The 63005-nt window shown below is 42.0% G+C and overlaps 5 protein-coding genes across 5 annotated transcripts; 3 read left to right on the top strand and 2 right to left on the bottom strand.

Moving 5' to 3' along the window:
- Positions 1 to 5726: 5726 nt before the first annotated feature.
- LOC118788262 (pleckstrin homology domain-containing family F member 2-like) lies at positions 5727 to 6633 on the top strand. The gene has a single exon (XM_036544216.1). The coding sequence runs from the start codon at positions 5806 to 5808 to the stop codon at positions 6631 to 6633; it is 828 nt and encodes a 275-aa protein (XP_036400109.1). The 5' UTR covers positions 5727 to 5805.
- An 11546-nt stretch (positions 6634 to 18179) lies between these two features.
- c13h16orf87 (chromosome 13 C16orf87 homolog) lies at positions 18180 to 25530 on the bottom strand. Its single transcript, XM_036544210.1, has 4 exons — positions 25103 to 25530; positions 24028 to 24124; positions 19729 to 19908; positions 18180 to 18573 (listed from the first exon to the last, which is right to left on the bottom strand). The coding sequence occupies exons 1-4, from the start codon at positions 25166 to 25168 to the stop codon at positions 18455 to 18457; spliced, it is 462 nt and encodes a 153-aa protein (XP_036400103.1). The 5' UTR covers positions 25169 to 25530; the 3' UTR covers positions 18180 to 18454.
- A 7914-nt stretch (positions 25531 to 33444) lies between these two features.
- gpt2 (glutamic pyruvate transaminase (alanine aminotransferase) 2) lies at positions 33445 to 44494 on the top strand. The gene is made up of 11 exons (XM_036544448.1): positions 33445 to 34127; positions 36659 to 36748; positions 38241 to 38349; positions 38675 to 38808; positions 39523 to 39766; positions 40351 to 40430; positions 40879 to 41015; positions 41970 to 42144; positions 42521 to 42676; positions 43602 to 43714; positions 44377 to 44494. The coding sequence occupies exons 1-11, from the start codon at positions 33807 to 33809 to the stop codon at positions 44486 to 44488; spliced, it is 1671 nt and encodes a 556-aa protein (XP_036400341.1). The 5' UTR covers positions 33445 to 33806; the 3' UTR covers positions 44489 to 44494.
- A 3885-nt stretch (positions 44495 to 48379) lies between these two features.
- Positions 48380 to 50696, top strand: cdca9 (cell division cycle associated 9). Its single transcript, XM_036544213.1, has 6 exons — positions 48380 to 48601; positions 48887 to 49018; positions 49093 to 49196; positions 50262 to 50390; positions 50471 to 50557; positions 50637 to 50696. Exons 1-6 carry the CDS (start codon positions 48481 to 48483, stop codon positions 50694 to 50696), a joined length of 633 nt encoding a protein of 210 aa, XP_036400106.1. The 5' UTR covers positions 48380 to 48480.
- Positions 50697 to 52052: 1356 nt separating this feature from the next.
- On the bottom strand, positions 52053 to 59620 carry dnaja2a (DnaJ heat shock protein family (Hsp40) member A2a). Its single transcript, XM_036543850.1, has 9 exons — positions 59473 to 59620; positions 57973 to 58032; positions 57040 to 57266; positions 56619 to 56699; positions 55198 to 55331; positions 54780 to 54976; positions 53583 to 53727; positions 53274 to 53401; positions 52053 to 52948 (listed from the first exon to the last, which is right to left on the bottom strand). The coding sequence occupies exons 1-9, from the start codon at positions 59548 to 59550 to the stop codon at positions 52760 to 52762; spliced, it is 1239 nt and encodes a 412-aa protein (XP_036399743.1). The 5' UTR covers positions 59551 to 59620; the 3' UTR covers positions 52053 to 52759.
- Between the last annotated feature and the right edge of the window lie 3385 nt (positions 59621 to 63005).

Raw genomic sequence — 63005 nt, 5'->3', positions numbered from 1 at the left:
TGCAGCAACAAAAAAATGTGTGAATTATGTAGCTGAAAATTTGACCTTATTCTGAGAGCCCAAAATAAGTGTCCAGCAATATGTGAACTCATCTGTGCTGTGAGAGTATAACTATAAAAAAATTACATGCAGCAAGATCAGAGAGACTCCAATCAGGTATATACAGACAGAAGCAAAACTGCAGAGCCAAATACAAGCAAGATACAGGTGCTCAGTGCTTCCAAAGCCTGGTGCAGATTCTATTGTGGTATTGTTAAGGGTCTGTGTGCATTCCATCGTGATATTGTTTAGAGTTTTTCTGCTTGCCATTGTTCAATTGTTAAGAGCTCTAAATGCAAACGTCTTGATATTTTTCTCCAAAAAAAAGACAATGTGTATTTTACTCTGACAAGGGGCTTTTTACCCAAAACGAGATCAGATTTTCACAAACCACAGATTTGCCTAGATAAAGTTAGAAGATATAAGAGACAAGGGAAGGAGTGGAGGATACTGGAGGAGGGAAGAGGAGAGGCAAGGAGAGGGGGAAAGAGAAAAGGGGGAGAAGAACTAAGAGCGAGAACAAACCAGACACTTCCACGCTTACAAAAAAGACTATGTGTCAATTAACTTTTCTGCGGAAATGAGAAATTCTCCAAGCCAATGGGTTAGTTCGTGCAGCTAATTTTCATCTCTTACTGTCTGACGGTAACCAGGCTGGGCTCCATTGCGTGGAGGAAAGGTTACTGGGAAAAACATAGCGGCCAGGGTTTTCTGTGGAATACCTACAACCGTACATTTCTGAGTGGACTGCATTTGGTTTGTATGTATTCAGTGACCTCTTTCATCAGTGTACAGAAGGCACATAACATGGACATTTCTTATTTCCTCACCCTTTAAAATCCTTGACTGTCAGGTAACAATGCTGTTGATTAAGAGCTGGCAAAACTCAAGGACAGGGACTATCACAGAGAGCTGCATGCTTTTATGTCGCCAACACTCCTCCAGATATCTAGCGCAAAAGGCTTTGTGAATCTGACCAGGTGAGCACTGGAAACACTGATGCACTGAGAACGAGAGAGAAAGTACGGCTGAGGCAGCTGAGAATTGCCCATTTATCATGTCAGATCCTTCAGAGCTTCAAAATGTTATCAGATTGCAATGGACACCTGTGGCCATTTTTATTGAGCGTTTCTAAATACGAATCCAGACTCCGGTCTTTAAAGTTTAGTACATCGACCTAACTATTCACAATGTCAAGGTCATTAGGACCAGGCCTATCAATTTAACATGAGAGTTGAATACAAGTAGAATCCTGAACACTCATTGGGCATCCCTCAACCAATCAGAGATGTGAGGCACCAGTGAAAATCATTAACACACTAGTTCACAATGGGAATGAAACATAAGCAGAACATACTTGCTTAGGTATTCCCTTCACCAGAATCTTAAAGGGCCCTCTGCTTTTGTGAAAAAAAGAGACATCTTGGACTGGTGAATGGACGAATAATGAAGAGGACTTGTCTTTGTTGACTCTTCAAGAAAGGAAGCATCTATGAATTAATAATAAAGCATCAATTCTCCTGTACCAGAGTGCTAATTTTGTTCTTCTTATGCAAACTCAGTGGGAGGACCTGTCAGAGTAGTATGGATAGATGTAATATGTCTGTCCTGAGCAATACTAAATTATGAATTTGTCCTGCCGTAATGGAGCTCCTACCAGTCAGCTTGATATAAGAGCCCTTACATGACTAACTGTAATCTTCCTCGGAAAAAAAAGAACTAATTTTCAACAAGGGTGTTGGGCAACTTTAAACACTGTCCCTTGCCCTTTTCTTTATTCTATCTGTCTCGTAATTTAAAGCTTTTTACAACATAATTCCTTGTCTGTTTTATCTAAATGACTTCCTTTTGGTTGTCCTACTGTATTGAGATACTTTAGGCTTTTGTCTAACAGCTTCCTCTGAATGCAGAGTGAGGCAGGTAGGTAGGTAAACGCGTACGCTAGATCTACAGGACACCGGTCTGCATTCCATGCTACGTTAAGATTGCGTAAAACTGCATCACAGGCTTCCTTAATTACAAAATTGTTCAGTGTGCAGTTGGAATGCTGTCAGAGAGGGGCAAGGGGGATTCTTTCAACAGGGAAGAGCCTGAAATTAAAAGTGAAGTAAAGTACTTTACATGCATGGATGCGATGAGGTCAACATCTGTTTGCAAAGGATAAGACACTGTCATTTTCTACATGCGCAAAATTACTCCTCTGAACTAAAAGTGCACATTGTCTACTGCATCAAACCCCACTAATATAAGACGTCAAATAGCATGCAATGACAAAATAAGATACCCCTTTATAATTCAAATTTCCATGTTCATGGCCAGTTTGTAACTAATATCAATATGATGTGTCAATGTGCTTTTTCCAATCGTTGACCACATACATAAATACATAGGTGCGAGTAGCTGAAACGTTTTAACCTATGTCTTTGCTCAGGGACAGTTACGCAAATGGCAGTCTTCTTTAAAGAATACCGTTAAAAATGCCAAATAACACATGCTTCCTTCAGGGCAGCAATTAGAGTGACTGCAGTATAGCTTGTCACTTTTACCTCACTGTGTAAACTCCCTTCTATTTTCAGATGGGCCCAGAGGTCACTCACTGTGGGAGGACTGGGAGGGGGGAAGCATCTGCTAAATCTCCCGCTGGTGTAGCCTGTTCAACCAGTCACTACCTCCGCTTGCATAACCCCAACAAGCATCCTCACAAGCAGATATTTTTTAAAAACTTTTCCGAAAAAGACAGATGGAGAGAGCTTGGTTGAAATAAGTTTCAAGCACGTATTATCTTAACATTTTGACATGATCTCAGTCATTTCTTAATGAGCTTAACTGTGTTTCCAGATTTTGATATTAAGGAGAAATATATAAGATGGTGTTTTACAGGTAATAGCATTCTGCAGTACATACAGTATCTTTGGCCAGACTTCATTTTGCAAAATTGCCAAGACAGGTGCTTTCAGAATATCATGTCACAGATGAGAAAATGACAAGGCATGCAATAATACTCCATTTTTCAAGGGAACTGCTGTACTGCACAACATGGGCAGCAGTAGCAGGAGAACTAGACCAGCGGTGAGACGGTGGAGGGTTTGCATCTCAGGTGGAGTACTCCTGTTCAGACGCAAAACATCTAAGTTGCTGCAGTAAACATCCAGCCATATAAATGGTTAGCATGCTAGCTACTCTGGCATCTGCTGAGCCAATTAATTGCATCGTGTTCCGGTTTACAGTTTGTTTCCAGTTCAGAGGATGAATAAAAGTAGTTCTGCAGTTTGCAGGGACAGACGGGTGTGTATCTGCCTGCTGCTTTCAGACTCAATAGAATCACTCTTCCCCAGCCAATGGGTGTGGGTATGAAAAACAAAGCAGCAATGATACAAATGAAACTTCCTGAAACACCAGTGACGAGAAATATAGAAGTTGTCTTCAAGATTCAATTGTAGGAGATTATTCTGATAGGCATATCGCACTGGCAAATTCTGACATCGTGAAAATTACCAGAGGAGAACAAAAGGTCTGGCTGTGATCAGAAGGGCATTACCTATGTGTCCCAAAAGCACCAGCCCAATTTCCAAGAAAAAACCTTTTGAAGTTTCACTTACAAATTGCTCCTCATCCATTCAGCCTGCCATAGCTATAATGTTACTGACTGTAATGTAGTCATGAGGTGGATACAATGCCTCTTGTCCCCATATAGAAAGAGAAAGAAAGAAAGAAAGGCATCCATTATGTATGTTGGACATGGCAACCGTATCCCTCCTCACTTATTCATACCGAATTCAAGCATCCACCCCTGCATCTACCTTGCAGGGTCATGAATGACAGACTCATGATGTGCATATTTGTAAGCCGAACACAGCACATCAAAACAGTCATTGTAAGCAGAATTCAGGCAGATGAGAGAGGTATAGACTGAAAATGATCCAGACTAATGACACTCCTGCTTATAAAACATTCATCAGCATCATGGCTCTTTGTGGTTCTGTGTAGAAATTATGAATCTGTTCTTCAAGTGTGCTGAGCATCTTTTTAAAGTGCACTTTTGTTCTGAGAAGCAGCTATGCTAGCAATTCCTGGGGCTTGCGATCCCCAGATCTGGCTGGTTCATCCAACCAGGCCCTGTTGTTTTCACATAACCACCTTGAGGCCTTTCACATCATGGGTTTGTCATTTCGTTGTGGTACATGATTAATGGATACCCTTTATGGATTTGCCCATATAATATCACAATCCTGATGTGACACTGGAACTGCTGTACGTCTTCTGAGGAAATTCAGGAACAGGAAGGAACCGGAGTGCTTTTATCTTGCTGAAATCTTGGTTGTAAAAAGAGGGAGGACAAGTCACTCCAGTTTTGTGGAAAATTGTAACAGGTGTGTGGGTTTTAATTGACGCCTCTCACAGCAGTCTGTAACTGACTGGTCAAGCTCCATGAGAACTCCCCTTCTCCTACTGGAAACTTTAATCACACCCCTTAAAAGGAGACGCTTGAGTGTTTGTTCCTATTGGGTCGAGGAACTGAGCGACTGTGTGTATTTCCGTTCCTAAAACTGCCTGAATCGGCTGGAGGGTCAAAACAGCGGTGAATGCTGGGTGCTCACTGCAGGAAAACAGCCCCTCTTTGCCATCACTCCAGGACCTAACCACCACTGCTGAGAGGAACATATTCACACTCACTCCAGGACCTAACCACCACTACTGAGAGGAACATATTCACGCTCACTCCAAGGCCTAACCACCACAGCTGAAAGGACCTTATTCACGCTCACTCCAGGACCTAACCACCACTACAGAGACAAGTGAATTCATGTTCACTCAAGGACCTAACCACCACTACTGAGACAAACGTATTCACTGTCACTCCAGGACGTAACCATCACTACAGAGACAAGCATACTTATTGTCACAACAGGACCAAACTGCCACTACACAGAAAAGCATCTTAATCTTCATTGCAGGAACTGATTTCGTCTACTGAGGGAAGTGTGGCCATCAACTTTCTGGAGGCTGCAGCTGCAAGGATCATCTGCATGTAGGTCTGGTCTATACAATCTGAAATAAGTATGTTTCTACTTTCATTAAGATTTTGATGATTTGTTCTGTGTAACATACAATTAAACAAAAAAAAGAACAGTAGAGGATGTGTTTTTAACAATCCCTATTCTTAGCCAGATAAGACAGTCTAAGATAGACTGGCCACATTAAATCCTTTCTCATTTCACAGGGGCAGCAGCAGGGGAAAAAAATCTAGCTAGCTTTCCCCTCTCTGTGTGATAAGGAAAAAGAGGCAATTTAGCTGAGAGTGATTTGCTAAAAGGACCTCAGTGGGGTCCTCATCAGCAGGGAGAGTGCTTATTGTAACGCTAGCAAATCTATTCTACAAAGACAGTGCTTTTGTACACCAAATGACCTCTTATTTCTGGGCTTTGACATACTCCTCTAAAAATCAGTGAACAGCGAACATGAAAGATGAGTTCAATCAGATAATGTATTAATGTAATTCTTACTGTTCAACAAACTTTTCTTAGTAAGCTTGATTGATAAATTGGTAAAAAAAATTACACAGTAGCACTTTCATGGTAACACTAAATTAAAGTTAAAATGTAATGTTTAAAACATATTTGCTTCTAAAGTCAGTAAAAATAACATAGCTTAGTTTATTTATCTTGGTTTGATTCATATGTGGCCATCAATGTTATCTTGTGGTTGTGAACGGTCTTATTCCTCTTATTATTGGTATTATTTATTGCAGCATTAAGCTTTCTCATCATGGTGGACCAGCTGACCCTCACAAAGGAGAATACAGAGCGCATCCTGGAGGTGGAGGCCCTCTTTGGCGTTTCGGGGAAGCCCCTGGCCAAGCCGGGCCGGGTCCTGGTGGGGGAGGGGCAGCTGCTGAAGCTTTGCAGGCGTAGCCCACAGCTGAAGGTCTTCTTCCTCTTCGACGACATCCTGGTGTACGGCAGTGTGGTGCTGTTGGGCCGCTGGTACGCCAACCAGCAGGTGGTGCCGCTGGAGGAACTGGCGCTGGAGGACACGGCGGACGGACCAGGCATGAGGAACTGCTGGCTCGTCCGCACGCCGCGCAAGTCCTTCTACGTGTCGGCCACCTCGGCCCAGGAGAAGCGGGCCTGGATGGAGCACATCTGGGAGTGCCGGGCCAAACGTCTGGAGCTTGTGGGCCGCCCTCCCAGGGCCGGCTTCGCCGCCGTCTGGGTCCCGCTCCGGACCGTCGCCGTCTGCATGCGCTGCCGCGGCCGGTTCGGCATGGCGCAGCGGCGCCACCACTGCCGACAGTGCGGCTTTGTGGTTTGCGGGCCCTGCTCCAGGGGGAGGGCCATCATCCTCAACATATCGTCCAGGCCCGTCCGGGTCTGCCTGCCCTGCTACTACAGCCTGCAGGGCCAGGCCGCACAGATGGCCCGGAACCAGGGGCTCGGCGCCGGGGGGAGCGGGTCCGATGAGGACGAGGCGGCCATGCCGGTGCACGAGGCGTCCAGCGACGAGGAGCGTGAAGACGAGTGCGAGGAAGACCCCATTCCTAGCCAGTGGGTCAGTTATGCCCGAAGACTCAGCAGTACCTGTGAAGGACAGTGAAGGACAGTTTAATGCTGTTTAATGCTGCTCATTCAGCTTGAATGGATACACTTCTGTTCTTGTGCTGGAAGTCGCTCTGGATAAGAGTGCCTGCTCAGTGAATGTAATGTAATATGTAATGTAACAATCCCAAAACCATCATCTCATGCAACTACACACCTGAGATAGACACTGGGGGAAGGAACAGATAGGCACTGGTGTACCTTTTTTTTTGCAGATTTCCCAAAAGCGTATTTATGTTGGGAGTTTGGATGCAAGGCCACAAAATAACGTGTGAATATGTGAGAAATGTGTTTGTTTCCAAAAGGAAACACTGTGGCCAAGTACCTGGACTCCTCGGACATCTTTTTAATTTTCAGGAACAACCACTTATCAGCAATGATGAGGGACGAGCCTGTTATGAAGAAACAGGCTGTTGAGTAAATGGAGAAAACACTGTTGGTTTTGGTTTTGAAAGTGTGTGATCTTGCTGTTTGCAGAGCAAGTGTTTCTCTCTGCCCCTGGGGTTTTGCAGCTTTCTATCACTGTCAGGATAGCTAATGGAAACATCTGTTATCAACCGGCCAGGCTAACTGAAATCCTACCTGTGGAAAATTAAAGAGCAATGCATGGGTCATAGCATGGTGTTACAGCACCATCATGAGTCATAAGGGTATTATTACAGTGATGGATTATGGCATTATTTGAATAAAGCCATCCACCTAATTGTGATGTTTTTGCCTTTTATTGAATAAATAAAATGCATGTTTAAAAGAAATAAACATTTTTTGGGGGGGGGTGTAATCATTTTTGTAATGTATTTTCTATGTTTTTAACAACTGCTCTCTAAAACAACGCCCGACTGACGTTGTTGTCAGCCTGGTGTCTTGCGTTTATAATATAACAGCAAATCAACTGTTTCCTGAATTCATCACCTTCGTAGGTCAACCAGTTCTGAATATTCTGAATATTTTTATCCTCCTTATTTTTTATTGTTCACCTATGTCAGTATATGCATCATTATTACCCACTGTCCTAGCTAATAGTGAGAACATGTTGTTATGCCCTGTCACATTAATAAAAAAAAAAATTCCATAAATAAAACTGCATTCATCTGACATTTGCAGTAAGGTAATTATATACCGAGTGAACATTCACCACCTTTACAGATAAACAGCTTTTCAGTTCCCCTTTGTATGAATGGTGAACGACTTGGTTCAGCTATTTTTGGCATATGTTGCTTCAAAGAATGCAGAGACGAGGGTAAAGGGGGATGTTTTTCCTCCTTATGGCTGTATTTTACTGTATTTCATGCTCACAGTGTGTACATCCCATGTGGCATATAAGTGTGTTTGATAATATTGTAGTGTTTGCTGCAACAATCGTAAAATATCAGGCTGCCCTGATAACACTCATAGGCAGCTCAGTCAAACCTGTCAGACGTGTTATATATTAAAGTAATTTCCTTCTTCATTTCATATAGTGTTGGCATGTAACTTCTCACCTACAAGGAAAATACTATCTCTATTTTTATGATTTTGTGATGCTCAATCATAGTCTCACTGTCACCACTTACTTTTTTCAATATTGGCCACATTCCTATTGAAGAATTCACACTGTAACGATGAGCCTGCAGAAGTTTCAGTGTCTTCTTGTATTTTTGCTGAGGAGCAGCAGTTATCCACCAGAAAGAGCAGTGTTTGAATTGTACCTTAACCTGCCCTTTGATGTTCACTTCAAACTCTACTCTTAAGTAGAGTCCACAGAAGAGGTGACCCACTCTTCTCCCTGTAATCTGACCAGGAAGGCAAACAATCCTGATTATATCTTCTTTTCTCTTCCATTTATTTTAAAGCTGCATTTGCTATTTGCCCAAAGCTACAAAAGCATCCTGCAGATCGTCATTCCTTTTTACAGAGGTGTACAGGATGGCTACAGGGTCTGTGTCCCTGAATCAACATTATAGGATCATGTTTCTGTATCTGTGAGCCCAGCAAGAACAATGGCCACAAAAAAAAAAAAAACACGCCACCGTACAATGGTGAAAGCAGCTTTCAGAAACCCAGCAACACAAACCTGCTACAAGCCAAAACACCTGTGGGGACATACCTGATGTGTGTCGCTGTGCCCAGAGGTAGAAGCCTTTCAGCAACGTTTTAGCGACATAGTGGTCGTGTTTGCCACTGGCTCCCCTAGAAAACAGTATTACTGTGTTGAACAAAGGAGAGATAGGGAATGAGATTAAAAAACAATGAACACAAAACTCGAAACTTCAGTTTATTTACAGATATGATTTGTTGTGCTGAAGTATGCCCATTCTTCACAATACCATTAGAGATACATGCTTTCTAGTCAATTAAATTTCATTGATTAAAAAGATTCTTGTGTTCTTGTTACTCCTTGTAAGACACATAAAGTTGTTGATAAGGAACACTGAAATTATTTGAAAAATGAAAGCTATTTATCTTAAAATTATGGAAGTAAAAAACTTTTTTTGTGCTGTGATACACATATAAAGCACACATACACCAAAAGGAACTGGGGGATATTGATTAGATTTTTTTATATTATTTTATAGTTTTTTAGGGACAAAACCAGATTATCAGCTTGTATAATGTTGTGTATTTTCCAGCAAGTGGTTAAAAGTATTGATATATAGTCATACAAATGGTAAATGCCATTGCTTATCCTTCTTGACTGTAATACAGTTCTGAAATCGAACCATCGTCTCACACCACATGTGAGAACCTTCTTTATGTTTAAAAGATTATGTTTGAATCATCTTTGAGTAACTGACTGAGTGTGTGTGGAAAGATATACCCTCCTCTTTCAGACTGGCAGTGAGGTGGTCACGTTTGCCTGCTCCGGCTCGTTCAGTAACACACTAATGGCAGATGAATTCTGGTAGGAAAACATCTCCGGGGTGAAAACAGTGAATGGATTCTAAAGAGCAACCCAATTTGAAATCTCTGGATGTGTTATTACTGAGACAGGGTACCCATCAACAGCCTGCAGCCACACGGAGGGGGGCAGGGAGACAGAGAGAGGGAGAGAGAAAGACAATTTTGGTATTACCTTTTTCAGCAAGAAGGACAGAGAGTTTGAGGCATGTCTGCAACAACCTGTGAGAAGGATGGAAAGAGAGGGAGGCAGAAAGGGTGAACAGAAGCAAACAGCGAATGCTGATATTGTCTTTATTGCAAGGACAGAGTTTTAAGGCATTTCCTATTCTGTGTTCTAGTCACTGATGTATTGTAGTATGCTTGGCTTCCGTTGCTTAGTCAGACTGCCCAAGTGAACTTGTGGGCCAACAGTACCAGGAGCACAAACAGGGTCAGAGTTGATAGGACGGATGAAGTGCTGGAACATAAAAAACTGAGCTGATGATAAAATTGAAATAAAAACTTTATCCTTTACATTGTGATCGTCCTCAAATACAGCTCTCTTGTACATTTCTCCTGCATGTGTTTTTACAGGTCTTATTTAATCATTATTTGCCTGTCATTCAAGTAAAATGTATACACAAACAAGGGCATATATCTTTTGGTAGACTAATAACAGTTAACACATTTATTTATTACAGCATTGAGAATTGAGAATAACGAGAATTCAATAAGAAGAAACTCACCTGAACACTTCGTTTTAGCAGGAATACAATTTTGATATAACCCAGCAATCCTGAAGATTGCGTTAGCTGATTGCCCCCTAACGGTGAAAATGTGGACTGCAAGCAAAAGTTGAACCAACAAAATATCTCGGAGTGAATAATTATACACAACGCCTTCCATATAAATACGGATAACTCAGCTAAAAGAGTATTTTTTTAGAATGTTTCCGAATTTATTTTAAGCCTAAAATAACACCAGGGAAACATAGGCATTTGTGGCTTTTGTGTTACATCTTGTACGTTAAAAGAAATTCAAGTTCCACTGACGTTATGTCTGGGCTTGCTCATATCAACTCGAGTAGCGGAGTTCAACAGCCTGGTTTAACATGTGAATGTTGGCTACAGAATATGACCTGATCCCCTGGAGACTCAAGCAGAGTATACTTTTTTCCCCTCATATATATGCGTGACTGACAATTTATTGTTGGAATCTAAAGTCGTCTTGTTATACTTATTTTGTTAGATGTTGTAATTGAACAGTGTATATATTGAACAATATATGTGTTGTTCCTTTAGATGGAGATCTGTCTTTTACTGTAATTGCATTGTGCATTTTGCCGTGGAGACTGTGATGGCCGCGGTTTAAAACCCACAGTTGTCCTCCCCCCTGGTTACACATGATTACAGTTACTTTTAAATTGATTATACCGTGCGTTGTGGCGGTGTGAGACACAGCGCCATCTGTCTGGCGACAGTGCTGTTGTAAGGTGGACTATGAGTCTTCCTCTTCGGTAGTGATGTCACGTACTTACTGTTTTGTCGAGTTTGGAGGAAAATAGTCAACCGCCAGGATAACTTTGATTCTAAAGGACTCCTTTTGCTATCGATCTGCCCACGGAGATTTAGCTGTCCATGGCCTAACACCGTTTCATCCGGGACCCATACCGTTCGCTTCTCATCCGTCTGCCTCCGTCAATGCCGTGGGCAAATGGAACATCGGGATACTGAACACTGGGACCAGTTCCTGGCATTGCATACACACTGAAGCCATCTAGAAAATCCATTTAGATTTAATTTGGTGTTGTACCTCACCAATGACTCTCCTGAAAGATTCAAATTAGCTCTGATCTTTCTGTTTCTTCTGTTCTTTCTGGGCAGAAAATGTGTTCTGTTCAGTACTTTGTGACAATTCATTTGCAAAATTAAAGTAGCAAATTTTCTAGCAAGAGGTAAATTTGATTAATTGACTAATTCATTGATTTATTTATTATTTTTCCTGTGAAATTACAGTAGCCCTAAGAGTGATCTCCGTTTTATATTTGAATAGGTTTAATTACGCCGTTGCTATGGGACTCGAATTATGATATAATGTGAATTTCACCCATACACAGCTGCTGAAGACAGCTAGCGAGCGGGAATTGATCTAACTGATCTGTCACACATTAACTAGCTAATGTATGAATACGACTGTGTAAACTTTGGACAGTTGCTTCTTTTCTGACTAATCCATTAACCTTTCCACTAACTGGCTCTCCATACAGACAACAGACAGCTCTCTGAGGCAGGCACATACAGGCCAACACAGGCTCTGGACACCCACACATCCTACACAAGCACCACATGCATGGTGCAGGATAACACTGGTCTCATAGGTCACTGTTTGGCGCTGTTAAACACAACCAGGTGACACTACTTTTGTTAATTATCGCTAGGTTCTAGATTCACTTCAGCTGCTTTTAAGAACCGATTGATTGGCAATTGTCACATTACATTATATTATATTACAGGCATTTTCTCATCCAGAGCGACGTGCACAGGTTACAATTTTACGTTATCCATTTATACAGCTGGATATTTACTGAGGCAATTCGGGGTTAACTATCTTGCCCAAGGGTACCACAGCAGTGCCCCATCAGCAGCGAATCAAACTGGCAACCTTTTGGTTATGAATCCTGCTCCTTACCACAATTCTACAGTGCCACCCCTGTCACTGTTAATTTTGTCATCTTGATGCCTAATTCTGGCTAATATACACCTATGCTGTTGTGGTTCTGGTTCTGGTTGATCCAGCAATATATAGCCACTGCATCAAGCTGCATTAACCGTGAAGGTGGTTTTGGATCTACAGCATCTACCAAAATACATGAATAAAGATTACTGTAACATCCATTTGTAACAGTCATTTCACATGTAGACAGAAGTTTATTTAATATAAACTTCAACATTTCTGGTTAATAAATGAAATGTCTAACTTGCTCATTTGTGCAAGTGTATGTACTGCATAGGTCCACATAGTGTATTATATATGTTACATAATATAAAAAAAACAGTAACATTTTTCATGTATATTTGCCAATCAATATAATTTTAGCAATATATCCTGGCTCCCTCAATAGCATACATGACATCAGGTATTTTAAACAAATGATAAAATGCCCAAAACAATTACAAAAAGTTAGAGCTGTTTGCAAGATAGCATTTGCAAGATAATGTTGCTTAATGTTGAAAAGAGTGCAGAAAGTTGGGTTCAATATCCCAGCATAAACTGGGATACGGTGTCCTTCGTTAACTGACAACAGCAGACATCTGTAACATTTGTGCTCTAACACAAAACAGAACGAACTCCTTTCTGTTGCTAAGCAACAGGCACAGTACAAACGGAAACACACCAAGTGTCAGATATTATCTGGCAGAATGAGGGAGTTCTATATGAGAACCCTCTGGAATAATAACTCTCTCTCAGCAGACAAATTCAGACTTTACTTCAGAGCTAAGAATTTTTAAATGTATTCAGCCAGACAGTAGACACACATGGTAATAGCTGCATGAATATAAATTTTAAAGTAATAATAATAAATAGATAAAACTGCATAGTTACATTTTTTTAGCATTTAAAAGAGTCATTTTAATGACAGCTATATTAACCGTGGCATTGAGTTTCCTAACTGAAATTATCTTAATGAGATTCTTTGACCTACTTACTGTTAGGCCTACATGTTTAAAAGGCTATTATGGAAACTTCTGTCCTGAACTGGAGCAATATAATTATAGGAACATCTGCTGAGTTTATACAAAAACTCCATTTCTTTCTCTCGCTCTCTCTTTCTTGTTCGGAAATTTGGCCCCAGCTCGCAGCATTGTTCATGCCCTTGTTCCCTGTAACCTAAGATATAAACCCAGGAATCTTGGAGCAGCCGATTTCTCCCCAGAGGTATGAGCGTAATTAGACCCGGCGTTCAGGCGGGGTGCGATAGGCACACAGCGTGAGCCGGCTGGGCCACAATGCTCTTGCTTTGGTCTCTTTGTCTGCCCGCTGTAGAGGCAAACCTCTCGCTATCTGTCCAACACGCCACACAGTGACAACACGGAGCTCTCTTGTGTCACATCGCACAAGTATCCTCAGACAACTGCCACATGGGGTTTCACAATACAGTGCTGTGGCGAGTGTCCACAATGTCAGACATCGTAACTCAGAGAAACCTGACTCTAGTACTCCTCAATCTTTTTTTTTTTTTTTTTACAATGCCATTAAAATCATTTGACAAAAGTCAGCAATGGGAGACATCTATATCCTGTGAAGGACTCCAAGGACTCCAAGCTTCATATAAAATTAGGTTGATGCCTTGCTTGTTTTTTGATTGAACATTTATTGTTTGACTGATAGTTAATAGATAGTTGATAGATTGACAGATGCATCCTTTCGCTGCTGCAATAGATATTCTAAACATACCTATGGCTGAGAGGAAGATCTTGTTTTGACTGTCAAACATGATCAACAAATTGACTCTCTGATGTAGAATGAGAATCCAGGAATTTTTTTTTTTAAATTTATTTATTTTTATGACAGCCAGTAGGCCTGGAAAGAAACAGCTGTGGCAGGGTTGCCTAAACTCAGAGCTGGAGAGTCTTCTAGTGTGTTGGTTTCCATTCCAGCTAACCTCTCAGTCAATTAAGGCAATTGAAAACATGCATTCAAGTGTTTCCGTGATCTTGTGTTTTGAGTTAATTTGAAATGAATGCAGCTTTGACGCATTAGTTTACGTCTTGTCTTCAGTTTCAGCTGCCATGTGTTTGATATCCGTGGCCGGAGCAGTTTCAAGCTTGACTGAAGAATACAGGCCTCATGACCAAATGCATTCATGACGGGACCATCCACGTCAGATCACTATCATATAACCACCTGAACTGTATTACTGCGAGACGGAGAGGCACAAGGGTATCTCCAGGGTTCAAGCTTGTCATATTCTGTTTGAGCAGTTCGAGCAACTGGCACACAATCTGTAGTTTTTATTGGCTTTACATGAAACAACTGTATTCTGAGTTTTTGATGTATGTTCCCCAAAAATATTTGTTGTGCTGACTGCAACTGAATGTGTTACTCTTTACTAGCCTCCTGCTTCTTTTCCGAGCATAGTTAATAAAAAATAAATATTAATTACTCAGGGTTAGTGATACATGTGACAAAATCCTTGAACTGATACAGTCTCTTGGACAGGACTCCATCACAAAAAAAGATTTTATATTTCAATTGGACCTTTTCCTTGTAAAATAAAGGATGAATAAATAAATAAATTAAAATATATTTTCATAGTTTGGATCTGAATCACTTCCTGTTGACTGCAATAATGAAGTGGTCAGTGATTGAAAACTGTACCAGGTATCCACAATTATAACTCCAGTGTGGGTCCCTTTGCCTGTCAGTCATCATTCAATCAATTAAATCAATCAATCACCCTAGAATAATATCACCTCCTTCTAAAGGAACAACCAAAGTGCATGTCAAATTGTTTATCTTCTCTAGGCACTGATCCAATTGACAAGTCCTTAAATACGCATACCGCATACAGAGAGTTTATAGTCGATGGCTGATTCATACCACAGATCGTTTGACAGCTCAAATGGTCGAAACGAAAACCAGCGCATACAGGGGATCCCCTAGATGGAAATTAAGGAGCCCCACCCTATGCAAATGAAGCCCTGCCAAAAAAGCATTCCTCTAGGAATTCCCCCCTCCTAGCCGCCTTCAGCAGGGCCTGAAGCTCATTTCTGCTACGCTGTGATTCCTGGGCAGGAAGAGAAAATTGAATCAGAGAGAAGAAAAACAGCACATCACAGGACATCATGGAGCAGACCCTTTAAGTAAACAAAAATATTAAAGCAAAAAACCCTATGTCTTTTTTTTCTGATTTCCACTCAGCAGTTGCAAGTGCCCATTTCTCCTCTTCTTCCCAGTACATGTTAACTGGAGCACACAGATTCTGGGTCCACTTGTCCTGTACAGAGAATTTCCATTTCTGTCAGTATAACATCCAGGTTATTCATTTCCTTAGCAGATGGTTTTAGTCAGGGCAACTTTAAGAGCTTAGAGTTTTCCATATTCTTTTATACAACTGGGAATTTTTTTATCAAAGCAATTCAGGTATTCACGCACCAGGCTCAGGCATATATAACAGTGGCTTGCAATCAGCCCCACAATCTCCTGGTTATAATTAGTAACAGGTAATTAGTAACTCAACCATTGCTGTGCATGTCTCCCAGCACCCAGCTCACCCCACCCCACCCTTCTCCACTATGTGAAACAGTAGTCGTTATCAGGGCTGCCAACACCCTTCGCTAGTTCCGTTAGCACCCATAGATCTTCACACGGGGATATCAAACACCTTGATCTATGTCAGTCATACACAAACAAGCACACACAAGGTCTACACGTTCACACTATTTCAAGGTGCATTACGATTAAAGCCACATCTGAAGTTGCTGGCAGGATGCAAGACTCTCACTGCTGAGATGTCGGACAAATTTAGCAGAGATTACTGAAACACTAGAAGTAATGAAACACTGAGTGGTAATACCCAGAAAAAGCATGCGATTGACTGCGTCTCTATTGGCAGAGAGGATTAAGGCCAAGGGGGGAGGGGGGAGCTGTTGAATCAGCATTGGATTTTACTCTCCGAGCTCTCTGGGGAGAGTGGAGAGCAACCCTCCCACACCAGAGAACAGGGCCTCGTCCTCCGTGGAGATTTCAGGGACACGATCGAGAGGTCTTGCTAACACTCGATGCTGAAATGAAAAATGATCAGTTTGCATTTCATACCCATTACCCCTCTGTTCAGTCAGCTTTCGCTAAAGTGGACACAGCATGGCATTGGAGATGTAATCTGAAGGTTGCCAGGTCTAAGGCTAGGTAAGGTTCTGCTGTGGTACCCATGACAAAGCCACAGTTAATTCATAATTTAAGATCCAGCCATATGGACATGTAAAATGTAAGATATCCAAGATGACCTGAATATGAGCATCACTAAAGCACTACAGTCCATGTAATACTGTTACTTAGATGCTTATATCATTTGGTTTCGTCTAATTATTTCAGTTTCCAATAAATACAGAACTGTTCTGTCATATTTCTGTTGCTCTAGTAACCTATCACTAACCTTTAATTAGTTTTAGTTTTGCCGTAATTTTTCATAAGGTTTCCTGTCATTCATATAATACTATTGTATTTATATATTTTTGGAACAATTGAAGTTTAATCTCCTTTTTACAGTGGCTCTGATCAGTTTCATGTTTTAGCTTTTCTAAGACTTTCCTTGTGCTGTAAAAGGTGCTCTGTGACAATACCACTATAGAATGCTATGCTAAACAAAACTGAAATACTATCAGACAGTTGTTTGATGATTTCACAAAGCTCATATAACTGCTATTGTAAAGGAAAAATATTTCACAGTACAAGCAGTCATATGTTTGCCACAGTCAAATGCTGTACTTTGGCAACTGTTATCAGTGGTGTGATGTGTACTTCGTTAATTGCTTTGTACCTTAGTTTGGATACACTACTGTTAAGAACCGCTGATGGGTCCATCTGACTGCAGACACAGTAAGAGTTTATCAGGAAGGAGAGCTGTCAATGACGCTCCTGACGCTCCAAGAGGCAGAGAGAGAACAACCTCTTTGCATACAATTTTCCTGAATAGTTCTACATCTTAAACTTTAATTTGGATGCCAGATTAGTCCCTGGCCAAACGCTACAAACAATTCATGGTTTATGCCATCTACAAACTCCAGCCAGACTCCATCTGAAATCTTTCAGATCGTGCTGTGTTTCCATTAAATGTGAGCAGGTCAAAGAAGGCCAGATTCAATACAAAGGGTCCCTATAATCCCTTTCCCTGCATTCTTCATTTGTCTGACTAGTTTAAAAAAAACATGCACAATGTCAGAAGAGCATTGTCATATGTTCCTTTACAGATAACATCTTTTAACTGTCTGAAAGTCAAAGCACTTGCAATTTCCTTTAAAACAGAATGTGGAAGAAATTAAAGTGAGCATGATAAGAACAAACCTTTTATCCTATTGAAGGTACTTTACTTTGCTCTTTTTAACAGCAGGAAAAAATGAGAGGCAAGATAGATCTGCGATCAGATTTTCTTTGAAAACTACTGGTTTCTGTTTTTGCACTGGCATTCAATTTATTGGAATATAAAGTACATATTTTACAAAATAAAGGTAAAGACTTTAAACACTTCTGAACTTAAATTAAGAGGGTACATAGGTAATAAATAAAGAAATGTCTGAGGAATACCCCCCCCCCCCCCCCCCAATCTAAATGTGATTCAAAAGCATGGCTCTTCTCCACATATCTGAAGATGATTTAACCACCCATATTTTGGAATGTGCACTTACAGCACTAGATCTGAGTCCACCCCCCCCCCCCACCCCCAACAGTGCACCTCACTCCAAGACAGAAGAACCACTTTTTAAAACAGTCGTTTTGAGACTCCTTTTCTGGCATAATGAAATATGCTTCGTATCCACCATATAAAATATCATTTAACTATCCATATATATATATATTTAAAAAGTAGAGGAAATCTATGTACACAAATACATACAAACAGACACACATATTTTATATATTTAAACGTGTGTTTATGTATGCATGTACATACATACATTTCCCATATATTTTGAGTTCATTAGTTAGGAAAGGGTTTTAAGATTCATTCTACATCATCCACAAAGGAACAATAGGTGTCCCATGCGCCTCTGGCCATGCCACAGCTTGGGCCAGTGAGGGGGAGGGCCCTCAACCTATGGAAAGCACTTCCTGATCACAGCTCTTTTCTCTCCACCCCTCCCACACACCCCTGCCAGGCCCATCGCGGTCAATCGCAGGACCGTCCTGCAGACCGTCCCAAGCCATCTCACTGTCACTGCCACCGTCCCCCAGCATCCTGGTTACAAGATCAGTCTCTGTCCCAGGATCTTCCTGTTGATCTCGGCCAAAGCCACAGAGAACACGAAGGCCTTCTCGTCTGACAGGTTGGCGTAAATGTCAATCTCTTTTTCTTGTTTTTCTGTGAGCAGAAGGGGGGAAAAAACACACACACACACACAAAGACACACAACAACCGATGAGCTTCAGGGTCACCAATATACACAGCAATTGGGAAAAAGACAATGTTCACAACAAAGACAAAACGCTCGACACATGAGCCATAGTGAAAATCTTGAGTCGTTCCTGATTTCTGTGTCAGCAGGTGCTTTCAGCGCGAGCTTCTCTTATTGGTCCTGCTGTTGAAGTTGGGCAGATAAAATGGAGGCACTGCCAGGGACATCATGATTAATTCACCAGTCAAACTGGAGAGGACGCTCATCCGTAAATCATTAATCCCTCCGACGCAGGAAGGGGAAGCCAAGTCACCCCTCTGTCACCATGCTTTACAAATCATGTGACAATATAATACAGAAATATCACCATCCTATAAATACCCTGCACACAAAGACGTCCTCCCTGAAGGGTACACATATACAAAAGAAAGAAAAGTAGTAAACTCAGTCAGAGAAATGTGTTCTCGCAGTTGCTACATCACTACAGCAAAGTTCTGAGCGTGTTGTTGGGGTAATTGTCGGTTCACAGCCCTAGCCTGCAGAGGAAACCACAGGGCTGCAACTGCAACATTAGCAACCTTATCACCCGGCCTGCTTTCCATGTTAAGAGCCTTCTGTGTATGTGTTTGTGTTGGGGGTTGACGAGCATTACATTACACTCATGTAATCAGTCATCTAGAAATGATAAACGTCTTCAGTCTCCTCAGATGACTCTGGAGTTGAGGCCATTGCTCTAATGGAGCCAGGGCCGGAGAGACATTCCTCTCTGCTGATACCACTGAACACAAAACTGCAGAAACTCTGCTCATGTGGGCGATACCGTGTTAATTATTACTAAGGACAGACAGAGGGCATCCGCAGACAATTCCAATATCTATGGCAACACCCTTCTCGGCAAACATTTTAACATCAGAGACGGTCCATTTATGATTATCTTAAGAAATGATTGAAAATACTGCCATTAGTAATCAGTAATTTGATTAGTAATTTGAAATTCAAATAACCAACTGACTTTTTTTCAGATTAATGTCATCATTATGCAAAAATGAAAAATGAGTGGAAGAAAAAGATGCATGAACATCTACTTTGGATCAGGACATAATATATGCACAGAGCTATACCTTTTTCCTCCTCCTGTTTCTTGAGAGTGGTGGTCTTTGGCCGCCCCCTTCCTCTGCGGATCTGCTCCGATTGGCTGTTTGAGCGGGACCTCCTCCTGTTTTCCATGTCATTGGTTGAGGCGGAGCTGATTTTCTCTCTGCGGATTCGTTCCGTTCTCCTCCTCTTTGCATCCAATTTGTCTGCAAAAATAACATACACCACAAACATGAAGGAAGACATTTCCTCTTCTCCAGAAAATCTTTTTCAAAATGACATCCAAGACATAGCAGAGGCTAACAATGCACTAAAACCCACCTCGTCAAAGATTTAAAGATTGGTAATCGCCTTTCAGGGGTTAACATCTCCCAGCCTTTTACAGATCATAAAAGTGAAGTTATTTCAGTTTCAGGATTACTACTCTCCTGTCTGGTAGAGTAAAACTTGGTTAATTTTTTTTAACAATATCTGGACCTCGAGGTATGCCCAACCATACTACATCTAAGATCACCCAAGCCCAGACATATCACCTACGGGGAGTTAAAAAAAGTCTGAAAACTCATTCAGGATATTCAGTCAGAGCACTGACTGACCACATCTTGAGAACATATGACTTATGTTTCAGATATTTACAAAGGCTGAGCGACATATGCAAAAAGAAACATGTTTTCAAGCATTATATTTCCAAGCATATTTTACATTAGCATGTAAAATCTCTCATTTTCTGTTCCAAAACATTTTAGCTGATCCCTGGGGCTTAAGACCCCTTATGAATGTTCAGAAATTTTATTTGATGCACCCAGTGCTACAGCTTATAGATAGTGGGCAGAAACATATAGATATATAAAAATATTTTCAATGTAAACATGCCTTTATGTCCTCCTTCCTGAGGGTGGGCAACACCCAAATCCGCTGTCATCAGGATTACAGAAAAATATTAAGAAATTCTCGAAATTCCCCATCATGTTTTTATTATATAGGCATACCGATTCTGAACACAAAGGCAGGCACAGAAGAAAGGCATCTCATTTTAACCACTGAATGCTGTCAGAACCAGAGTGCAAGGGGCCTACACTACCTGATAATAAACTCTCCCAAGATACTCTTTCTTCACCTTCATAATGACTGTCAATCAGAGGTGTTTTCTGTCCGTCTAGCCTGAGAGAGTAGTCACTTGAGTGTGCAAGTTTAAAAAGAAGCACTGACCGATTGATACAGTGACCAATAATAACACAAAGTATGCAATATCAGTCTATCACACAGAGAGAAATTCAAACTCGTTCAAAGGCTACACAACTAGTCTTTTCAGGAACAATTTTGTGCGGTCAATTTTATGTTCATTACTTTTCCCTGTGAATTTGTTTTGCTTTCTTGAAAACATTTACATTGCATTTTACTACAGACTGAAGTGACTCCATTAGCTTTATTTTACAGCACCATTTTTCACTTTGTATGGCACCATATTAACGTGCTTAGGCGTAAGTGTATATTAATCTGGCCTTTAAAAGAAGATTCCTTTGATTTGATTTGACTTGTTTGTGTCATAGCCATTTTATTTCTGCACAGCTATACGTTGCTTCAGGAATTCCTGCCCTGTCAATTTCTTGCCCTGGCAGGAACAAAGATCTCTTTGAGGAGATTAGGGATATGACTAATTACATTTGCCCAAGGTTGTGACGAAACTGCTGAGCCCCATCACCGTGTGTGAATATTCCTGTCTGACCTGCATTGAAAATAAATCCAGATACCATTCATCTCAAAAATAAAAAAAACAGTCCTGTAAGGGAAATCTATACGCAAGTCTGCATCATACCATAATTACATACGAACTGTTGTGGTCATTTCTGAAATGGTGAGCTCACAGAAACTCTCAGTCTAAGCAGAATTTAACGGTACACATTTGTGTTTTACTTTCAGCATTATTTGTCACAGGACACTATAATTATTTTCTGCCTGCCAGTCACCTAACCGCTCAACGCAATGTACATGGTTCCAAGCTGAGCACTGAAAAAGTTACAGCTAATTTCTTGAAAATGACCAGCGTGTGAATGAAACGTTCTACAGTTTAAATGCTCATCCCAGTACTTTCTATGGGCAAGCACACAAAAGTTTCCATCAGTTAGCTGATGACAAGAATCCTTCAAACACACAAGGGTGTCTATTCAGTGTAACCACTCTGCCCTTTGTCCTTAAATTCCAGAGATGAATTCAAGTGAGAGTCCCATTTTGTTGCAAAATTTTAGGTGTGTCCTGAAATTTAAAGGAAAAAATACATAGTTTAAGAAGCAAATAAATTTAACATCTGCTTAAACATGTTATTCAGAGATAAGGACTGACTATTGTGGTTCCACTGAAGAGGCCAAAGTCTGTAATGGCACTTCAACTCAAAAAAAGGTTTCATGTCTGAGAACGTCCATGCAGGCATATGTAAAACAGTTTTAACAATGAGTAACATAGGCCTCACTTTATGCTGTGGTGCTTGGGGGTTCCCCATCACAAAAAAACTCTTGGTTTGTGATGAGAGAAAGGTTGGTCAATGGACACCCACAGTTCTACAAGTGAAGCTAAGAGCATGGTATCAGTCCTCTCCTTAAGCGAAAAACACCCATCATCTAAATCACTGAGCTGTAATCTGATATCCCTCCCCAATTGAAAAGCCAGCATTCTTCTTTGCCACCAACCCAGGAAGTTGCTTAATCATTCTGACTAGCTTTGATACGATGGCAAATTAACGAGGTGAAAAACATTAGAAATTAATAAAGAGCCTACTATTTTCCAAAACTTTACAGCCCTAGGAAGGCCTTGCGGAGGACTATGGTGTTAAAACGTTCCAGCCGTGATTTCCGCTAATACACACAGTTTGCAAAATGTTCACAGGAACACTCCCAATGAGTTATCACAGTTCACTAACCAGCCGAATATTAATCAAGCTTTTGGTGATTGCATATTCCACACACAGATCACACTGCATTTTGTTATCTCTCAGATGCTCCTATCCAGGGCAACCTAACAAAGTGCGAGTACACTTATTCAGTTTGAGTATGTAGTTGTATATCAAATGGAAGTCAAAGTAAATGAATCACGTATAAAAGGCCAACTTGCTACAACAACAGAGGGCACATTGATGAAACCACCCACACCAGAATAAACACAAAGACTTGATAATCTATGACTACAGTGTACTCTGAGCTGGCTCTAGTATCCTCTATGTAATCCACTTAAAGATCTCGTCAAACTTATCACAAAACAGGAATCCTTTGTGGGGTTATAAATAGAATATATATAGAATAATTTATTATATATTATATTATATTATATACAGAATAATTTGTTTCGTGTGCTATATTTAAACCCCCCACCTTTCTATCCATCACACCAAACTCCAGAGGATGTTCAACTAATGAGTGTTAATAAGACTTCAATGATGTGCACAAACTAGAAAAACCAAGGGGACCAGAACAATGCTCTTTCATGAAATAGCAAAGTGTGCTGTTTAAGCGAATAAATAATCACCACTGATTGAACAACAAAGAATGAACCCTGCTAGCTTCCTCAGTGAGACAGGCTATGCTTTAGAGAACTGAGAGCACAAGCTTTTCCGCCTGGAATTAAAAATGAGTCCCATCCCCCACCATTTCCTGGTACTTACTCTTTCAACCAACAAAATTAATTCTGCAACTAAAACGTTATAACCTCGTTGTCCACAGTCATTTTCATCTCACATATTTTTCATAGTGAAAGGGGAAGGGGAGGGGATGGGGGAGTGGTGTCATATTTCATAAACAGGCTTAGAAAAAAAATGGGAAACAGGAAATTGCCATTGTGTCTCCTCTATTGAACACAGCCAAAACTGTTGTAAAGGCAACAATATGTAATAATGTAATTTTTTCTTTCTGAATTCTTAACATCACTTTAGTGTTGACAACAAGTAATGCATCTGGTGTGTAACGTCTTTGCTGGAGGTTTAACTTGAATGAGTCACCTAATTATTTAAGACAGCTTATTAATAAACATTAAGCAATCTACCATAAACTACACTCTAAAATAATATTAACTTTTTCCGGGCCCAAACTCGTGTACACAAACACAGACAACGGCTGTAAAACGCCATGTGGCTAACAACATGTCTGTAACATACCTAACATTTCTGAGAAATTTAACGAGGACAGATCAGTAGGCAAGCAAAACCAAAACTAACATTTTAACATTGAAAAGAGACATTAAGTATTATTTCCAAAAAATTAAGATGTTGTTGTAATTTCTTATTCATTTTCCAGAAAGCATTCTTAAGAGATATCATGGATTGTCAAAACTGGCCTTACCTATTACTGGTGGCGACCTCTCGGTTAGTTTGGCATTTAGAAGTTTTCGGCTTATGAACACATAGCCGCAGGGACACGACTTGCACGCAACTGGAATCTATCAAATGAAAGAAAAGTGAGGTTAAGAAAACTTCATAATGAAACCCACTGTTAATACCATCATCAGTTGCTCTTAAATACATTCAAGTTGATACACTAGCGCTGATGTCCATACCTCCAAACTATCGGAATATTTCATTTAATAAATGACAGGAAATAGTGGCTACATATAAAAATAGAATGCTTATTACAATATTACAGACTGCATGGCTGCTATCGTCCACATTTCCTATTTAGTGGAAAATCCTTGGTGCAGTCCAGCAGCAGCAGCAGCTACGAATTGGGACACGTGCCAATAACGACACCGGTAACTTGAAATATTTATCTACAAATGCATAAATGAACTCCAAAACCGTAACCTTCACCATAAGGCAGCCTTTAGCGACCTAGAAACGGCAATAGTTTCGGCCGACCACATTTAAATATCACATCTATCTTTTATACACCAAAGTAAATAAAACAAACGTGCGAACAAAAACGTTCTGAAAGCAATTCAACTATCGCCATATGAAATACTATTTAAACGTCTCAAATTCCTTTAGCCGATTCCGAAAATCCGCAAAGTAAACATTTTCATCTGTGTAGCTATATCTAGGCGTCGCGATACTATCATGATCCAGTATTTACATTAACAATATGAAACACAGAATTGTTATTGGCTAGTAAATACAGTCTAGCTAGACCAGCTACACTGTATCTGAGGGGAGGAAATGGCTACATTCCACCTAGCTAACTAGCAACACATGAAGTCAGTTTTAAGCACGATTTCACTGAACAAGTAGTAATATTTGTCATTAAACGTAGTAAGTAAAATACATCAGAGGACAACCTCATTATGAATATTGCTACGCTAACCCCTTTCCACTGCACTGAACTTTTTGTTCGCTCACGAAAAGCGACATTTCGTTCATTTTTGTATGCCGATGCATTAAAATAAAATGTATATTATATACTTAATCTACGTGTAATTCCTCACCTGTTGATCGCATTCCGGACATGATTTGGTAGCCATTTTCACTTTCTTGGCTTTATTCGCCGACATCCTCCGCGTTCTTTGTCAAAGGCGATTGCCTGAAATAGCTATTTCTATCCAGCAGTATTGCACAAAGTTCTGCCCGCTGCACTCCCAGTAAAAATCAGCTGAAGAGCTGATTCGACCCCTTGAGCTCAGACTCACCAAACCGACATCAATCACGCCAATATACTGAGCTTGCGCATTGGGGGCAGCGAGACCTTAATTTGCTTTCTCCACGTTATAGCCGGCAGAGAGCATGCGTGAACCCTCAATGCCTTCAACAGGGGAGAAAAACAGTGGTTATGAATTTCAATTTCTGATTTCGCCTGCTGTTCTATGCTCCGTACAGAGCATGCGTTGTCAGACCCTGGCCTTGTCACATGTTCAAAGAACAATATGCACTCGTGAATATGAGGAAACGCTAGTGTCTGGATCCATCTACACAGTACTTTTATTATCTTATGGGGATATTGCGCAAGAAAGCATGATCATGCCAAACATTTAGTTACCATAACGCTTAACTTCCATGAATGGAAGGCATCATACATTCAACAAATTATCATGAATAATAAATACGAAATTCATTGTAATCTTAAAAATAACCTTAAATATGTATGTTTATATTATAGCATATTTGTATGGAGGAGTGAATATTGAACAGTACACTGTACTATACTAAATCCTCCCATCAGTGTTTGATTATCTGTTCAGTTTCACTATTTCTCAGCCAGTGAGTCTTTTCTGTCAGAGAAGAAAAGAGGGTAATTACTAACTCACAGGATTGCCCATCCCCCCACAAAGTGTGCCTATAGCTACTGGCAAGTTTTCTCTGCCCACAACAGTCAGTAAAGTACTGGTAATTACACTAGAAGCAAAGCAATGACAATGATCAAAATAACTGACACAGTGACTGTAGTAAAGTCAGATCTCATTGTGGAAGAGCAGTTCCCTAAAACTAGCATCATCATCTACTCTCCATTAGTGCTGTGGTACAGAAACAGCAGGAAGTAAACCTCTAAAGCGAGCCAAATCAACAATAATCGTATTGGCTATGGATTTAAAGGCATGTTGACAGGGTGAGAAAAGCAGGACTTTTTTTCTTGTCCTCTTGCCCATTTCAAATAAACCAAACTATTTGTTTTAGTAATTAATTTCACAGGAGCCATGGCCTTCATGAGAATATCGCAGCTTTAATTCCTTAAAACAGTGAAATTCTCATGTCTGAGGTCCACTTACCTCATCTGTAGGGTTTAGTTGGACATGTAATACATATACTGAGCATTATAAGGGCTTTCTGCTAGGTGTGGGTCTGGTATACCCGACTTCACACCCCCTGGCGTTAAATTTGAAACACTTTTATGTTATATACTCAAATCAACACAAACCCTGAGCCAAAACCATCAGGAATATTTAGGATACCATTAACTCCTAATATACTGCATATAACTGAATATATTATTGTTATACCTGTATCTGAGTTCTGAACATAAGTGATCTCAAAACTCTGATTCAGGAGAGCTGAACTTAGTTTGTTATCTGTATCACCTCTAAAAGCATCAAGTTTAAATATGCGACATATAGTTGAGAAACTGGTGCTGATAGGGCCATCAGATGTTCTTTGTGAAATAAGATTCACAAAAAGAACTGTGTTTTTGTGAATTAAGACATAAGAAATACCCATCATGCCCTGGGATAATTTCACTGGGCTGGTAATGAGATGGAGCACTGTCTTAAGATGATCCGTCTAACAGGAAGTGAGTCAGTTTTTAATGCAGTACAGCGTCAGCATTTGATGACCACCACATCAAGTTGACTTGACCCAGTCATCACTGAGAATTTCTCTGATGTGTTTTCAGATTTCATCTAAATTGTCTGCGTCACCCTTGATGAAATCATGCATTTCAGCATCATGCTCTTCTTATTCATCGTCTAAATTTTAGATTAAATTAATGTGTAGCTCCTCTCTTTTTAAAATGCTGAAAGGTAATTGGCGGTAAATACTAATGCAAGACATACAATCGAAGCTTATCTTTTCCTTGCGTGTAAGTGGTAAGGCAAATGCTCAATATAGCACATTAATCCAAAACATACACTCACACACAAACACACACACGCACACACACACACACACACACACACACACACTTGGTCACATGACAAAAATCACCCAATATTTGTACCAATATTGTCTTTCTATCACTGACAAAAATAGGTTGAATAGGCACAATTATTAATATCACTATAACATATAATATTTCTTTTCCATGCATTGAACTTGTATGGTAAAAATAATGAATAATTTATGTGATTTCTGAGACATGACCTTGTGTTTCTGATTAGGAAGTACATTTTGTTCTTATATATACATATATACATAGAGACAGAGAGAGAGAGAAAGAGATCATTGTCTATGTTTTTCAGGTTGTTCCAGTTGCCTGCTGTTGAGAAAAACAATGACACATTCTTGGCATGTATTGATCCAGACCAAGGTCTTGCTGATATGGTTGACCTTTAATACAAAAAGAATGAAAAGAGTCTTATCTCACGGCACGGTGCTCATGTGATCAGTTATATCAACATCCGTGCCCTAATGAAGGTAGTGAAAAGAGAGAAATTTTGTGAAAGGAGAGATTTTTCGGTAACCTGGCAGCTCTGCTACTTTGTGGTTCAGGATCTTGACTTGGAAGCAGACAGCTGCAGCCTGGAATCACGTCTATGACAGTGATATTGCACTCTCTAGCAAGCTACTGTCCATCTCCACACTGTCCAGCTACAATGCTAGTTAGCTGTAGGTTTCCCAAGTTGCCCATATGCTTCTAATATTGTTGACTCCTTATGTTTTTTTTTTTTTGCCAGTGTTGCACTCTACCTCACTTGTAAGTCACTTTGGGTAAAAGCATGTGCCGAATGAATACATGTAAATGTAATGTAAATTCCCAGGACAAAGGTGCCTGCTCAGCTCAGTATGTTGCCACTCATGCCCTCTGTTATGACACAGTTTGTACCATTGTCACGTGATTCATCCGTGCTGGTCAACCAAAACACCGTTCTTTGTGAGTCAAACAACATATTTGCCAAGACATTAAAAGCCGATTAAGCGTTTTTTATTCCAAGAGAACACATTACGTGACCTCCATGGCTCAGAAAAGATACAATTTTTACATACGGGAGCATTTTCAGTTTTAGGACAATCACAAGGAGCGATCTGTCTGAGAGAGCACATCCTTTCCTTTACCCATTATTTTGCTTACGCACTTTCCAGTGAAATAGCACACACATGCCAAAAAGCCGTCTTACAAGGACAAGTGTGTTTAAAACACAATGTGAAGTGTAACACAATACATGAATGGGCCAACAGATAAAATGTTCCATGAGCAGGGGGGAAGGGCCAGATGGATTACTTAATTTTTTTTTTTTTTTTTTTTTCCAAACGCAGAAGTTTTTCCATTGACGTTATTTCACATTTGCCCATGCAACCCTGAGCCATCAGGAAAAAAAAAAAAAGAAAAGAAAATGCGGTATTCCTGGACGTTATTTGCAGTTTGGTGGTTAAACAGTATTGAAGTCATGGGTCTCTCTGGTGCTGTGTGATTAGCGTATCTGTGTGACAGAATCTCCCCCCTCTCACAACCACACATTCCTCCTGTTTCCCCTTTTACTGCCTCTTTGTGTGGCAGTGCTGAAGTTCTGCTCCCTTACTTCAGCCAATAAGGACAAAAGGAACCCCTGACACCAGCCAATAAGGACAAGAGGCACTCAGCAGCCCGAGGCCCTCATAAATATTTATGAAAAAGGGAGGGGGGGGTAGGTGTGTTGGCGTTTACATGGCTCTATATGTGCATGTTTCTGCATGTACTGTATGTTCATATTAACATAGACAGGAAGAAGAGAAAGGGAAACAGAAAAGGAATTCAGCAATATAGGGGAGGCAGTGGGAAACAATCCTAAAAATTTACGAGAAAACTACATTCCACAGTGTTACAACTTACTAGTATTTTCTAATTACTAACCAAGAATCACACAAAATTGTTATTTCACATGTCAAGCCTTTTATTTCATGTTATTCTCATAATTATATTTCTGTTATGAGGGTACTCAGTGAAAGAATTGAGTTTTTGGAGCGCCAGAAGGTTGGGGGAGGGGCTATCCTTTGTGATATTAATAATATTGGACAGAGTTTGTAGTCTGTAACACATTCCTGTAGATCCTGTGCACTAAATTTCTTCTTTCTTACCCTCCGTTTGTTTTTTGTGTGTGTGTGTGTGTGTGTGTGTGTGTGTGTGTGTGTGTGTGTGTGTGTGTGTGTGTGATGGAGGAGGGGCACAGAACTGAGGAAAGGAAGATGGCGTAGGGCCAGGGAACTTTATTGCTGAATTTTTGAGCCCCGGATTGCAGCATTTTAAAACTGTAGTAATTCTTAACCGTAAGCTCATCAGTGGATACTGAATTCTGCAATGTGATATACCTAACTGTCCCCCAGGGGTGAGGGGTTGCGGCAGAAAAATGAAAAAAAGAAGAGATGGGAAAATATATTTTTTGTGGGAAGCTTTAAAATATAAAAGAGTCAGTAATAAACGATGAAATGTAAGCGTACTGAATGGAATGTGTATCTCCAAATGCTACATATCTCTGATAGCATGTTGTTGCGTTAGGAGAAAAATTGTGTTCGAAATTAAAGGCATTATAAGCAGTGCTGATGGGTCTTTTTTCCCACAGAGGCCTTTGGCATTGCGGTGGAACGTCAGGCTGATGAATGCTGTGGAAAATGAGGTCGAGCCTTGCTGGTGCGAAGTGCAGCTCGCAAAATTCTCTGCCAGGTCTGCAGTCACATAAACAAGAGCGCTCTCTAGTGGACACACCTGCACCTCCTTGGCAGATGTGGCCTATTTGCATTACAAATGCCTGAACTCTCGCATCAGCCTTGATCGTGTCAAACCACTTTAAAGACAAAATTCAACCAACTAAAGTGGATTTCACAAAATATTTTTACAGAAACTTAATGTCTCCATTCATATTGATAGAAGAAATAATTCTATAACTTATCCTAATGGAGTTATTTCATATTTGAGGAATTTGAGTGTTCATCAATTTAAGTTGATAAGCGTGGCAGATAGCATTGTGGGCTGATTGAGGTAAAACACCATAATGGCCTAAATACTCAGACTTGATAAGTGACTGTGCCTTTTCAGAGAGACAGAATTAAGGAAAATATTCTTCATCAAACCCCAAAATGATACAATTCAAGGCAACCAAAAAAAAAAAAAAGGAGTTTTTGTGGAAGTGATGCAAGTGCGCTTCTTCAATGCAGTGTGAGCCACAGATAATCCTATACACTGCAATTCCCACAGAATAAATGCCATGGTGGAAGTAGGTGCTTTGTTTCTCACATACACGTATACATAAAGTACCAGCCAAACGTTTGGACACACCTGACTGAGGTAATGGGAAACATGCATTTTGATCAAAGGACTTATCTTAGACAAACATAAAACAGTGAAGTTGATGCCTACATATGAACTTCTTTCCATTTTTATATTAAAAACTATACAAATAAAAAAAATGGCTACTTTGAAGAATCTAAATAAGACAGTCATTTGTTTAACACTTTTTGAAACCTTTCAGTTTCATTTTTGATGGTTATTCTAAAATGTGTAAAATACTAAAAAATAAAGAAAGAAAGGTGTGTCCAAACATTTGACTGGTACTGTACATGTTACTCTTTATTACTCAATAGCAGAATAGCATTAACTTCATTAATAACCTGACTATACACGTGTTGTTTAATGCTTAAATCAGGAATTTGACAGGAATATGACAGATAATCAATGCTAAACTGACTATACACAAATGTCTAATTTTGTTGGACATATACGAATCCAAGCCTTGTTATTGGATTACAAAACCAAGCTCTGCTAGATTGCTGACACCTTCTGAAATGGCTTTGTTTTTCATTCCCCACACAGAGATGCAGTATGTAATGTCTGAAACCACCTAGATATGTAGCACAGTACTTTGTCCAGTAGATGGCACAACTGCATAGTGGTTTTCATTACAGGTTTATATTGACACAGACACATTGCATATATTAACATATATTGCATTGCAACAACATATTTTGTCATATAAAGGTGACTGACTTTTAAAATGTTTGTCACAACTATTAGGTGGAACAAAAACCAATGTACAATGTGCACCCACCACAGGGACCAGGGCTGATCAATACTGTGGAAAGGGACTGTTTTTGCACAGTGGTCTCTAGCCTTGACCCAGGATATCAGCTTACCCACCTTTAATTCCTAACTCAGTATATTTTCAGTGTAAATAATGAATGCTGACTCAGGTTCAGCACGAAAGAGCAGATGCATTCAACACCATCTGAGATCACCAGAGCAGCGGTCTATGACAGCAGACTATATCATAGGCCATACCATAGTCTATAAGTACATAGTCTGTAAAGCAATTTTTCCATCCGAAATCACTTGTCCAAAGGTGTGGACCACCTGTTAAAAACTTACAATTAAATCAAGTTTGTCTTAGGGGATTGGTAGGGGTGGCAGTGTAGCATAGTGGTTAAGGAGCAGGACTCGTAACCAAAAGGTTGCCAGTTCGATCCCCACTGGGGCACTGTTGCCGTACCCTTGGGCAAGGTACTTAACCCACAATTGCCTCAATAAATATCCAGCTGTATAAACGGATAACATTGTTTTTTAAAAAAAGAAAAACTGTAACCAATGTAAGTTGCTCTGGACAAGAGTGTCTGCTAAATGCCAATAATTTAATGTAATGATAAGGTGACTGACATCATCACAGTATTCAGAAGATTTTATTGAAATCCACTACTCAGTTACATTTATTCATTTGGGAGACGCTTTTAGTGACTTACATAGGTTGCAGTTCTTTACAATCCATTTATACAGCTGGATATTTACTGAGGCAATTGTTGGTTAAGTACCTTGCCCAAGGGTACAGCAGCAGCCCAGCGGGGATTGAACCGGCAACCTTTCAGTTACAAGTCCTGCTCCTTAACCACTATGCTACACTGCCGCCCAGTTTATGCACTGGGGGTTAATGTTACTTTTCCATCTGCACAGGAAGCGTACTGGTCTGTGATTAGCTTAGACTAGGGGCAGAAGGTGGCTGCACCAACAAACATGGAATGTGTAACATGTGTCAAAAGAAAAGAAACATGTCCTTTCTGGGAAAAACAAAATCTCTTGCTGAAATCTATTGAAGGGCAATGCAATCAGATCACTAAGTTGTTGAGTTTTAGCTTTCAACAAGAGTGTTACTATCAGATATTACTGTAGCATTTGCTGTTTTGAAATTTGACATGCCATTACATCTCAGTTCGTAGTATAAGGGAAGCATATAAAATGTTATCCATCTTGTCACAAAAATGACATCGCATTGAAAGCGAAAGCAGAAGCATTTTGTGAATTGAGTACATCCCATTTGAGCTAGTGTATACTTAGATACTACTACGGCGCCATTTGCCATACTTCTGTTATTGATATCTTCTCCAGAAACATGATTTAGGCTGATGTGCAAAACAGATTAGGTGATACGATGAAGACCACTGCTTCAGTGAATGCAAACGTTTCAGACATTTTACATCACATGTACTTAAAACATTAGCATATCGCTATTGTAGGCGACGGTTGTTATAGCTACCGATGTCAGGTGAAATGATGAGTGAACTTTCTGCACGTGTTCCTCTTATCTGCGTTAACACGCGCATGTGTATTATGACCTCCAAATGAAATGATCAAATGGTTTTGCTGCATGGCTTTAAGATAACACTGTCAACGCGTCGCTGATTTAGCTTGACGGTCAGTAACCCACGGCCAACCTTTCAAACAGATGTTCTGCAGCTGTGAGTCGCTGATGCAATAGGATGATCTACACTCGTTGGTCGTCTAAATAGTCACACGGGTCGTGTAAACCAATCGGAGGAGATTGCGCGTTTATTGCGTAAAGACAAGGAACAAACCATCAACAACCACCACGAAGCTGCTCCGGATATTTTCTGCTACATTTTCTCCTACATTTAATGTAGATATGTAATACTGATTTAGGATCATTTGCTCCAGGGAATACTTTTAACAACCAAGGAAGTCGTGCGCAACAACCCACCACCGTTAACTTTTTAGTTGATATGGGTATTGTAGTTCTCGGACGCTACACGTCTCAACTAAATAGGCGACACGAGGAGGAACAAACTACAACACCCACAGCCCAAAAGGAATACTACTTTTGAAGCAGTCCGCCTGGCTGGCTTCTGATGGAAAAAGGGGAGTGTAAATTGCAGTTCGGAATTGATGTGGGTTGTATTGGCAGGCTGCGCTTATTGAAGGAAGAAAGATTAACGTTAAACGCTGTGCTTGATTGTTGCTGTCTGTGTCTGAAGAGGATATGTATTATCTTTTTAACGTTAATTGCTGAGTAATTTTTTAAAACGTATATGTAACATATTTTATAGTATGTTTTGTCTATTTATGTCTACTGTAATTACAGAGCTCGCTACAAATATTTAATGGTGAGAATCTGAGGTTTGCCGCCACACCGTGTGTCAGCACATTAGACGTGAGAAGAGAAGAAAGTATTTCATTGTTTGGCTCGTTGGCTCATTTTCCACTTCAGCGTGCGGCACATCAGATTGTCTAAAATGCAGCGACTTCAGGCTTTGGCAAACAGATCCTTGGCTGCAGGTGCTTTAAACCGGCATCCTAACCCGTTGCCGGTAAAGGCGTTGAAACTACCGTTTTGTGCACAGACGGTAAGATTCAAAACCCACAGATTCATTGATCAGTCCGGGTTAAAGCGGTTTAGCACGGCCGAGGCCACGGTGGCTGCCAGAGACAATGGGAAAGTGCGAGAGAAGACCCTTACGATGGAGACGCTGAACCCGCAGGTGAAAGCCGTGGAGTACGCCGTGAGAGGACCGATCGTCATCAAAGCTGGGGAAATTGAAAGAGGGCTACAGCAGGTAAGCGGTTCATTAAATCGTTATTTATTATCGTTATCGTTTCACATCGACATCTTTGAATTAGGCTACCTGTCGCGGATGCAGTTAATTGCTGGGAGTTGCATGGGGGCAGGATGTCTTACATTATCACATTTAATTAGCTTATCTGTCGAGCAAGTTAACCAACAATGGGTCTGAACCTGATTGCTAACCAGTGTCATGTGTGTAAAGTTAAAGCGTGATAAAGTTACTTCACCTGTCACACATAGTGGGCTCAGATTGTGAATTCCAGTGGTCCCTAAAACTGGCTCCGCGAGCTATTGCATCATTCTACCGCATCACTCATTCACCAAGGAACTAAGACTGAGTCTCGCGTGATTGGTCCAGCGCAAAGGGCTTGCGTACGTCTTGCGGTACTCAACCCACGCTGCTTGCGCTTCCCGGGTTTCAGGGCTCGTCATCAATGACGAACCATAATCAAATATGTTTTGGTACAATATGCTACATTGTGAAACCTTACAAGTTATTTCGCTGACATTACAATCACCTAATTCACTACTAACTACGTTTTATGCTAGATGTAGAAATATAAGGCTATTTCAAGAAGCAAATGTGTGTTCGAAGTCAGGCAGTTACCGCCTTGCAAAGAGCAGTTGAAGCTCATTTAAGTCCTTCTTGACCATTGGAAGTTAAGTCCCAAACCCCCATGCACCAAAAAACTTGATACGACTCGAGATGAGTCAAGGAAAAAAAGATGCAAAATCACATTTCCATATGCAGTCACATTTGTTATTTTCATTCGATCCACATGCAGATGCACGAAATATGAAAAGTCAAAAAGATTCTAACTTTTTTTGAAGAAACAATTGTAGCCCAGTGAATATACTCCTGTGTGTGCAGAGAGCTCAGAGCTGCCACTGCTAAATCCTCCCTGGAGATAACTAACAATGGTAGCATTCATCTTTATTTATTTTTCCCTTCCAGTGAACAGCAGTTAGCATTGTGTCATAGAGACATTTTCGTAGCTAATGCTCTTGACAGAGGAGTTTTGGTCAGTGCCACTAAGTGCATTAAAGCAAAGAGGAGTGAAGTGTAAATTGGCCCATTAATTCATGTAGTGCCAGAAGAAGGAATGATTTCTGTAATATCTTTCCTGTCGCAGCTTGCAAGCAAAGTTCTCACTACCGTACTTAAAGATGATGGATTTGCGCCTGTTGGTGGTAACGGTGACTCCAAAAATAGACCCCAGACAGGTGCTTTCCCCAGCTTTTACATGATCCTGACAGGAGAACAGTGACCTTCCCGTTCCATCTGACGCTAGAACAGTCTGCTCTGCGCTTAGGGGCAAATTCACGCTGTCTGTCAAGACGCCACGCCATGTGTTCCCTGCATAGCTTCTCAGTTATTTGATAGTTGATGTGGAGTTTTTTTCCTGTATACCTTTAACTGAAGAGGGAGAGGATTTCATGACCCACTGCAGGCCAGTCTGTGGAAGTGTTGGTGCAGTTTTTTGTTGCAGACATTGAACTCCCATATTAAATTGTATTATGTTACTTTGCACTTTGGAGATGGTCTTATCTGGAGTGATGTACATAGCATACAATTCTTATATGCTATCCATTTATACAGTTGGATATTTACCAAAGCAACTCAGGTTAAGCACCTTGCCCATAGGTAGATGCAAAGTACAACAGCAGGGCAGTGTCCCACCTGGGAATCAAACCAGTAACCTTTGGATTGCAAGCCCTGCTCTGTACCACTACACCACACCGCTGTCCCCTCTGTTTATTGAGATGTGTGCCTAGCATGTAAGGTTGTGTGTGGGGGGTGGGGGAAATCTGTGAAGTGCAACATAATGCATGAAATGACATACATGCATGGAATGTCATGATGTCATTGGACAGTGCAGTAGCACTGGAAGCCTTCCTTTGGAAATGAAGTCTCTGCTACAGTGTTGTCTCAAACGCTTTCCCTCTCACCAGCTGCCCCAACAGAATATATCCAGCATTTATTGTGACCTCCCCCTAACGGGATTTGCTTGCCTTGTGCAAGTAATCCATAATGTAAACAGGTCACCAAGTCCCACATGCATGCACGTCCTTGCCTATAGTACAAACAAGGAGAGTGGGCCTTGAACAAAGGTCTTCTCTGATGTCTTTTCATTTAAAGGAAATGGTTAAGTTTGAAACAGTTTGTCAGAAACATTCCTGAGAACTATTTTGCAGTTGCCACTCCCAATGTCCACATCTTTGTGATGCCAGTATAAACATGTTATGTTCCTGTGAATGGCATAATTGCAGGCATGTCAGGTGCTATTTAGATATGTTGTTTCACATTCAGATTTGTGTTGCAAATGTCTTTATCCTGAAAGAATTGCATAGCTTATGCATGCATATAGCAGCTGTGTACATAGTGGAAAAGGTTACTGAGGATAAGTAACACACCTTGCATAAGTTCCACTCAGGATTCAAACCTGTGGCCTCCTGGTTATAGACTCAGTTCCCTAACCCTTACACCATGCTCAAAAGAAGCACCGCTGTTTTGCCTTTCAGGGAATGAAGCAGCCGTTTACTGAGGTCATCAAAGCCAACATTGGGGACGCACACGCCATGGGACAACAGCCAATCACCTTCCTCAGGCAGGTGAGAGCTGAGTCTGCAGAATATGACAATATGTCCACCGTAACACCCTGTCAGTGAGCGAGCTCATTACTTGGCAGAAGATTTGGTGATTAATTAGTGAGTTCCTCTTCACACTACTGGGATTCAGGGTCATGGCCATAGATCCATTGATGCAAGCTTTAAGTAACTATGGGCAATGAGACAGTTCCGTAGCTGGCAGGCTAAACAGACCAGTTATATTTAGCATTGCAATTCCTGCCACCTAACTTACCATTAGCTCAGCTGCCCCCTCGTTTTGGCTGGATCATATGTTTGTATTTGTCCTGGGCGGGTAACAAGGCTGAACCAGTTTCAAATAACCCGTTTCTAGGCAACAGAAAAAACTGAACTTAATTTGAAAACAAAGCTATTGTGTTTTTCCAGCTAAAGAAAAGAGGTGCTTCACAAAAGAGGGGCCCAGTTGCAGTCTCTCAATTCAAGAACATATATATATATTTTTTTTTTTTAATCGCTCTTGAAATGGCCTTTGCGTTTACTCCTGGAGCTGAAGTCACCCGTCGGTGGGTGACATTTTGCGAGTGAAAGCTGAATTCCCTCTCTGTGGTAGGCGTCGGGAACCCCTGGGAATGGCCTTGTAGGGCAGCAGGTTGGCCAGCTGTTATTGATTGCCCTCGTTGCCATGGATCTCCACACTGGGGTGGTGGACTGGCCATTATCAGCCAAACAAAGGGGCAAGCAGCGTGATTCTGTTCTCTCCTGGCTCCGCACCGGAATTCGCATGCTGGAATGTTGCTACCCCCGCTGCTGAGTGGCTGGAACGAACTGGAAAGATGACATTGCGTGTGCAGTTGCAGCTGAACACTGCTGTAGTGATTATCATATGATTCACACGCCCACCGTCACAGCCAGTAGCGCCTGCCAGGGCTTTGTCACTCAAGGTGAATGTACTTGGCCCTGGGGTCTTACTAGTGTCACTAAATCTTGTGCAGTGTATTGAGAACAGTGAAATCCAAGCCGGAACCTATTGATTTTTGACTTCCTGATACTGCAGTACTTTCAATTCATGCTGTCAGAGCCTCACCCCACTCACAAACCCCTCCCCTCTCCTCCCCGTCCTCTCCCTATACCTGCTCGTAAACAGGAATCACACAGTTCTGCCTCCATAATTTCTTTGTGTGTGACAGAGTATAAAACTGTGGCTATGCACTGTGTGTATACCAGGCATACCACATACTTGCAGAAAATACTTCCCCCTTAGCAAACTTGTGAACCATTGAGATGAGTCATGCGATAACTGAATAAAAAATGCTAAAAATGGTGTTGCGTTTATGCCGGGTTACTAAACCCGAGTCCTATTCCTCCCACACTGAATCAGCCAGTCATTACAGCTAGGAGTGAACCAATGGGATTTCTCCCACCTGAGTCATGAGAATGTTTGTGAGGGATAAGATGCTGGATTTTGGCCTCCTATTTTGGGGTCACGTTTGAAGGCCTTGGCACTTGCTGTCTGCAGGTGGTGGCTCTGTGCACATGCCCAGAACTGCTGGACAGCCCCGTATTTCCGGAGGATGCCAAAGTACGAGCACGGCGCATCCTGCAGGGCTGTGGGGGACACAGCATAGGTAGGTGTGTGTGTGTGTGTGTGTGTGTTGAAATATCAATATACAAGAGCCCCCATGGCTGTGAGAGAAACCTGTTTCAGAGCTATGCCCCTTTCATTGTGATTTCTGTCATGACAGAGCATTGCCTCATGACAGTTAACAAAAAGAGAGGAGAGTGAGCACACAGGAATTCTGGGAAATAATGAGGGCGATCAGTGACATCGCTAACCACTCAGTCCTCATTATCTCAGCCATGGGCAGGAATTTGGACAGTTTGATGGAAAAGGAATTTTGACGGTCTGGGTTTAGGCCTTTGCCCAGCTGAGGAGTGTTTTGGGGGTTTCAGGGTCGTACAGCGCAAGCCAAGGGGTCGACTGCATCCGGCAGGATGTCGCTGCGTATGTGGAGCAGAGGGACCAGGGTGTGCCCGCCAGCTGGGACAACATTTACCTCACAACCGGAGCTAGTGACGGGATCATGGTAGGCCACAGTCACCTGGTCTCCACGCACTCTGTCTGCTCCTCCAATGATGATGATGATACTATAATTAAACTATGACTAAAATCTGTGTATGTGTTTATTTCCTAAATAGAAACCCTTATCCAGAAGGACATGGCTTACATTTCACACACTGTGTTATTACATACTTGGAAATGTTTGCAGCAGTACCTATTACGTATCTGTTTAAGTGCTCAGTCAGTCAGTAGGGCCCTAAAAATTTCTAGTAGCCATTGAAGTTTGCTGATGGCTTAAAAAAAACACCTAACATTTCTAAAAACATACATTTGACATGGATCTCTGACATCAAGTATTTGAAAGCAAACCCAGAGAAAGTGTGTAGCACCAAAGACACTTTAAGTCTGTCATTTTTACAGGGAAGATTTACAAAGTCCTTAATTTTGTACTTTCCCTCACTAATATTTTCTCATAGAACTGCTGGTTGAAGTTGCTGTTAGATGTGCTATGACTGTGGATTAGCTGTATGAACAGGAGAAAATTCAAACATGTGCATCAACTTCACTATTTATATTTGTGTAGGAATCAAATTTAAGCTTAAATCCTTGGATCAAAATGTCTTAGAATGCATGTTTCCCATTGTCCTAATCAGCTGTGTCCAAACTTTTGGCTGGTATGGTACATTTCTGAAATGGTAGGATGGTGTGACCCTTTTTTTTTTCACCCTTTGGACGGCAGAGCATTCTGAAGCTGCTGGTGTCAGGGGAGAGACCGTCCCGCACCGGAGTGATGATCCCCATCCCCCAGTACCCCCTGTATTCGGCGGCCATCGCTGAGCTGGACGCCGTCCAGGTCAACTACTACCTGGACGAAGACAACTGCTGGGCGCTGGATGTCAACGAGCTGCACAGGGCCCTTCAGGAAGCCAAGCAATACTGCAATCCCAGGGTGCTTTGCATCATCAACCCCGGGAACCCTACAGGTGCGCTGGTACTTTTACTTGGAAGTAGACATGGATCCTGCGTCCCTTTTTAAAATAATTTGCTGTCCCTGTCCATTCTACAGCTTTATTCTTTATTTAATGAAGTGAACTGTGGCACAGAATTTTTTTTTTGGTTTTCTTTTGCTCAATTAATACTGTCAAAGGTAAAGGTTTGAAAATGCATATGAGATGCTTACATTTAGAGTTTACATTGAGATTAAACTGTTGTACTGATTTTCCTCCGCTTAGAAAGGTTGGCATAAATTAAGACCTTGTTGGGTAGTGAACAGGTTAGCCATTGTCTCTGTCTCTCAAAGGCATTACTGAACGCAAGAACCCTACAGTGATCAGGCTCTTGACTTAACAAATAGAGCTCAGGGGTTAAGAGGGCCCTCAAGCTGTCTGTCACATGCACAAGCTGACACCAGGCCAGGACTTCGGGTCAGTGGCTCGGATTTCCCGCTTTCTGTCCTGTCAAGGTTTCCTCCACAGATGGTTTTCCTGTGCAGAGCTACAGGCCTTCTCGTTTACAGTGCAGAGGTTAACCCTCCGTCTCTCTGTCTTTTTTAACACTGGTTCCACAGGTCAGGTTCAGAGCAGGAAGTGCATTGAGGACGTCCTGCACTTCGCTTATGAGGAGAAGCTGTTCGTTCTGTCCGATGAGGTAACCGCGGTGACCTTTTACAGGGTTCTTCAGAGGGCACCAAGGACACCCACACCACCCAGACATTCTCAACCAGAGTGACCTACAGCGCTTTCATGGTCTTACACAATAAATGCATGAAGTGGCAAGAAAAACATTGAAATTAATACTGAATGAGGTAAAATACAAACATACAGCAGTAATTGGGTTCACATCCACACAGGGCCTAAACTATGCTAATGTACTTCACATTATAGAGCCCATTTTGTCAGAACAGAAACAATGTGCTTTAACACAATGTGTTATTAACTGCACGCTTTTATCCTTTATTTATATGCCATGTTTATATGGATAAGCGTGTCTGCCAAGTGACAGAGTGTATGTGTAATTTGGTTATGAGCAGTTGTTTTTAATCTGAGGGCCAAACCTCTCTGAGTGAGCTGCACGTTAACACCCTTCCTGTTGGTAGGTGTACCAGGACAACATCTACTCCCCGGACTGCCAGTTCCATTCCTTCAAGAAGGTTCTGTATGAAATGGGCCCAGAGCACTTCAACAGCGTGGAGCTGGCCTCGTTCCACTCCACCTCTAAGGGCTACACGGGAGAGTGAGTGTCCCACTCCGCTCCACTCCCACCCTGTGCCGTGTGTCTGTGGGCGGTTCACGTGGTGCTCAGTGTTCGTAGGCTGGTTTAGCAGAATTCTTGTGGATGTGTTGTTTGGCTCAGGTCTCGTTATATGTCCGCACACGTGTGGTGCTCAGTGTTGATAGTCTTAGGACAAAAACACTGCAGCCTATATGACTCCCTACGGTCTGCTCAGACTCAGGTGTAATTTTCCTCGTGATTTCCTGTATGTGTTAGTCTCTGCTCTTTGTTTTTTTTTTCCATCTGAGATGTTGAAATATGACTATAAGATCTAATGATCACATGAGGTCAGTGCACATCTACTGAAATGTCCTTGTGTATGTGATGGTCATCAGTGACAAAACTGCTTAGTGAAATATCCATGTAGGCATAGTTAGGTAGGTGTTGGGTATTCTTTACATTACATTACATTCATTTAGCAGATGCTCTTATCTGAGCGACTTTCAGCACAAAAGAACAGAATTGTATCCATTCTTTGGCTGATTCTGTGAAGTACCTTTTGAAGTTGGTGGTTAGACCCTGCAGGCTGTAACTAGTTCAGTTAGTTTTTGCATACTGTGTGCTCCTTCAGAGGGGCGTGTCTGTATATTAAGTAACATTACAGGCATCAGGTAACACTCTTATCAAGTATAACAATCTGGTCAAACTCTGGTTACAGAACTTTCAACCAGACAGCATTGAAAGACCAACAAAGACCTAAAAGGTATCTTGTCTGCTGTTGAGCCAGTCAGGTGTGGCCACCAGTTTTATGAGCAGTGGGGTCTCTCCCACAGTGCTTCAGTGTTCAATCATGTTTCCTAAGCTGCCGGAAATAAGCATTTGGTGAAAAAGTATTTGACCGCCGCGTTGAAGCACTGTTGTGGTTTGACCGTGACAGCGTGCTCCTGACTGAGTACACTCTCGCCTGTGTTCTAGGTGTGGCTTCAGAGGGGGTTACATGGAGGTGATCAACCTTGACCCAGACGTGAAGGCCCAGCTGGTGAAGCTGCTGTCGGTACGGCTCTGCCCCCCAGTGTCGGGACAGGCTGCCATGGACATCATCGTCAACCCCCCAAGCCCCGGGGAGCCCTCCTTTCCACAGTTTCTCAAGGTTCGTCAGCTACTGCTGGGGTGGAGGGAGGGTGGGGTGATGACGTGAAAGTAATGGAGGAAGTGGTGTGATATGTAGCTTTTGTAATGATCTATGTTCCCTCTCTCGACCTCTCTTCTCTCTCTCTCTTCCTCTCCTTCCTCTCTTTCCTATGATCGTTCTCTCTCCCTTTCTTCCACCCTCTGTCTTTGTCTGTCCTTCTGTATTTCTCTGTTTCTCTCTCTCACTTTCTCTGTCTCTCTTCTCCCTCCCTCTCTTTGTATCTTTCTTTGTTCCTCTCTCCTCTCTCTCGCTCTTTCTCTCTCTCCCTCTCTCTGTCTGTCTTCTTCTTCTTTGTTTCTCTCTCCATGTCTCTCCCTCCCTCCCTCTCTCGCAGGAGAAGACGGCAGTGCTCGGTGCGCTGGCAGAGAAGGCTAAGCTGACGGAGCAGATTCTCAATGCGGTCCCGGGGATCAAGTGTAACCCTGTGCAGGGCGCCATGTACGCCTTCCCCCGCATCTTCATCCCCCCCAGGGCAGTGGAGGAGGCCAAGGTGTGTCACCAACGCCCCCGAACTCATCGCAGGCGATCTCGCACACAGTCACACTCACACAGCTTCTGTACAGCGCGTGTCACATAATCAGGAACATCTGTCACACGGAACCCTGTGAAATTCCAGATGAACAGGTCAAACCACATGAACATTATGCATGAACATTAGGAAGGCTCTCAATCTTGCCGTTAAAAATAACATTTCTAGGGGAATGGTCTCACTTATCATGTCATATAGATACTTAACCCTGTGCCGTCAGAGCTCCACCCATGAGTGGCAACAAAGAGTCTCCAGCAAGGATGGAAATGCAAGATTTTTGGCTAGTGTATTGAGCCCCACTTCCCCCTCCCCACCCCATGGTGTTCATTTGTGCAGACAGAAATTTTTGGAGCTGACTTCTGTCTGGCAGTGCTGTCAGCAAAACAACAATGGTGCCAGCGTCCTGGAAACCTTCAGCATTCTGGCATTCCAGACTACTGCCATGGAAATCAGGAACTTAAGTCACATTAAAGTTACCTTTTTTTAGGGTCACAGTGATGTTTTTGAGTGTTTTTTTCCCCGTTTAGTTAGGTGACATGAGAATTCTCATTTAAATTTGATCGTTTCAAAAAATTGAACTGCACTAACAACTGTAGAATTGTGCTCATCACCATATCATAGCACAGGAATGGCGAACAAGTCTCACAGCAGAATAGATATTGCATATTACACAGTGCCAGGGTGTTGCCATGGGGCAGCAGTGTAAAATAATGATAAGGCGCAGGGCTCATAACCCGAAAGGTTCCTGGTTTAGTTCCCTGCTGGGGTACTGCTGCTGTACCCTTGGCCCTCTGGCCCTCGTGTTCCAAAGGTGGCTCTGACGGTGGGGGGGTTGTGACATACGTTGCGTGGGGGTGACAGTGACAGGGGGGTGCTCTCTTGGCAGGTGTTGGGGATGTCCCCGGACATGCTGTATTGCCTGCGGCTCTTGGAGGAAACGGGAATCTGCGTCGTCCCCGGCAGCGGATTCGGCCAGAAGGAGGGGACCTACCATTTCAGGTAATCCTCCATTACCCCACGGTTTGTACACCTTGTGGTGTCCAGGGTGAAGCAGAAAGAAAGTTTCATGCCTTGTATATTCTGTAGGCTTTACGTCAGTATATCAGCCCTTCTCCATCATGAATGACCAGTGCTGAGCTGCACTACCAGTCTGTACTCCAGTAAAGATATTTCATTTTATATGTTTTATACAGTTCTTTCTGGGACCACAGCCATTTTGTTAATAGAGGACTGCCCTGTACTGTAGTCCAGAGTATTGCAGTTGTATATTACACAAACCCACAGCCCTCAGGTGTACAGCATAGTGCCCTGACCATAACCTCACTCTACACTCCTGCTACATCTATCCAGGTTTGTATCAGTGAGGAGTCTGCTTCACCTCCAAAATGGTGTGTAATTGTGAATTACCTTATTTAGAAACTATTGCAAACTATGGCAAACAACCTGGACTGACGTAAGAGGAGCAGTAGTTATTGCACAAGCTTGAGAATAATCCTCTGAACCGGCTGTTTGCAGTGCTAGTTTATTTATTGCGTCTTGGGGTTCTTGTGTTGCGGAGGCTATATTTGCACACCATATTAATTACTCTGCAGTACTTCAGCTCTGTTCATACCCGACTGGTGCCGTTTCCAAATCTTTACTGTGTGCACATTTTCCCACAGAATGACCATTCTTCCCTCGACTGAGAAGCTGAAATTACTCCTGGAAAAAGTCCAGGACTTCCATGTGAAGTTTCTAAAGGAATACGCATCCCTGGATGAGCCTTTGATATGAGCAGACATGGACTCCATAGAAAAACCTGAACAGTCCCTGCATGGGAATGCTTAACACACTAACAGATGAAACATATTCAAAGAGATTTAAAGAGCATTTTGTTCTCTACATGCACCTGTAGCCTGTGTGGTGTGGTCAGGTGACCTGTTAGCTGACTAAGCACATGAAACGGGTTTGAGAGACGTGTGCCTTCAACGTGCGTGAACTGAGTCAGAAGAGAAAGCAGGAAAATTGACGGAGAAGCAAACATGGTAGACAGAGAGACAGTACATTGTTAACAGTGCAGCACCAACACCCGAGGGATGTTTTTTAATGAGGGCCTAAAGGGAAAAACATATGGAATCTGCTTTTTTTTTTCTTTCAGGACGTTCCTTAACCATGAATCTCTTCTTATCTTAAAGCTGTCATCTCAAAACGTTCTAGGTGCCACTTCATCACACAGTGCTAGTTATTAGGGTCACGAGGGTTGTAATTTTCCAAACCACACCTCACCCACTCATTACAGATGGGCAGAACTGTGCCATAGTTACATACCTGAGAGAGGCCTCCAAACACATCAAGGAGCGTCACAAAATCAGCACTTTACTGATGCATTTGAGACCAGACTTTTACTCAAATCTAAAAGGCTTGTAACAATAGCTATAAATATAATCACAGGTCATTGTATTTGTTTATTTTGTATGATTTGTGTCAATATGTATTTCTTCACATCCTTTTTTGGTCTTTTGACACAGAGATATTTGATGCTTAACCTCTGATTATATTTATTATAGGCGACAGTTTTAGTGTCAGATGAAGTGGGTCGTACTGAATTGTGTTCATAGTCTGCATTCAGAAAATCGCAACCCATCACAGTATTATTCCTGAGATGTGAATGTGCAATTTGAAAAGTTTATATTAGTTTACATAACCAATCCACTGCCAAATGGATTTCAACACAGCAGTGTATCAGTAAATGGAGGAGTGAGACCGATTGCAGTAGAAACTGATTTAGGGTCCTCTTATGCAGTTGTAGCCCAGCGAGTGAAGACATATCACTGCTGTGCATATTTGATCCAGTGCACCTTTAATACCCCATGCAAATTTCAAAGGGATGTATATAGTTATACTGGCTAGTGCCACAGTATGCCCTCTGTGTGAAATGTTTTTTTTTTTTTTTTTTAAAAAAACTTGTTCCATGTCATGAAATGAACTTTAATGAATAATTTGCTTCCTTCAGCATGCCCACCCAGTTCAAAGATACTGATAGCCTAACACCACCTCTTAGTGCCCCCAACTCACCCCCCCCCCCACCCCCCATCTTGCTGCAAGAAGCAGACAATAACCAGACAGAGACTGTGTGGAATGAGGATTTTCAAAGTCAACAGCTTTGTGACGAGGCAGACATGAATTTGAAGTGCTGTCTTGGACCCTTCATTGATTGTTGCTGAGCTAAGTGGAAACGAACGCTATTCTGATTTGGCAAGCTGCTTTCATATTTGTGCCAAAGGAGTGAGGGTGACTCTTTTTTCTCTCCTTGTGCCAAATGTCATGAAGCTATCACATTTTGGTTTGCTCAACACTTTATTTTGGGGGTAACGTTCCTGTGGCTCTTGAATTCAGACAACAGCATGAGATGAAATGTCAGAGCAACAACAGTCACTCAATGTAAAGAATTCTGTTGGCTGATTTCCAGATGTGAACCTTGGAGTAGCTTTATAATTTTATCTCTTATGAGGTGCCTTGGTTTGTGGCAGATAGACCTTATGTTGGGTAACTTTGGGGATCTTAGTGATTACATAATATGTGTTATACATATAATAAATACATACATACATTCTCAGATTCTGAGATCTGAAATATCAGATTTCTGGAGAGGGACATATTTCGGTGTTCTTTTAATATGTTGTACATTTTTCATCCAGTTTTGAAATATACTGTTAAGGAGTAACAGTTTACTTGGGATGCTATCTTATCCAAATGCGGCAACACCAACCTTGGAATACAGACTTACTCAGACATTTTCTGTAAATTTTTTTTTCTAACAAATGTGACTGTTAACGGTTTGATAACTTTAGCCTTTTTATGTTTACATATTTTTGTAGATGTTTAAAATTCTGTTTGAAAAATAATTCTATTAAAATCTTATTTGTGAAGGAAAACAGATTTTGCATTCTCTTTGTATTTTTTTTTTTTTTTTGGTACGACAGAGTTTTGGACCATTTTTGAGATGAGAGTTTTGGTGAGGTCAGGATTTGAACTGTGCAGATCTGATCCAATCCTTGGGAGCCAGGAGATGCCAATTCTTTGAACTATAACTCGTATTCATTTTAATTCATTTGATCATTTTAAATGCCACTATGAGCTCTGTTCTTGAGGAAATTAGCATAACAGAAAAGCACTGAAAACTACCTTAGTCAAAGTGACGATTATCCCAAGGTATCATGCTTATACAGAGAGTGTAGTGCATTGTGAGTGCATGCTTTGACCTCAAAAGGTTATGAGTTTCATCCCCAGCCACTGTGAAAAATGGTAACTAAGATTGTAGCAGCAGATTCCAGTCAGGAAGTAAGTGGTGCCGTGCAGAGCCAATTATCGATTGAGATGAAGCCTCTGAATGGCTTTACACTGAATTATGGCATACAGTGAGTTCCTTCCTTATCACCGCTTTTTCTACAGGGGAAAAATCAGGAGATTAACATCCCATTGTCTTCGATGGTGTCGTTCCTTAGTCAATCGCCTTGTCATTACAGAATTGGGTGCTTGTGACCACATCACCTGGACACCAAGCCTACAGCCTGTGGTTTCAGTGCTTTCACCTCAGCATTGTACTGCTGCCCCATAATAACTTTGACATTGGGGCTTTTCACATTGTAAAACTCAACATAAATTCTGTCAGTATGAGTGACCCAGAATACGGTTTCCATTCTGCAACTAAGCTGCTAACATAGAACAAAAAAAAAAAAAATGGGCAACGTGTTTGAGATCAGAGATCAGTTACAACATGCCAGCAAAGACCCTTCATTCATTGTTTTAATGCATACTCATCTTGAATGCTGATTGTATACCCAAATCCCCCGTAATCCTGGAGGGCGCCACTACAGTCACATGATCAAAAGTGTTTTCTCAGCTGTCCCCCATCCCAGACCCCGAAGATTACTCTATGAAATGTGATTCACAAAGAATTAAACAATGCTTTTGCGTAACTGGAAGGAACTGGTAATAATAGGTTTGGATACTACAAAGATTCTTTTGCCTACTGTTGGTGCAGCTTTGCAAATGTACACTACAGTCCAGAAAAAAAAATGTTATGAGAGCAGTATGTTTAGTAGGAAGTGAAAGGTGCCGTTTTCCAGGCTAAAGACACAGCGAATTGTTTTTCTCTTTCGCAGAATGCTCATTTTATTTATCTGCCAAGGATTGCCAACTTTTTTTTCCAATGAAAGTAGCAATTGGCATCTCAAAAGTCGGTAGACGTCGCTGGATCGCGCAATGCTTAATTTTCAAATTAATGATTACAGCAGGTATTTCTTTGCATCAGGTAAAAACTATTTCAGTAATAGACGTTTTTCCTATCGCTTGTTTTGGAGAAGGGGGAGGTTGCACCGCCACTACTGCAACTGACGAGGAGCTCAAGCTGCCCTGTAAGCACAGCCGTGTCGTCACCAAATGCACTGGAAGTCTGAACACTTATATTTTTACCGCTGGTCAGAAAAAAAGTCGGTATATTTGTATCTAGTCTTTTTAGATAAAGTCGCTCAGAGCGTCTGAAAAGTAGAAATAAATGAAATAGGCAAACCTGTAGCAGCCCTTTCATTGGTCCATGTCACACCTACCGACCAATCACAGACGACTGCTCGTTGTCTCTGAAGCAAACACAGCGCCGGAACATCCGGATCAATTATCCTTTGCGGCCGAGCCAATTTAAGTTTACGCAAGACCTTAATAGCCACGCTCTTTAGGCTGCTCCGGCTACAATTAAAGCTTGCTCTTACAGCGTGTTTTTATCAGTCATGCCACCAAGGAAGTCGAAGAAAGCGAGCCTCCTGTCACTGAGGAAAACCGACGGCCAGCTGAGCAACGAACAGTGGGATCAAAAAAAGCAATTGTTTATGCAACAATTTGAAAAAGAAGGTAGGAAATTAATTCACGTTCTCCATGTAAACAATGAATTTTCCTAGAATGTATTGCTCACAAAGTGCAAAAACGGGGTAAACGTACTAAGAAACTATTTTACATTAGTCAGAGTCTTACCCTCTTACCGGAGAGTTTTGCAACACAACTCTACACACATGCATTAAATAACGCCACGTGCACAGCAGTACACAGAAGAAACACGGGAACATGAGGCAGGTTGACTAAGCAGGACAGCTGAAAAGGACGGTTTTAATTGAAGCGTTTGTTTGCCATCAACTGCAGCACAAGAAAGGATTAACGAGATGGAAGCGCAACTGGAGCAGATTTTGGCGACTGTCGATAGGGTATTCAGGGTTGAAATTATGAAAATGCCACCCCAGCTGCAACGCACGTTAATAAAAGACCTGATGAGCGGTGAGTTTCATTGGATTTGTATATCATCACTAGTCTTCGTTTTTACATTGTACTAATTAATTCTGACATTTCAGAAGACGATGTTCCCGCCGGCGAAGTTACTCTCGCAATGCAGGTGAGGATTCAGAAATCCATTGTGAAATTTAAGACGGTGGTGCCATCTTCTGGCAAAATGCTGTAACTGCAGTCTTGGCGTATTTTATCAGGCCCAGTCTCCGTTGATCCATCAGCCCCTCACGAGAAAATCCAGTAAAAAAGGCAAGTGCACGAAAGGCGGTTGCCCCCTGCGCTGAACCCAGGTGCGGAATATTGAAAATATTTCCTTCGTCCCTTCTCAGTACAAATGAGTGAGGCTGCCACCAGGCGGAAGAGGATGCTGTCGGTTCAAAGCAAGAAAGCAGACGCAGAAGTGACTAAGGTAATGTGGGCATGTTTCCCACAAACAAGAGTAGTGATGACACGTCATCTGTGCGAACGACACACTTATGTCAGCCATTCGGACTTTGTACCAGAGCAGCGTTTTTATTGTTAGTCTAACGGTGTTGTATTTGCGAGTGTTCGGCAAACAGTTACGTTGGTCATTATGAGCCAAACATGTCTATTAATCAAGCAAGGTGGTGACCCTTATGGGTAGGCCTTAAGAGATGTAACAGCAGTGTATGCGGTGTAGTTTACTAATGCAAAACCTACAAACTGTGTAATATGCGAAAAAGTTTGCTAAAATGGTTACATTTTATGCCAATGGAGGAAACCTTATGGTAGTACCATGCTGCTTTTGACAGCCCAACTCTGTGATCGTACTAATGAGAAACCAGCTCCAGCCTCAGTGCACTTAAGTTAAATCATCTCATTAGATTAAAGTCTTGTGACTATCCTTGGCAAATTATGGGTTTTATTTATTACAGCGAACGACCAAGTCCAGGTCTCTGGCAGACTTATCAACCCATACAAAAAATTCCAGGTAAAAACACCATCAGTTCAAAGTAATGCACTGTACATAGTGGAGCAAAGGGAATGTTAGAGGCTCTTCAGTGCACAATTGTGTGCCGAGCCGCTGAGGCGCTTTATCCGCTAAACGGCAAGGCTGTTCTAGGCCCGCCTCAACTGCAACTGCGAAAAGGACACGAGGCCGCGTTGCCAAAGTCAGCGATCCGTCTGCCATGTCCACCAGCCAGCCAAGGTTAGTCCAGTCCCTTCCCCCCCACTTCTGATCATGTTACATTAATGATGGCTGCTCTTCTGATGGGCCTCCACACAATCCTCCACCAGCAGGTTCCTAAGCGCTTCCAATCTAGTGGCCTGCGGTGGGGATGAGAAGGCCGGTCAGCAGTTAGTAAGCCCCACTGCTACTATATTCACTTCTTACGGGCAGGTAAGAACAAGTCCCTTCCACTCCCTTGTACTATATACGTTTGTCCCCCAGCTAGTAAACTCGCCCCACTCCCCCCCCAGACCCTATGCCTCTCAGATGACGTTAAAAATGACATTAACGTGGAGATGCTGGACGACACTGCAGTGCATCAGATGCAGAAGCTGATGGTACGTGTTCACTCACTGGCTGGCTTTACTCCGTGTCGTTAATTGTCATCCAGTGTAGACTTACTGCTGTTGTTTCCAGCAACTGATGGACTACCTGTGCAACAAGTTTAGCGAGCAACAGCCAGCAAGTGGATCGTGAGAATGCCTCAAGTCAAGACCCTCGAGACGAGTGGAGGCCCTGTGTTTTTTGTATTTTAATGTAAATGTCCTAATAAAGTTTTTATGGTGAACTTGGGCTTGCTGTGAGTTTCTTGCACATTCATTTCATTCCACTGCAAAGTGAGCTTAGTTGTTGCATCATTCAAATGAGGACTGTACCCTGGAACAACACCAATTACATCGGTTATAATTGGGCTACAGCTGATTAACCCAGTAGGCAAATGCTCTTACCCTTTGACCTTATTTCCATCAGCACTGTGGGGAACTCTCGTAGGCTCCTGGGCAGGCCTGACGTGACGAACTGTTATTTTTAATGAAATTCCCCACACACGCTCTGATGTAAAACATTGCTCATAATCGCAGAGGATGTGCCACAAGCTTTGGGAATTTGTCAGGACCCCTTTCCATTTCACATTCACTTGAAATAAAATTCCAAAGTCATGAACGAGTGACAGTTTATTGTACAAGTAAACAAACATGTGCATTACACTGTAAATCAATACAAGATCACATTCTCCAGAACGGGTGGCTGGCTTTTGAGGTTGCGGGGACAGATGCAGGGGACCATCTGCAGAGTGCTTTTTTTTTTGCTGGATCTGTTCTGTTCTAATCTGGGTTTGTCCAGAGCAGATAAATGCAGAAATCAGCCACAAAGACGCAGGGGAGGGAAAACTGGTGACATTCGCAGGTGGGGGGAGGTTGACATCAGACGTTCAGAGTCCCGTATTTTTGTAGTTTACAGCTGGGATTGACAGCGAACTGAAAGAAGCTACTCTGTTGATGTGGACACTGGTGTTTGCTCAATACTGTACAGCTTCATGGGAATGGATTTCAGCAGTGGTTTATGCAAGATTTACAGCTATTAAATACTAGAATTTTTTTCCAGAATACAACTGAACCACTCCAAACTAATGGTGTCATGCGATTGGTTATCAGTCCCCCAAAGATGACTTGTCACCCACTGTATGTACTCCAACTCAAAAACAGCTGCCTCAGTTAGCTTCTCCAGGGAAATACACTGAATATTCAGGCACTACATTATATACAGGCGAGACTGAAAGAGCACAGTTCAACCAATAGGAATGAACCATGAAGCAAATGAGGAGGTTTTGTTCCACCTATCTGTGAAGCAAAAAGGTTGTGTGGGATGAGAGGTACCAGAGAGCTGCAGAAAGACCACAATGATTTCTATATGAATACGGCGGCGCTCTTGATTTGTTCAGACCTCCATCGAGGGACACACCTGGGCCAACGGGAGAAAACGCACTGCTGCTTTGCAGGAAACCCATGCTGCACAGGGGTGATATTACGCAGATGACATGCTGGACAGCTCAAAGATTTTGAAGAACATTTTATTCAACTCAGGAACCTTTCACAGAAGTAATATACCTACGTTTTATTTTGTCAAGGCTTCACTTGCTCCAATTTGACATTTTTTTTTTTAATCAGTGCAGGATCCAATGTTCTTTAACATGCACCTGGGTTTAGGACAGATACGGGCTATGAAATCATTGCTATTTTTCCACAGCAGCTTATGAGGACTGCAGCTGATACAAAGCTTAATGTCAATCACTCATCTTATACACAACTTTTTTTTTTTGATTTTAAAATATGTAAGGAAAAAAAAGTAAAAATCTACAAAGAAAAAACTGGTAAAAATCAAGCACGGATACAAGTACAAACCAAAAAATGTGTACCAGCATGTCCCCTGGTCTGGTCAGGATCTCTCCAACTGACTCTCAGCTCTGACAGTGGAGTCGGAGGCAAAACTTCTGCAATTATGGTTAGATTAAATTAACTGTAAATACTATGACCAAAAAAAATGCAAGTTACACACCAAGTAGCGACTGGTGACCTTCTCTAGCTGATCTGGGTTGCCAGTTAGGAGGGACGGGGCACTCAATGAGGGCTGAATGTGGGAGGGGTGGATGGAGAGGAGAAGTGACAGGGGTGGGGCTATGACCTTATGGAAAATTTATACCAGATCAGATTTTTTTTCTCTTGTGCAACTTGTTTTTTTTTTCTTGCCCCGCGGGAGGTTTCCTACTGGTGGGCGCACTGTACCCCCGGCCCGTGGTGGCCGCTCTCTTCGTCGGAGCTGTCGTTGTAGGCTTCGCGCCGGTGGCCCCCGGACGAGCCCTGGCCCACGTCGAAGTCCTGCAGGTCCACCTCCTCCGCGTCGCTCGAGATGATCGGGGGCTCCGCCCGGTTAGGCAGCAAGTCCTCCAGCTCCTGTCAAAAGGAACCCGGGGCGTCAAAGACATGCGCAATCGCTGATCCTGGAACAGCTCAGGCCGTTTCTCCCAATAAGAGCTTGGGTTTGGGAATACGGCTGGGCCCGCTAATCCTAGGTCAGATAGTGATGGCTCCTCTAAATGGAGAGACACTAACAAATCTGACAGCAAGTGAGATATGCTGCAATACTGTGGTTTAACAGAGACATGTTTGAGGCTGTGGTTTTGCTGAATGACCTTAAAAAGCAGCCGTAAGGAATGTCCCTGAGCGAGCCAATCTGGGGCGAAGAACTGTGACAAAAAACATTCTTCCTATCACGTACCGTGAGTTTCTCAGGACTGATCCAGTTGTTGTCCGGGAACTGAACATCAAATTTGATATACAAGTCCCCCTTTTCGAAGGGGTTGCGGTACTGTGGCATTCCCTCACCACGCACAACCCTGATCGAACCTGCAGAAAGACCACAGGGGTTACACTTCATTACATTCATTTAGCAGCCACTCTTATCCAGAGTGACTTCCAGCTCAAAGGAAGGGAAGTGTATCCATTAAAGTCAAATGAGCAACGGTGTCAAACCAGGCTAACAACACTCCCAGACCAGTGAGGGGGCAGTGCGCTAGCCCATGCCTACCTGGCTCGATGACTTTGCCAGGGGGGTATTTCACCACAATCTGTCTGCCGTCTAAGTGCTTCAGTGTGAATTGGAATCCACACAGTGCTTCCACAAGGCCAATCTTGTAGGTCATGTGTAAGTCGTGGCCATCTCTTCTGAACGTCTGCGGGAGAGACAGAGTGACATTACCACTCATTTACTGACAGCTGAACACAAGGACAGGCTATTTTGCTGCCTAAATACACTCCTAAGTGTTCAACATTTACTGATATACATAGACTAATATACCACGTGTTGATTATTTAAATATAATGTGTCATTTTTACTTTAAAGTCAGTGTGAATTCCCCTCAAAAATAATGTCCTGCTGTGATACTGTCAGCGGTTTACCCAAACACTAGGTTCATAAGCCAGAGCCGATATGCCCATCAATATGAATTAACAGTTAATTGAACAGATGGCACTTGGCCGTATAAAAACATAGTTCAAAATCCCAGGGAAGCGGGGAAAATGTGCCAGGAGCCAATCTGGCTAATGATAAACACTTCGCACTTTGCCCCTGTGATAAAGTAAACACCCAAAGAATACAAGGTGTCACCAGCATGTGTTTCAAAGTTATTTTAAGGGTTGGCCTGAAGTAGAGAACCGGCCCCGGGTCTGGAGGTGACAAGGCGGCGGAAGGCCCGAGGACCGGAGGGATGTGCCCCGCGCGACTCGTTACGTCACAGCGCCAAGTATTTGGAGCGCGGGCGGCGGCCACAGAACTGGGACTGGATTAAGGCGCGTTTGTATCAGCGAGCGGAGTCAGGCTGTCGCTGCAATCTGGTTCACCTCCCAGAGGACTGCATTCAAGAGCGCACGCAGGCTTAGCAACCAGCTGGTCCTTTATTACAGCTCAGCAACCCTTGCTCTACGGCAGTTTCGCATGTACGTGCTTCGGACGAGATATTTATTTACCTGGCAGACAGCCTTCTCTGGGGTAACCTCCAGTTCCTGCTCTACGTATTTTTAAGCAAACAGATGGATATTTACTGAAGTCAATCAGATCAGACTCCTTACTCAAGGGTAAAACAGCAGTTCCACAACTGGAGCCTGCAATCTTTCTGTTGGTTCCCTGACCTCTAAACCCCAGAAAGGGACAGATATTGGGGAGAGAACAAGGCACAGTCACCTCCTCCCATCCTTGATTCTGGGAGTGTAACCAGCCAGCCCCTACCTCGTGTTCTTTCTCCTGAAGGACGAGGACGATGTCACCGGGCTCCACCCCGGGCGCCTGGTCCGCCTCCCCTCCGAAGGTGATCTTCTGGCCATGCTTCATGCCTTTGTCCACGTGGACCTCCAGGATTTTGACCTCCTTCACCACCTTCTTGCCCTCGCACTTTTTGCAGCGGTCTTTTTCGCTGATGACCTCACCTGCAGGAGCATGAGGGAGGGGGGGGGGTTAATGAACTCACAGGCTGACCTGCTGTAGAAGTTCTCCCACACCCCAGGTCCAAGTCCTGCTAGTCACCACCTTTGACCGATTTGCATCCATAAGTACACTAGGCAACAAAGCTGGTTCTGCCAACTGGAAAATGAGAACTGGATAAAGGGCCACTGCAGGATTAGCGGGAGAGCTGGCTGGAAAGGCTCACCTTCTCCGTTACAGTCCGTACAGACAGACTGCATCTGTTGCACCATCCCGGGGGCCAGCTGTCTGATCATGATGCGCATGCCACGGCCCCGGCAGGCCGTGCACTTCTGCACAGCTCCGGTCTTCCCGCCCTGCCTGCAGGACACACGTGGCGCGGTTTAACACACACCAATATACACGTGCGCGCACGCGTGTGCACACACACATCAACAAGCACACATACACCAACAACACTGACACACCAATACACAAACCAACCACACTAACATACTAATACACACACGCATGCGCGCACAAACACACCCCAAACGCACTAATACACGGATATACACACACCACTAACACACACACTTCATGTTCTGATAGTTCTTGTATATGCTATTCATTATATTTTGGTTAAATATACACCAGAAAATAAGATAGGACTCATGTTGATGTACCCCTCAACTCCAGTGCAAGCTAATGGCTAAGCCCTATATCGAAGTTGGAAGATTGCCATATGCTGTATAATGATGGTTTTCACCTGAATCATATTCACTAGACAAAAAGCAATCCTAACATTTAACAGTCAGTTTCTGCAAAGCAGCTCTGGACTGGTTTGCTGTTTGGCAAAGGTGCACACTCATTGTCATAGCAATGTCTTCTGCCAAATGTGGGCCCATGCTTTACAGTTAAATTATCTGTGAGCAAAAAAAAAAAAAATTGCAATTTAGTTGCAATCTTCAGTCTGGGTGTGTGCCCAGTAATTTACCAACCACACTGCTCCAAGTCATTTTTGCTACCATACATGCCATTGGAGACATTTTAGAATCTTTCCCTCCATACTGGTGACATCACCTTAAATGGCACCTGCTGTGGCTCTGCAAAAATATAACATTCAGGCAAAATGTCTGATTGGACACACCAGGTGTTTCTCTATCAGCCTTGTGTGGGTTATTGACTTTGTCTTTGCTTGGTGTTTCCAAGAACTTTCACTGTAGATCAATTTCAAGGGCTTACTGACCTCCTACATTTACAATAAATGATGTACGCAATGTATATTTTAAAAGGTTTAGCTGTAAATAAAGGATCGTTTCCCCCCAGGGAACAGCCCCAGGTGTTTTTGCTATTAAATTTAAACATGGGCAAAGACCAACTCACAAACAAACTCTAGCAATGACAAAAAGAGCAATGTGCTACAATAGGAGGGGTTAACAACTGTCAGCAAAGAAAGCAAAGCCGAGAGCCGGCAGAGTATTATGAAGCCAAACAAAATGTGTGTTGCATTGTGGGCTTGTTGCAGTCTGGCTGTTTTTCCCAACATGCCTAGTGCAATCATGGACACGCAGAAGCAACGGCTCAACACTGCCAGCTCCGTGCTGTTGAGTCGGCACACACACAGCAGTAAACGGAACCTAACACCATAAATGCGTGTTCACTTACCCGTTACAGGTACTACATAGAACATTCTTGCTTAGCTGTAATTTGGTTGTCTTTCCATTGTACAGGTCTTCAAGGGACACCCTGTTGGGACCAAAGACTGTTTTAGCACTCGAACCTGCCATAATATTCACGCAAGTTTGTCTGTGTCAATATGAAGACATACAAAACATTATGAACTCTACAAAACACACACACACAACTGCATTTGAGTCTCAAAACAACATTGGGAAGGAAATAAAATGTAAGTTACTGAAAAATCCGAAACTATCTGTTGCTTTGGAAATGCATGAGCGTTCCTGTACATAAGATCCCCCCCCCGGATAGCTAATGCCCAAGCCAATCCCCTGACAAGAATGTTGAAAATGAGCATGCCCAAAGGCTTGCTGCGAGTCCCGCATGGTGAGGAAAGAGCTCAGCTCACTTGAGTGGGTGCACCATGTCCTCCCCTCTTCGCCTGCCGCCATTCCGGCTCCGGCCCTGTCCGCCCATGAAGCCAAAGAGCCCCCCTCCGAAGATGTGGGAGAAGATGTCGTCCATCCCCGCGCCTCCCCCACCACCTTCCCGAAGGCCCTGCTCCCCATAGCGGTCGTACAGTTCCTTCTTCTCTGGGTTGGTCAGCACTTCGTAGGCAAAGCTGATCTCCTTGAACTGAATTAGAGGAGACAATGATGATGGTTCTCCTCCACAGCCCCACTCCCCATTCTTATGCATCGCTCTCCCACTTGCTCTATGTTGCCAAGCGGACAGTGCATTTTCATGAGCTCCCATTATGGGTGGTGACATAATTTCTCAGCAGTGACTCCCCGATTTGGAAATCTTTGGTTTGGTTCCCAAGTCGACCCATTTTAAGGTTAATGACGTTTCACTCTCCTTATCACTAATGTGCGAGTTCCACCCTCCCATTGATAAAAGCCAGTACCTCTCACAATGCCTGTCCCACTAAATGATATGGATTAGGTGCCAGACAGTAAAACAAAAAAGAGGAGCTTTACATTTTTGGCACCAAAGTGATCAAGTTACCCATTTACAGTGTCACCATAACTACAGTGTCCCAGAGATGGGTTTAAGGCCCTGGTCTATTCAGACAACAAAGGAAAATCACTAAGGACAGGGAAGGGTGTGATTGGTTTGATGTGGTGATAATACTGCGATAATTTATTGCTGTTTAATGTGACTGAAACCATAGGCCCTCTCCCACCAATCAAAGGCCTGACTGGAAAGTTTAGGAGTTTATCCACAGCTACAATGGTAAATCTTGCTGTAGTAGACTATACTTGGGCCTAACTACTCAATATCAAATGCAAAGGTAATAATGTGGGGTAAACATCAACTTGTGCAAATCAATGCTTCTTACCTTGTCTCCAGCATTTGGATTCTTATCAGGGTGATATTCTTTTGCTAGTTTGCGGTATGCCTGGAATAGAAAACAGATTTTTCAGGGTTGTTACTCCATGCAAGTTTGTGTGTGTGTTGGGGGGGGGGGGGGTGTATGTTAAACTCTATGGAAAGCTTTCCTGAACAGCCATGTCCCACATCATTCTTCCAATTTATTGCTGGATAACAAAGGCAACCACCATTTTACCAGACTCTTATCCAAGTCTACTTACACCGTCCATATATATCATCCATGGAAGGTGTACCGTGCAAACAATTCAAATACCTTCAAGAGTGCGGCGGGAGTACCGGACGTCCTATTTGAATCCCTAACTTTATATACAAAGATCTAGCCTAGGCACCTTTCAGTTACCATTCTCTATTGCTATTCGAATGCTGTTTGACTTGCCTAACGACCACTGCAAGCTGCCTACAACTGCCGGATAGTGACGTACATCCACCATAACTCGTTTCCAAAAAATCCCCAATTAGTCTACCTCTCTAGCTCACCTTCATGTAAAATGTCCACTAGGTGTACAGCTGAAAGGGTTAGCTGGGATTTAGACAATGAGTTGGCTAACCTAGCTACTCTTTGCGCTCATGAAAAATGGGTGACACGGACTTCCATTTTAGGGTGCCATAACATTAGCATGGTAAAATGTCTGAAGCTTTCCCAATTCGACGTAAAGCAAGCGTTCTTTCAATATTACCGAAGGTAAAAAGTCATCCCGTAATAACGAAACTAGACAAGGGACCAGAAAGGGTCAGGTTACGAAAAACCAGCAGATTAAAATATGGCGAGCTAACGAGACAGCGACCTGATCACCAACTACCTCGCTAGTTAGCTAGTAGTATGGTCACAGTTTAGGAAGCGGCTTATCTACAATCAGCAACGTCTTCTCCCAAACCAGAAAAATGTAAACATGTTGCTAGCTAGCTTACGGTTATCAGGACAGCTAACAGTTACGAAATTGGCCCGGGACATGAATATTTTCTCATTTCCTAACAATAACAGCATTTTAAGCTGGCTACTTGACTTTTTTTATTTGACCAGAATCCTTAGCTAAAATTATTTTGTTTCGGTTTTGTCTCTCTATCGTCAGTATAATACGTAACTGGAAAAGCTAATGTTTGCAAGCTAATGCTAAGTGCGTGTGTGACCGGTTGCGCCCCGAGTAAACAAGTTAACCAGCTAGCTGGTACGTTATCAGATCAAAACCGAGTAATAATCACACTAGGAAACGTTACATATTTCAAACGTAAGGAGAAGTGGCTTGCTACAAGACAAGGAATAGGTTACTGTCGGTTTATTTTAGCTGGGCCCCGGACTAGGTAGCTAACAATACGGCTAGGCCACATTTATTAGCTAATACCCCCGCTTCCTGATTCCGAGCGAGAGAATATTTCAGCGGCGTAGCTACGTCTCTTAGGTAACCGACAAGCGAACAGTTTTTGTCAAAGGAAAGTTAGCCCACTGTACCTTTTTAAGTTCATTTTCAGAGGCAGAAGGGGATACCCCTAGGATGTCGTATAGCTTAGTATCAGCAACGTTCGCCATGATGGAGCTCAGAGAAGGACCTTCTGCAGGGGAAGCGGAGAGGAGTAAAAGGAGCCGGCCGGAAACGTCATACGCAATGACGCAATATGCGTAAACTTTAACCCGGTCGTGCGTCACATGTGTTCTCACGGCAATGATGACGCAACTTGGAACAAAAGGTACCCCCATATCATTTTTGGGCAATTACAGGATTTTCTGTTCGCTAGAACTGATTCGGAATCAACCCTGTGCGTCTCATACCCGACTATTACATGAATGGTATCAGCGCTTGCAATAAGATTTCATCTAGGTCTAAAAATCATTAGAAAACCGGCTGCCAGCTCAATGTAAACATTTAATTGATCTTATGGATGAGAATTTGCCAGTGCATTACGCGGATTGACCAACTAAAGTGCATTGATAAACACATCTCATACGGTCTGTTGTTGTCGTGTCAGAGGCGAGGAGGTACTGGAAAAACTTCTTTACACTCCGTGATTGTTGTTTTCATGCGTCAAAATTATATAGCGCCCCAGCCCTCTTCTTTTTCATGATACTTGATACTAATGGGGCTGTCGTTCCCACTAGATGGCGAGAGAACTCTTCTGCAAAAAATGCCAAAACCCGAACAGGAAACGCTAAACCTTCGCATTCGAATGAACCAATACGAAATGTGTACGGGAAGTATTCTTGACGATGATTCAGTGATAAAACATTAATACATATTATTCGAAAACAATACAAAAGCGTTTTAAAATGCATATTTTTGACAACACTAGAGACTTAGTAGACCATTTGACAATTTCAATCTGATAATACCTTGTGCCGACTAAATGTGTAAGGGATACACGTTTATTTGAAACCAAAGTGTTTCCAGGAAAGCATCCGGAATGTAACTGCTGATATAATTAAACTGAGATAAATCTGGCTATTCATTACGGTCACATCATTACGCTACGCACTGGAGGACGTATGTGACTGCCCGAGGGTTACAGTGATAAACGCATATCTTTATCACTACACCTCCAGCTGCACTCTAAAATTATGTGATGAGAACAATTTAGTGAATTTCTTCTTGCCATGGAGAAACAGATTGTATCATATAATGTTTTACCAATTTCCATGTGTATTTTTACATGGAAGATGATCGCTAATCAATATGTAATATAGACTGCAGGGTATTATGTTGAATTCTAGGTAAACGTCACTCCCACTTGCTGGTCTGCCGTTTGATAAAATATGAAGTGACCTGAAAAAGTCTCTTGACAATATTGTGTTAAGTGGAGTGCCACCAAATGAGAACCAGTTGTGAACTTTGCTAGAATTACATTTTGAAGTGTGTGAAATGGAGAGATAAGTGCTCAAGGTTATTGTATTTATCAATGTATCAGATAGAATCTAATCATTTGGCAGCCTATTAGGAGAAGGCTGGGAATTAAAAGCCTCAGAATAGAAATATTTAAGTAAATACAGATCTAATAATATGAGTATTAAAAACCCTTACTGATCTGATGACTCAAACCCAATTTGTATGTTTGGTTCAGAGATATATAATTAACCTATCATTAAAGGGCCTCCCGGAGCCATACTTTTGAAATTTAAGAGTGGAATATTCAAAAATTATTATTCAACCATATGTGTCATGGGAGCTGGAAAATATATATATTTTTTTATTTCCCAGTGATAGCAGCTGATTCCATAAAAATGATGACATTGATGAGAAACTTCATGCAACCGCTCACAGAGAAACAGTTCTTTTCAGGCACTTTATTATATGGCCAGGTCCAGAATCACCCCCTAGTCCTTTCTTAATGCCCCCTCAAATATGTGAAATGATTGGACGGATATCAGCAATATGGTAGTAGCTCCACCTTGTCCTCTGGTAGGCTTATATTAAGATATTAAGCCATATTGCTTACAAGTATATAGTCCTTTCAAATCTTTAAGGGCAGTTATGAAGAGCCAAGGGGATGGGATTATGAACTGGTTCTGGATTGGGCCTATGGCTGTCCAAATGGTAAAGAAGTGAGTATTGCTGCTGTAGCTGATCTACCACTTAGCGTCAGGGTGATTTGATATCTTTTGTGATGTACATTTCTGTGGGCATCTCTAGTGACTCTCGTGAAGCTACACTTAGAGCTAATATACTCTGCCATTCTTCAGAACTTGCTGTGTTTTTCATTGATGGTCAATTTGAGAGCACCAGAGAGGAAAGCCATGTAGAAAGGTCTTTGAACTACATTGATTTGTAATGAAAGAAAATCACTGCTTCTGCGTACAAGCTTCAATATCTTGAAAAAATTTTGAATATAATTACTCAAAAAATGTCAAATTTAGAGAACATTTGCCCTCTTACTTAGTTTGAAAGGTGCTTGCAATCATATTGCTGGTGTTTGTTCTCTCATGTGTGAACTAACGGTGGTCCAAAAAGTAAAAGGGGCCAGTTTAATCATGTATACCTGTGTCTTGTAGTGCAGGTAGTGTATGGCCATTCATTTGTTTGTGTAGTGGCTGGTTTTCCACTTTCAGCTGAATACAGGTAGACAACCATCTACTACTTTTAACCACGATGAATTACATAGCCTGTGATTTACTACATTCCATCCATTACATAGTCCTATAATCCATTTATATATGGATGAGTATTTAATGGAGTGATTTACATTAAGTTTGTGAAACCTGAGTACAAGTCAAAATCGCTAATTACTTTAGCAATCTGTCATTCCAATTTAATGGAGATTTGTTGTTTGCATTGACCCAACCAGACCTTGATCTTGATCTTTGGTTCCTTGTTAATTATGCATTATTTATGTAGCATTTTATTTATGTGGTTCATTTATATGGAGTAGTTAGTTAGCATGTAGTTTAACTTGGTTGTCTATGAAGAGCAATGGCTACAATAATAGCTTCCTTATTTAGTAGACAAATGACATCTGAAGAGCACTGGAACTATGTGCAGTTTGTTCACTGGCAAAATCATTTATTATATGTCTTTTATTTTTATGTTGGCATATTCTTTCATGAGGATTGTAATGATAAAAAGTTGTGTGAGGATGGACATAGCTTCACTTTAATCAAAAGCAAGACAGTCCAAAAGGTACTGGTGGAGAAATTCCACCTAACATGTGGTGAAATTAAATTTTTATGAAAAGCACAAATCCCCCAAGATTCTTGTTCTTTTCTTTATCTTTTATTGAAACCCCATATGAACAGGCCCAAGTGACATGCATTGTATTGCAACCCTGTTTGTGGAATGAGAAAACCTGTTCCAGGGTAACTGTGTCACTCCTGAGGTCCTACAAGGACTGAAGCTCTTTCCCTTTCTGTCCTCTCTGTCTTTTCAAGACACTCTGAGCCAGGAGCGGTGCCACAGCATCTAATAAAACATGACAGCTCACGGAGAAAGAATGGAATTACAGTGCCAGTGAGTGACGTTTCTCTCGGCCGTTTATGTAACAGGTTTTGCTCATGACAGG

Source organism: Megalops cyprinoides, chromosome 13, assembly GCF_013368585.1.
Source record: "Megalops cyprinoides isolate fMegCyp1 chromosome 13, fMegCyp1.pri, whole genome shotgun sequence".
NCBI classification, from domain to species: Eukaryota; Metazoa; Chordata; class Actinopteri; order Elopiformes; family Megalopidae; genus Megalops; species Megalops cyprinoides.
This window is presented reverse-complemented; position numbering and strand designations above follow the sequence as displayed.

What these genes read in the sequence shown, in the direction of transcription:
- cdca9 (XM_036544213.1), top strand. Translation starts at nt 48,481, where the DNA reads ATGCCACCAAGGAAGTCGAAGAAAGCGAGCCTCCTGTCACTGAGGAAA. An exon ending in TATTCACTTCTTACGGGCAG is followed by an intron (nt 50,391 to 50,470) that starts GTAAGAACAAGT and finishes CTCCCCCCCCAG; the next exon opens with ACCCTATGCCTCTCAGATGA. An exon ending in ATCAGATGCAGAAGCTGATG is followed by an intron (nt 50,558 to 50,636) that starts GTACGTGTTCAC and finishes TGTTGTTTCCAG; the next exon opens with CAACTGATGGACTACCTGTG.
- LOC118788262 (XM_036544216.1), top strand. Translation starts at nt 5,806, where the DNA reads ATGGTGGACCAGCTGACCCTCACAAAGGAGAATACAGAGCGCATCCTG.
- c13h16orf87 (XM_036544210.1), bottom strand. Translation starts at nt 25,168, where the DNA reads ATGTCGGCGAATAAAGCCAAGAAAGTGAAAATGGCTACCAAATCATGT. An exon ending in GAGGTCGCCACCAGTAATAG is followed by an intron (nt 19,909 to 24,027) that starts GTAAGGCCAGTT and finishes TTATTTTTGCAG; the next exon opens with ACAAATTGGATGCAAAGAGG. An exon ending in GAAACAGGAGGAGGAAAAAG is followed by an intron (nt 18,574 to 19,728) that starts GTATAGCTCTGT and finishes TTCTGCTCACAG; the next exon opens with AAAAACAAGAAAAAGAGATT.
- gpt2 (XM_036544448.1), top strand. Translation starts at nt 33,807, where the DNA reads ATGCAGCGACTTCAGGCTTTGGCAAACAGATCCTTGGCTGCAGGTGCT. An exon ending in CAATCACCTTCCTCAGGCAG is followed by an intron (nt 36,749 to 38,240) that starts GTGAGAGCTGAG and finishes TGCTGTCTGCAG; the next exon opens with GTGGTGGCTCTGTGCACATG. An exon ending in CCTTTCCACAGTTTCTCAAG is followed by an intron (nt 42,145 to 42,520) that starts GTTCGTCAGCTA and finishes CCTCTCTCGCAG; the next exon opens with GAGAAGACGGCAGTGCTCGG.
- dnaja2a (XM_036543850.1), bottom strand. Translation starts at nt 59,550, where the DNA reads ATGGCGAACGTTGCTGATACTAAGCTATACGACATCCTAGGGGTATCC. An exon ending in CTGAAAATGAACTTAAAAAG is followed by an intron (nt 58,033 to 59,472) that starts GTACAGTGGGCT and finishes TTTCTATTCCAG; the next exon opens with GCATACCGCAAACTAGCAAA. An exon ending in ATCCAAATGCTGGAGACAAG is followed by an intron (nt 57,267 to 57,972) that starts GTAAGAAGCATT and finishes CCTCTAATTCAG; the next exon opens with TTCAAGGAGATCAGCTTTGC.